The sequence below is a fragment of the Trichechus manatus genome, unplaced genomic scaffold (assembly GCF_000243295.1).
Source record: "Trichechus manatus latirostris isolate Lorelei unplaced genomic scaffold, TriManLat1.0 scaffold00043, whole genome shotgun sequence".
Taxonomy (NCBI): domain Eukaryota; kingdom Metazoa; phylum Chordata; class Mammalia; order Sirenia; family Trichechidae; genus Trichechus; species Trichechus manatus.
This window is the reverse complement of record NW_004443979.1, coordinates 1369972-1431189: the sequence shown is the minus strand read 5'-3', so window position 1 is coordinate 1431189 and position 61218 is coordinate 1369972. Positions and strand designations below refer to the sequence as shown.

At 38.2% G+C, this 61218-nt stretch overlaps 1 protein-coding gene across 1 annotated transcript; it reads right to left on the bottom strand.

The window, feature by feature from the left end:
* Positions 1–2110: 2110 nt before the first annotated feature.
* On the bottom strand, positions 2111–34353 carry FBXO33 (F-box protein 33). The gene is made up of 4 exons (XM_004376487.3): positions 33342–34353; positions 6949–7059; positions 5696–6381; positions 2111–4216 (listed from the first exon to the last, which is right to left on the bottom strand). Exons 1-4 carry the CDS (start codon positions 33917–33919, stop codon positions 3945–3947), a joined length of 1647 nt encoding a protein of 548 aa, XP_004376544.1. The 5' UTR covers positions 33920–34353; the 3' UTR covers positions 2111–3944.
* Between the last annotated feature and the right edge of the window lie 26865 nt (positions 34354–61218).

Here is a 61218-nt window from a genome sequence, read left to right as displayed (position 1 = left end):
CAAGGGGGAGAGGTGCTGGGAGCTGAAATGGGAAGAAGGCTTCCTGCAGGTGCAGCTCCAGGCATCAGCCTCTAATTTCTGCCTTCATGCATAACAGATTTCTGTCTGTAGGTGGCTGACATGTGCTCTCAGTAGTGTCCCAACTAGCAGCAGGGCGATGTATGGGAGAACTACAAATTAGAGCATCATTATTTTTAAATACTTGTAATGAAAAAGTTCACTTGAATTCAAAATTAATTTACATCCTAACAAGAAATCTCAATATTACATTTACCAAAGAAAGAAAAGGAAGAGCTATTATTTTTGAATGGTTGGAGGAAAAAAAAGTTTAGAAATTATTACCTATTTTTGAGGTATTTCTTATTGATGACAATACTCAAATTTTGAAGAGGGTATCAGTTAAAACATTTAACAAGATTTTATTTGTAAGTTCTATACAAATTCAGTATTTCCCCCAACTTATGTATTTTACTTTCTCCAATTCCCTCGAGTTTATACCAGTATGCTACACAACAGTTTCTGCGTGCCAGAATGTGAAAAAAGTTGGGAAGCACTATGGTGCAGTCGCTGGGTATTATTCACACCTGCTGTGTGTTACCACATTAAACCAAAAAACCAACCTGTTGCTGTCAAGTTGATCCCGACTCATAGTGACCCTGCAGGAAAGAGAACTGCCCCATAGAGTTTCCAAGGAGCCGGCTAGTGGATTTGAACTGCCGACCTTTTGGTTAGCAGACTATCTCTTAACCACTCCGCCACCAGGGCTCCAAAAACCATTATTACCTACCAAAAATTCAGACACACTCAATTCCGCATGCCCTCCATTACTGATTTCATAAAGTCTGATTCATGCTATAAGCTCCAAGCAAGCTAAGTTTCTCCATCTATGTATTCAACTGTAAGCCCACTGTCCCTCCCTAGCCCCACCCCATCAACCTCCCAACTTCTTTATTCCTAGGATAGTTGGAGAAATGGGAAAGTAATTTTAGTTATGTAAATTTCATAGTTTAGTAAGCTATGTTTTAAAAATATCTTATTCGATATGTTTGTTCAAAGATGATCTTACATGTCCATGAGCCGTTAGGCTAACAACAGTTAAAAATTTCAATGAAGAATCAGTTTTAGGTAGCCAAATCCAATCCCTTATTTCTCAGATGAAGAAACTGAAGCTCAAGGAGGTTAATTTTATTATGCTCAAGTAGCACTGGCGCCAGAGCTTAGACTAGAAAACATACGTTGAGCCTTCCAGTTCAGTGCTTTACTACACCAAGCTTCACTAGCTGTTAGTCATATATATTAATAATAGACTTTCTTTTTCCATAAATTTTAGGTACTATTATTTTGGTATTTTAGAAACACTGGTAGCTTAGGCATTAAGAGTTCGGCTGCAAACCAAAAGGTCAGCAGTTTGAATCCACCAGGCACTCCTTGGAAACCCTATAGGGCAGTTCTACTCTGTCCTATAGGGTTGCTATGAGTCGGAATTGACAACACCAACGGGTTTGGTTGGTTTTGGTTTATTTTGTTATTTTAAATACATACTTAAACATATTGATTCATCCAAAGGAGTCAGATGTGTCCTGGAAATACAGCAGCAGTAGGTACAATGATAGTTCTTTCTGAACACCAGAGTATTCCAAGACCAGGCCATGCCTGGAATGATTAAGGAAGGAAAGACGAAAGCAGGAAAACCATTTTCTTTCCCATAAATGAGAGGTGTTTGTCTCACCAACTAAGAATGGAGATTATAACGCCAAACTGAAGCAATACAGGTAGGGGTTTATATCTATTTAATACTGGCATAGCTGAAGAAGTATTTTTGCATCATCCAGTATAGGTATTTTTAAAAAGAAGAAGTTCCTATAGTCTACAAAACTAGTATTATCATAATAATGCATTCTAAGTGCACAATACACTGGGATTTTATGCTAACTAGTCTAGTATTTGCCTTTAAACATGTAGTTTTTCAAAGTGAGTTTAAAAAAACCCAAAAAAACTCTCAAAATTATTCAGTCTAAGACTTTTTTTTACAATGTATGCCCAAATTTAAGCTTTGTTGCACTAGAATACAATAGGAGCTCAAAAAGAGCTAACATATGATTATACACGATTTAAGAATTGTTGCATTTTATTCAACACTAGAAGTTTTCATGCTTCATATACAATAAAATATATTACAATGATCACTTTTTAATGCTTTATTCATTGATTAAAAGCATATACATTTAACATAAACCATACAACATCAGTCATCAGGTCAAACATTCAGCTGGTTTCCTTACAGTTTCTGTCAGGAGTTATTTTATCTGATCACATTTATATGATAAAATCTCACCACATCTGGCATTTACACACACTGTGCCAGTGGATTCACACTACTGATGTACATATAAAATCCGCATGGTATGTGCTCACTGGAGACAAAACAGTGCACACCTGTCAAAAGGTCATTTTAATATAAGATGGTAAAACCATTTGTAAAACATATATAAACTTTTTCCATAAATAGAATCATATCTGGACATCTGTTGCATAAATTGTGTTTCCAAAGCTTACAATAGAGCAGCCAGGTCTCAGCACTGCTGGGCACCCACGTTGGCTACTTACTTTATTATTGCAGACTGTCCTTTAACATTAAATGCACAACATTCGTACCATTTAAAACTGGGGTCAGGTGGAAGTCTCACAGAGACCACGTCTGTACCGCGGTTGCCCTGAAACAGTTAAATCGGCTTTTAAAGCCTCTCAGATATAACAAGGTTTTAAAACATATTTCATGGAATGTTCTTCATGTATCATAGCAGCTCATACCTGTGATAGAACAAGCTTTTCAGTTTTTCCTTTCTTTCCTTTACATTCACTATTCACAGTGAAACAGGTGCATGGTTTTTTTTTTCTTTTGTTTTTTTTCAGAGTTCTGAGGTTGCTGACTGAGCCACAGCACAGCTGTGTACCACAGGTCGAAAATCGACCTTAAATATTACAATCTAGCAGTATCTGGCTGGCCAGAGTGGGCCAGCCCCTGCCAGCATGTGGGCACTTCTTCATTTAAGTCTATTCTTTGGCAGCTGACACGCGCGCTGACAGAGAAAAATCCAGTGACTTGTTGCTAGGGATTTCACGACTAATGTTTGAAAGCATGTGTGTTTATGAGTCTGTTTTGATTTTCTCTTTGGAGGTTTACCCTGGAATACAGTTTCTGTCTTCCTCCACTATTTAAAATCTGGGCTAAAAAGCTAACTTGAATGTATAATGTAATTGATGAATAAAATTAAGCAGGATATAGTTTTAAAAAAATCCAACATATTGAGTTTTCATGTTTATGTAAATGCATTTTTTTAAAAAAGGATTAAGCAATATTCTAACCTAGTACTATACAAAATTCAGAATGGTATTTGGAGATATCAACTATTACATGTGTAATGAAAGTTAAAGTCTTGGCTTTCTGTTAAAGGTAACTCATTTGGGATCAAATTATCCTCCCTTCATCCATTTCAAATCAAAATTAATGAAATGCTATCAGAATGCATGAATGCAATGCACTGCATACAAATCCACCAGCCTATGGATATATATCTATATATGTATAAAAATAATTTGGCTCCTGAGCTCTGACACAGAAATAGTAAAAACATCAAAAAGGCAGAGTAACTCAGTGAAAAATAAAGTTAGCCAGCAACCTCAGACAACCTTTGGTTGTATATCCTTAAGGTTTGGTAACAAGTCCATTAACCGTGAAGGCCCTACGCATTGTCACTTTGAACTTCTAAACCAATACCCGACTACGTTCTTTGATCAAGAAGTAGAATATACATATATAATTCTATAAAGCTAATACTGATTAAACACAGCACAAAGGGATTATTAATTCACACTACTGGAAAAAACATAATAGGACCCTACTTGCATATGTAACCACACGAATTGTACATTTTTTAAAAAAGCTAAATGCCTTCGCTGAAGCTTTGCATCTCTCTGTAAAAATGACGATTTGGTTCAGTGAAGACACTGAGTGATTCGATGTCCATGACCGCATGCCAGGGTTGACCCAGGCCCAGGGAAACTTGCTCAATAAGGTTATGCACTGGATCCACATCCTGGTCGGCCAGTTCACCTTGGTCAAAATCAATGCTTTCTTCGGTGACTTCAAGCACTTTTAGATCAGGGCCACGAAGACGAGCAATGGCAATGAGGTTGTGTGCCCACACTGTGTAACCTGAAAAATAAGACAAGCACTGTCATTTCCTTGGATTTTATTTTTGTCTATTTGACAGCTTCTTGAGAAGCTTCAAATTTTGTATGTCACTTACCACTATGATCTTTTTCCTTTAAAAATATATTGAGTTTGGAAAAGGAAATATTATTGTTTAGCTCAAGGGGGAAAAAAAAAGCTAGAAGTTTGATATTGTCTCCTAAAACACCACTGTGGGTGGTAAACTGGTAGGTAATGTAATCCTATTCTGATAGCATTGCATTCAGTCAAATAAAAGACAACTAAAGTTTGAAGTATAATTTTATAACTTTGGACAGTGATGTTATCATAGGGAAAATTTTTGCTTCCTACATGTGTTATCTATTAACAATATAAACTGGTATTTTCCAATTGTTGAAAAACATCTCCTATGATACTTCACAGTCCAAAGTTATGAAGTGACACTTTAAACTTGAAAGACAAATTGTTAACTGTCAGTAATATAAACATGTAAAGTATAAAGCAGTCATGGGAAAGAAATGTACAAATTTCAGAATAATGGTTACCTCCGGGAAGGAATGGAAGGAAGCCATAGAGGGCTTTAGCTATATCTAACATTTTATTTCTTAAAAGAAGAAAAAAGCTTTTTAAAAGACTGGTTTGAAAATAACTTTTAAATTACCTCATATTTCTTTATTCTATATACAATCCCCATTTTACTTACTACTTGAATATTGGTGTATTCTTTGTTACTACCTCTGATGACTGGCCCAATTATAAAGCAAAACTTGGGAAGTAAGACACATTCCCACATACAAGTGCATGCTATAAAAATAATTACAAAAATAATCAAACAGAGCTAATAAAGAGTTTAAGACATTCATAAAGACTTTTTATTTTGTATCTTGTAATTGTCTTACAAGTAGCAGAAAAGGAAGTAAAATGGTCTTCTATTTGTCAGGATAGCAACTCTTTCTATAAATAACAATATTTCATGTTAAGATGAAAGGCCCCTGTAAGAAATAAGCATTGCTTACTTAATAGAACCATCACTGAAATAAATGTCATATAAATTATTAATACACTGACACCTAAAATCCAGAAGATGAGGTAGCGAACATTAAAAAAAATTATACTTTCTGTTCCTTCTGTGCTGTTTTTAAGGGATCTTATGATTAGAGGGAATGTATCTATTGCAAATAGATATGTATATTTTCTTAAGACAGCAAAACTAATTTCAAATGCCATTTTGTGAAATACCACCAATCTCATGGCGGAAGAAAAAAGTAATAGAGGAGGTGCAGCAGAACACCTGGGGTTGAAATATGACTGTTCCATTTGTTAGTGATATATCTTATAGACCTTTAAAAGGATAAGAACCTGCACATTGAGTTGTTGTAAGATTTCTTGACACTATTATGGTCAGTGCCATCTTTTCACTGGCATAAAATGTTTTTTGAATGTAAGACCGATATCAAATAATAGCGAACAAAAATCACCTACCATGAATTGCCAGAAGAGAGAGCTTTGTGCACCTCCATGCTAATAAAACCAACGGATCTTCATTTCGGTTGTCACTAAGATCTGGAAAACCAGACGTGTCAATCACATCATTCATTAATATAAAATGACTGAGGAACTTGTCATACTGCCTGGATATAAGATCAATAATAGCCCCTGAAACACAAGTGATGTAGCTGTCAAAATGAATCCTCTCTAGTGGTATACTGGGTTTCAGAATCTTTAACATATCTTCACTCTTGATATCAAAAGCCATTATGTAGACCCGAAGGCTGGTGCTCTTTCGTGACAGGGCTTTCCAATGCTCATCATTTGGCATGTTGTCCAGAGACTTGTGCATCACAGAAACATTGTGGACCAAGAGAGACAGTCGTTGCAAAGGCATGTGGTTGCTATCGGTTAAGACTCTTGCCATCTCAGCTGTAAAGTCACAGAAATCCAGGGCAAGTGAGCGCAGATTCACAAATCGCTCCAGTTCAACTGCAGTAATAAGAGTGCTGTTACCAGGAATATTGTTGTCCAGTAAACTCAGGTGCTCCATGGTGTTGGCAATAGAGTTTGAGAGAGATGACAGTGATGTTGGGGTTACTATTTCCAGCATAAATCCACAGGATAGCCATTTCATTTGCCTACTATTACTCAGTATTTCTTCAAACAGTTGCTGAATTCTGTAAAAAAACCACATGCCACAAGGACCCCACAGCATTTAGTTCTAATGATTTAACACTGACTTTTGAAAACAGGCGATAAATGGCATGCAATGTTGAGACCCATTTTCTCTCATTAGTTAACTACTTTCTATTCAGCCCACAAGTAATATAATCACAAATATCATTAAAATTCACCTGAAAATATACTGAATAAGATATACTAAACATATAGATGTATTAAACATATAGAAATATATTCCTCCTCCAAGGAAATCAGCATTTTACATCAGTATAGTAGAGAAGAGTGATGACATGCAATTTACGTTCTAGGAAAGGCAGGCAGAAAAATAACCATTTTAAATAGCAGCAATTAGCTAGCAAGTTCTCTGATTTGTCTTAAAGACTTATGACATAGAATGGCATATGCTGATCACTATATTTCATAGTTAAGACATTTTGAGGACAAATTTTCTTCTTACAAAAGAAAATTACTCTTCTGATTGTGTCTTACAATTTCTCAGAGGAATTAAAAAATATGAAAATTATTATTAGAATAAGCCCCTTTCCACCAACTATATAACTTACTGTTTAATTTTTTTGCCATCAGGGTCCGCCTTGCTGAGGTATGTATTTGACAAACTTCCTTGCTGTTGTAGAACGCTTATGTCTCCAAAAAGACTAAATTTCTGAAGATTCCTACAAGAAAAATTATTTAAAATGACTTTCTAAATAATTGAAGTATGTAGCAGAAGGGATATTTTAGAAAAGTTTCCACCTTATAACTTATTTAAAACAAACAAAAACCAAACCCGCTGCTGTCAAGTTGATTCTGACTCACAGTGACCCTACAGTACAGAGTAGAACTGCCCCATAGGGTTTCCAAGGAGTGGTAGGTGGATTCAAACTGCTGACCTTTTGGTTAGCAGCTGAGCTCTTAACCACTGTGCCACAGGGGCTTCTATAACTTCTGTAAAATCCAAGTAAGTACTTTCTGACTGCTTTATACATACAATGAAAAGCAACACAGTACAGGTAAAACAGCATAAGCTTTAAAGAATGAAAGTTGGGGTATGAAGATTGGATCAGAAACTCAGTATTTTAATGACCACAGAAAAGCCTCTTAATGTCCCTGAGACTCAGTTTCTTCACCTATCTTATCGGGTTTGGGGATGAGCAAATAAGAAATGACATATAAAACAACTGTATAAGCCCTAAACTTTTTATAGATGTTAGTTATAACAATTTCTCAAACCAGTTAACTTAGTCAACTTGGCAAATGCTCAATGGTAGGGAACTTCCCTGAAGCTATCTTCTCAGTAAGAAATACTCTTTGACTGAAACCCAAAAAGAACCTTCCCCAGTTTTATAATCAATCAACCCAAACCAAACCCACTGCCATCAAACTGTTCCGACTCATAGTGACCCTACAGAACAGAGCAGAACTGCCCCATAGGGTTTCCAAGGCTGTACTCTTTATGAAAGCAGACTGCCACATCTGTCTCCTGTGGAACAGCTGGTGGGTTCAAACCGCCAACCTTCCGGTTAGCAGCTGAGTGCTTTTAACCACTGCACCAATCAAGGGAGACAAAAAGCTATGCAAAAACTTTTCAGTTTTAGATAATTTTAGCTATAAAAAAACACTTTTCTAATAGTAGAATTCTAAATAAAGTAGGAGAAAACTAAAAAAAAACTGGATAAAGATTAAAGCAGAAATTAGCAGTACTCCTAAATACCAATCATAACCAACTAGAGATTCTATTTACAATACAAAATTTAAGGATAACTTTAATAAATGTATAATCCATAAGAAGGATAAAATATTTAAATAAATGAAAATAAAATTTCTTGATAGCATGTTACATTTTTCCAAATTAATAACCTTAATTTCACTGAAAAGTTGATGACTCTAAAATTTAGCTTAAAGAATAATCATTAATTCATTTATTCATTCAAGCAGACATTCACTGAAGTTCTACTAAATGCCAAGCACTGTGGTATATACTGAAGATACAACAGTGATCAAGTGCTATGAAGGATAGGTACACAGTGCTACATATCATGGTGGTATCTGACTAAATCAGAGAAGGCTTCCCTACATAGATGGATTAAAATGGGATCTTAAGGATGAGTGGGAGTTAACCAGGAGAAGGAGAGTGGGGAGAGAGTGTTACGGGAAAAAGGAAAAGCATGTGCAGAGCTCCTGAACTGAAGAAGCAAAATGAGCTTGGAGCACTGAAAGGAACCAGCGTGACTGGAGTATACAGGGAGAAGATGAACATGAAGTGAGGCTATAGAGGTTGATAGGGTCCTATGTCAAATAAAAAAGTTTGGTTTTTGCCTTAAAAATAATGAGAATGAGATGCCCAAAAAAATGGTTTTAAGTAGGGAATAAAGTGATTAAATTTGTGTCTAGAAACATTACTTTGGCATCAGAACAGCCTGGAAGGAGGGCAGAGTCAAAGAATGGAGACTACTCAACAGGCTATTTTAGTAATAGAGATGAGAGAGAATGGTAGCTTGAACTGGGTTTTGGTGGTAGAGGTGGAGAGAATGGACAGGCTGAAGGTATATTTAAGAGTTAAAATGGACAAGAATGGGTGTTGCATTAGCTATAAGGGCGAGGAATAGAGAGCAGTCAAGAATAACTTAAATTTTCTAGGTTGTGGAACTGCATAGATGGTAGAGCTTTCCTTTGGGATAAGGATTACTAAAAATGAATCGAAAATTTATCAGAGTTTTTTTTTTTTTTTTTGGCAGGGGGAGGAAGGTGAGGTGATGGAAGAGTTAGATTATAAGCTCTATTTTGGACATGTTGAAACTCATGCCATTAAGATGTCACCAGGTTTGGAGCTGAGCAGTTATCTGGGTGAAAACTGAAGCCATGAAGAGGGGCAATGGCGCTTACAGAAAGAGTGTAAATGAGAAGGAAAGTAGGCAAAGAGTTAAGTCAGGAAGAACTCCAGTAATTAAAACAGAGAAGGATGATGCTGCATGGGAGATTGAGAAGTCATGGCCAGGGAATGGCCAGGGAAGTTGGAGAAAAGCTAGGAGTATGAAAATCAAAGAAACCAAGGGGCAAGTATTTCACAAAGAACTCAGTGATCAACGGTGTCAAATACTGCTCCAACGTTTTATAAAATGGGGACTAAAATATGTACACTGGTTTTAGCAACAGTGATCAGAATGGAAGTTGTTTTGTGTTGTGATGAGAAGAGGTCAGGCTGCAGTAGAATGAGAAATAGGAAGTGAGGAATTAGAGACAGTAGATACAGACAACTCTTTCAGAAAATTGTGCTGTGAAGAGGAGAGATGAAAGGGATTTTAGAGTATATAAAAGCTTCCAGTGGAAAGGCAGGGGCTGTATACAAGACGGAATGGATATGGCTCCTGATAAGGATGGCAGAGAAGGATAAACAACCTTCCATACCAGATATAAAGCATACCACACAGTCACAGTATCAAAATCAGTAACGGTATTGGTAGAAAGACGAGGAGATAAATCAACAGAACAGATAGCTAGAAATAGACCCTGTTATTTAGAACAGTTTAATAAATGATATAGAAGGTATTACAAATCAGTAGAGAAGGGGGAAGCATATTTAATGAGTGGCATTGGGACAAATAATTAACAGTTTCAGAGGTGAATCAAATTCAATCCAATTCTGACTCAACAGACGAAAATAATCTACAGAGACAAATCAAAGTAAAACTAGAAAGAAAGTGAAATGCATCTTTATGTCATTTCTGAAGGAAAAGATTTTCTAAGCTTTGAAGAATAAATCAGAAAGGAAATGAGAAATTTTTCTACAGACAAATGAAAAACTTGATAGTCAACAATACATTTTACTAAAAAAAGCAAACTGACAAAAAGAAAAACACGTGAAACAAATGCTAACTGTTTTTTATATATACAAGAACCCCACATAAATCAAGAAGAAAAACATTAAGAGTCTAACTGGTAGATGGGAAAAAGTTATAAAAGAGCCAATGTAGAACATGTCAAGGAAAATATTAGAGGGATTACTAATAGAAATAATCTTATTTTTTCTTGACCTTTAAACAATTTAAAATTAGTCAATCCATTAAACTTAACTTTCCATGTGACTCCCAGAAAAACTGTATTCTTCAAAACATTTCAGAAGAAGACATTAAACTTTTGAAAAGAACATTTTCTCATTTAAAAAAAAGGACATAAAATTGTTCTTTAGAGGATGGCTACCATATCAGACTCCAAAGGGAACACTGCTTTAATATATAACTATGCTTGCTTTTAAAGTATATCCTCTTTAATTTTTTTTTTTAATTCTAAAGTTTCCATCATATCCAGGATGATACATCATATCCTCATAACCTCTTCTAGAAAGCAAAAATCAAAATTTTAAAGACATAATATTTGTTTTTGGAGACTATGAATTCTAATATGAAGTAGAAAAAATCACATTCAGAGTCCTGTACAAGTCATACAGTCTCATTATTTTTCCCCTTCAACCCAACTTCTGTTAGTTACTACTGTATATCCATAACACTGTCAATGTGGTATTTACTTCTTCCACGAAGGATTAAAAAGTCATGAGAACTGCCTTTCCACTGTAAATAACTAGAAAACTGGATAAAACATATGAAACAACTATTTTCAAACACTGGACAATAAGAATGTAGGACTGTGATCCCTAAAAGATAGGAAAAATGAGATGAGTGCTATGATTACCCCAGATTACAGCCTGGAGAGTTTCCAATGCAATGCAGGGTGGAAGAACCCAAATAGAGCCCTGCGGTTTCCCTGAGTTGAGGAGACAGAGATTTGGGGGAGCCCAAAGTGGCTAGAATTTGCAGGGCAGAGTACCAGAGAAAAGTAAGCTGCTCAGAGAGAGCTCCACAGATTTGCAGAGGTGTCCCCTCAGGTCTTTGGCTGAGAATGATCTGCATATGTGTGGGGTGAAACTCTACAAGGCTAGAGAAAGTACCACTGGAAAGCAGTAGAGCATGGTGGTGAGAAGAGTTCATGTTCCCATCAGTCACAGTTAAGAGAACTTGTAATATAGGAGGACTGAGTAGCATCCTCAGAAAAGTCATGCCTTAGTTAAAAAAAAACAAACAAACCCATTGCTGTCAAGTCGATTCCAATTCATACAGACCCTATAGGACGGAGGAGAACTGCCCCATAGGGTTACCAAGCAGGGTTCGAATTGCCTACCTTTTGTTAGCAGTGAAGCTCTTAACTACTGCACACCATGCCTTAGTAGTGGGGATAAATTAGCGCTAGAGTAAAGGTTGCTCTGGACCTGTCTAACAAATGGCTTGAAAGGATCAAACTGATTTCACATTAATTATGTTCTAGAACAAAGTCCAACACTAGGGAAAATCGTATATATAATGAAAAAACCTGTCTTCACAATATATAAAGAACTCTTGCAACTTAATAAGAAGATATATGAATGGCAAACTGCACATGAAAATATGCTTATCAGTATTCATTAGAGAAATGCAACTTAAAACCTCAACAAGATACAACTGCACACCCACTAGAATGTCTAAAACTAAAAAGACTGCCAGGGAAAACGCAGAAGAGAATTTTAAATTCTCACGGACTCCAGACTTTCTGGAGCCATGGAGGCTAAGTGAACCCCCGAAACTACTGTCCTGAGATAATCTTTAAAACTCAAACCAAAAATAACACCCCGAAGCCTTCTTAAAACCAAACAATAGTTCAGCTTAACTAGTAAAAAATGTCTGCCTTGAGCATTATGCTCTTTTAAGAACCACCTATATGGGATCAAACTGACAACAGCAACTGGAAAGATTAGATACGAACCTTTAAGGGCAGTCAGTTTATGCTAATGGAGGAGGAACAACTCAGAAACGGAGAGTGAGAATGGTCGCACAACTCAAAGAATGTAATCAATGTCACTGAATTGTACATGCATAAACTGTTGAACTGGTGTAGGTTTTGCTGTGTATATTCTCAACAACAACAAGACTGACAATACCAAGTGTTGTCAAGAATGTAGAGCAACTAGAACTCATATATTGTTTCTAGGAATGCAAAAATGGTACAGCCACTTTGAAAAGTTTGGGAATTTCTTAAAAAGTTAAAGACATACTTATCATATGATCCAGTGATCCGAACCCTAGGTATTTACCCAAGAGAAATAGAAGCATATGTCCACACAAAGATCAGTATGCATAAGTTCACAGCAGAGAAAAACTGACAATACAAATGTCCATCAACTGGCAAATCATGGTATACTCATGCAATGGAATACTACCCAACAATAAAAAGGAACGGACTACTTATACATGCTACGTATGGACTGATATCAAAAGCATTATGCCAATCACATATACTGTTTGATTCCATTTATAAAAATTTCTAGAAAAAGCAAAATCATACTGATAGAAAGCAGATCAGTGTTTCCCCAGGACCCAGGATGGGGGAGAGGACTGACTACAAAGGGGCTGTGGTAAAATGAGTTTCTTTATGTGGCCTTTTCTCTTGGTTCTTTGGAAAAAGTTTGAGGTCTTTCTCCCCTAAGCCCTGAGGAATTACCTTTGCCCTAGTTTTCTACCCCAGAGGGTTACTTTTGTCCAGGCTGGTTGGCATCTCCTGGGTAAATTGTAAACAACTTGGTTTGATACTTTTTGTCTGGGTGTAGGCTGCAGCTTGCCCTGTGATTGATATGCACCTTGCTGGAACTGGTCAATAAAGTATGCAAATGAAGTGAGGTGTAGCCTAGTCACACCTATTATGCAAATGCAGTGTCTGGAGCCCACTGAGAGGGGATTGGTCAGACATGGGAGCGCCATGTCTTGAAATTGACAAAGAGTTTGTAGATATAAGCAGCTAACCCCATAGAAGTTTCTACAGACAGAAAGATACAAGAGAAGAAGCAAGCAGCAGCAGAAGGAAGAAAGCAGAAAGAAGCAGAGAGAGAGAACAGGCAAAGAACTTCCTAAAAGACCTGTAACACTGATGACAGGCCCAGAAGGGGCTCACTGGCAGAGCCAGCAGTGTCAGCAGGGCTGAGAGAAGCCTGTCCTCAGGGGGCTGAGAGCTCTTGACAGAGCTGTCCTGCACTTAAGAAGTGAGACTCTGCTTACCTGCTTCCTGATCCTGAATCTTGAGTTGTAGCCTACTGATCCTGATCCCGAGTTGTACCCTGTTCCTTAATAAACCACTTAACTGTAAGTACGCTCTGTGATTTCTCTATAGCCATTGCAATAGATTATCGAACCCAGAAGAGTAGAGGGTACTGTGGGAGGGAGGGCTGGTGTCAGAATTGGTAAAAAAAGTTGGAGAGTGGAGGTATGTCATACCTCCACCTCATGGCAATCAGCTTTGTGCTGATGGTGATTCGCATTATCTCAGGTATTGATGCTCCTACTACCAGCATTTTACAGGGGCATAAGGGAACTTTTTGGAGTGGCGGAAAACGTTCTACATCTCAATTGTGGCGGTGATTATACAACTGAAATCATCTGTGAAAATTCCTCAAACTATACTTTTAAAAATAAGTGAATTCTATTGTATGAAAGTTATACCTCAATAATGCTTATCAACTATAAAAAAAGAAAATTACCCAGCCCTTTATTAGTGTAATACCTATGAAAAGATCCAGTTCAATAGTTATCCTAAAATTCTTAAAGATTCTCAACTGGTCTGTTTTTCAAACTATTTCCCATATTGCTGCCAAACACATTTTAAAATGCAAATAAAACAACATGTACAAAAATGCCAACTTTGTACTATGTCACTTGATTGTATCCTACTGGCTATATAGCTAGCATGGTACCAAAAGCTCCTTCAAAACTTGGTTCTAAAAAGCTAGGCTAGGCTACTTACTTTTCTTTAAATGGAATACTATTCCTCTCCCGATCGGCCTAGTAAACGTCTTCTCAACCTTCAAGTCCTGACTGTCACCTACTCTATTAAAATCTTCTCTGAGGCCACACGCTTAGCCTCTGTAGAGTTAGTCATTCCATGGTTCTTTGTAAAATGCCTTTATTAAATCATATTATGTTTTATTGTGATTAGTTACTTAACTCTCTCATGAGATGGGTAAACTTATGCATTTTATAAGCACCTAGCAATAATTTATGGTGCAAAATTGGAATAAATGAATACTTCTGAAAGATAAGTCCAAAAGTCACCCAAAGAGAAACAGTAATCATGATCATACTATAAATGAGAAGAACAGGAAATAAGTATAGGAGAAGGTGGGCCTGGGACAGACTTTGGAAAGATAATTCCATATGAATGGTTTAATATGGAGAATTGCTTTGAGGGTAATGTTATCAATCATTTTAAAAATAAATGACAACATAAACCTTTTCTTCTGGATAGACCTTCAGGTAAAGGGAGAAAAAGATTAGTTTACGAGCACTGACAGCTATTCCAAATAATTATGTCCTCCATTACTTTGATGCTTTTCCGATTAAAAGTTCTTTTATGCAGTAAGTAGAGAACTAAATACACCGGGAGGGACAGTACCTTGAAGGGCTCAGAAATGATTCTTCATCTATTACCATAGAATAACAAGGTAATAAGGCCGGCTAAGTAGACAACTTTTCACTAAATTTACCAGGATGCCCCCATAAAATTAAAGAAATTAAACTTCTTTAAATATTAAAATGAAAATCTTTTCAGAAATAAGTAAAAAGAAAAAAGACTTTTTGAGGGCCCCATGATAGATGGGGGACCATACTTGATTACCAAGATTATACTAATGATATTCTTTCTTACATCATAGTATTCTAAATCTGTGCTGTCCAATATGTGGCATGTAGCTACTGAACACCTGAAATATGACGAGTCCAAATTAACATGCGCTACAAGTGTAAAATACACACTTGAATTCAAACACTTAGTATAACAAAAAAGAATGTAAAATCTTATTAAAATTTAAAAATATTTATTACATGTTTAAAAATATTTTGAATATATTGGGTCTAATAACATATATTAACATTAATTTCAGCTGATTCTTTTTACTTTTTAAAATGTGACTACCAGAAAATTTTAGATTACACATTTAAAAAAAACAAAAACCGCTGCTGTCGAGTCGATTCTGACTCATAGTGACCCTATAGAACAGAGTAGAACTGCCCCACAGAGTTTCCAAGGAGCGGGTGGTGGATGTGAACGGCTGACCTTTTGGTTAGCTGCCAAATGCTTAACCACTGCACCACCAGGGCTCCAAAATTACATATGCGGCCCATATTATATTTCTACTGGACAGTGCTGCTCTAAAGAATATCATGATGTCCATATCCTAGTTTTTTGTTTGATTTCATTTAAAAAAAACATATTATTACTGGCAGAAGAGCAATTAAAGGCATATGGTTAATGCTATTACTCTTGTGGTCAAAGTATTTAGCAGAAAGCTCACACCATTTTTCAGGGTTCTTTCTGATTATAAATGTAACAATATAAAATCTAAGACCAATGACTAGTCTTTTTACTATAAAAAAGTAGGAGATGATGCGATAAAATGTTATCTATAATTAATAAAATCTTACAATACAACCACAAAGCACATCTTGACTACACTGCTAATGTATGTTGAAGACATTGGGAAGTACATATAGAAAAATATGTGATCTTTCCTCCATCATTCCCATTAACTCCATTACAACCCAAATGAAACCAATAAAAAAACCTCAAGAAGACAACCATCTTGCATGAATGGAGGAAATGAGCTACCTTTCTTCACTTCTGATGTAATTTCTGACTTTTCACTGACTGTAACTCATCTACTTTGAAGACATCATACTTAATCTCCACTGTGTCTACCTCAGACCTAAAAAAATGCAGCCTGCTGGCTATGAGTGAATCAAAAACAAGTCCTCCCAAAGGAGGTAGGACCCTCATTTCCTCATTCCCTAGAGAGAAGCAGGAATGGAAAGATATGATATAGGCAGGGAAAAATGAAATTAACCACTGACTATATATATCTCCTTCAAATTGCAAATTTTCTCCATTTATTTTCAGTAATTGTTGTTACCTGCTATCATGGACTAAACTGTGTCCCCCAATAACACATGTATCAATTTGGCTAGGCCGTGATTCCCAATATTCTGTGATTGTCCACCATTTTGTCATCTGATGTGATTTTCCTACGTGCTATAAATTCTATCTCTATGATGTTGATGATGGGATTAGTGGCAGTTATGTTAATGAGGCAGGACTCAATCTACAAGATTGAGTTGCGTCTTGGTCCAATGTGTTTTGAGATATAAAAGAGAGAAGCAAGCAGAGAGACATGGGGACCTCACACCACCATGAAAGCAGCGTCAGGAGCAGAGCACGTCCTTTGGACCCAAGGTCCCTGTGCCTGAGAGGCTCCTGGACCATGGGAAGATTGATGACAAGGACCCTTCCCCTGAGCGGACAGAGAGAGAAAGCCTTCCCCTGGAGCTGACACCTTGAATTCAGACTTCTACGCCCCTAGATTGTGAGACAATAAATTTCTCTTTGTTAAAGCCATCTACTTGTGGTATTTTTGTTATAGCAGCACTAGATAACTAAGATACCTGCCACTGAGCTTGACTACTGAGATCTTATGTACAAAAGGACAAAATGTTGCCTGATGCTGCATCATTCTCACAATCACAATCACCACCATGTTCCAATCCCTGCTGCAGCTACTGAGTCAATCTGTCTAACTGAGGGCTTCTCACGCCATCACTGGCCCTCTGTGTCACCAAACACGATGTCCTCCTCTAGTGACTGATCCCTCTTGATGACGTGTCCAAAGCAAACAAGTCAAATGATTTGTTGTGATCTATAAAGTTTTCATTGGCTAATTTTTGGAAGCAGATCACCAGGCCTTTCTTCCTAGTCTGTTTTAGTCTGGAGACTGCTGAAACCTGTCCATTATGGGTGACCTTGCTGGTATTTGAAATACCAGTAGCGTAGCTCCCAGCATCACAGCGACATGTAAGCCACAGCAGGATGACAAACTGACAGACAGGTAGTGGTTTCTATAATCAAGCTCACAGAATTTAAGATGACTCTACAGGTGTTTATTCCATTCTTCTAGTTTTCCCAATCACTTCCATCTACATCACTCACATCAAAGTCTGGGTTGGTATTCTTCCTCCCTCTCCATTAAGCTACTCACCCTATTGTGTAGGTGGATCATCCACATTCCCCGAGATACCATCTCTACTACCCTACTCTAACCTCCCCTTTTTCTACCACTTCACTTCATTTAGTCCAAAAATTTCCTGGTGCAATGGTTAAGTGCTCGGCAAAGGTCAGTGTTCAAATCCACCAGCTGTTCCACAGTAGAAAAGACCTGGTAATCTGCTCCCATAAAGATTTATAGCCTATGAAACCCTATGAGGCAGTTCTACTTTGTCACATTGGGTCGCTGTAAATTGGAATTGACTTGACAGAACCTAACATCATCATCATCTACAAGTAATGGAATACAAAAGACCTTATAAACTAAAGTAGAAAAATTATCTTTCACCATCACGGCTAATGGCCAAGACTATTAATGAAAAGTGTTGATACTTGTGGCAGTTATTAGCATAATGGTGACTGTATCTCCATTATGGTTACTAATAGTTAAATTCAAAAGTAGGATTTAAGAAAACACTTCCCGAATTTATTTCTCTCACAGCTGCTACCTGGATTTACTGAATCTGAAACAGAAAAGTTTTTTCTATCTCTACCTCTCCTTTCAATTGTGACTAAACTATCCTTGCAATGTCATTTTCCTAGGTATTTAAATTTTACTGACAAGCAGCACTGACCTTCTTCTTATACCAAAGCTACTCAGCAATCTAAAATTCTTTATCATTCAGACCATGACTCAGTGCTTCCATATGTACACAGTATTATCCAAAAATGAACTTTATAATCCCTGCACTACTAAATTGTATATACAAGATTTTGTCCATTCATTTTATTTCCCAAATCAATCTTATTTATCCCTTCCCAATCCAATAGCATTTGCTAGCTAGAATTTATGGACTTAGTTATGTGTGCTGTGAAACTCAAAGTACAATAGGTTGATTTTTCTTGACCTAATCGGTAATGATGTTGAAAAATATTAGACTTGCTTGGCATAAATCATTTAAGTATTTATAAATTATTTTCTTATTCATATACTAACCACACTGGACTGAATGAAGCACTAATTTTCTCTTACTGAGATAAGCAACATAAACTACATTATAATCAGCAAGAATAATGTTATTCACACTTTTAAAGGCTGCCCAGGAGAAATAAAGGTTAACACTGAAAGAAGACTGAATGGGAGGGAAATCAGGCTCTGGTCACTAAATGAGGTCTCCAAAATACAAATATTCTCTGTATTGTAGTTTTCTTATTTGTAAATAAGGTAATTTCTAAGTTATTTAAAAAGGAAAAAAACCTATCATATGATTAGCACCACCAAATTTCTTCTTACAAGCATCATGTTACTTAGTTGTATTATATGAAATATTATTTGAAATCCTGCTCTAAATTAAGTGCTCATGTCACTAAACCTCCTAAGTCATTTTCAACATTAAAATTCTATGTTTCTACAAACCCATGGTCATTGAATATTGATCTAAGAGCACTGGGCGGAAGTGTTCATTGGTTAGAAATAAAAACAGAGAAAGTAATTTAAAAAGCCATGGTTTTACACTACTGAGTAGTGACCATTCTCTCCTATAAGTTAAAAAACAAACAACTCTTGTTATGTTGACTCAAATTATCATCCATCTCTTTTGAACTATTTTTGAAATTCAATAGCTGCGGCACATACCTGCAGTGTTAACTCATCCTATTTTCTCAGAATTTATGACTCTTACTTAGCATTAGCATTATTAATGAGAATTAATTACCCAAATTAACATCTCTTGGGACAATGAGTATGGGTTCCTCAGTCATAGGTTTTAAAAGTTTTTTCATTTATATATAATTTAAACAGAATTCTTTTAGCCCTTAATTCTGATTTTCATTCAAGTTGGGGTTTTGATGAAAAGAGAATGAATGAAAAGTAGCATAGATTCTAAGGACAACATATCCTGATGGTATTCTCTAATAAGTATTATCTACTTACCAATTTTTAAGTTTTAGTTTGTCATTGCAAAACATTATATAACAATAATATCATGAATTGCCAAAGTGAAAAAAAAAAAAGACAAAATATTTAACAACAAAAAATAGTTTATGGTATTTAAAAAATTAAAACCAGTGTAAGTAGATAAAAACACTGAAATGGTAAAAAGTAGGGATTTATGAAGCCCTGGTGGCACAATGGTTAAGCACTTGGCTGCAAAGTGAAAGGCCAGCAGTTTAAACCCACCAGCTGCTCCGCAGAAGAAAGATGTGGCAATCTGCTTCTGCAAAGATTAAAGCCTTGGAAACCCTATCGGGCAGTTCTACTTTGTCTTACAGGGTTGCTATGAGTTGGAAGCCACTTGATGGCAACAGGTTTAGTTAGCTTGTTTTTTAAGCTGGGGTCAGGAGTCCCTGGGTGGCACAAACAGTTGAGAGTTCTACTACTGGCCAAAAGGTTGGCAGTTCAAACCCACCCAGAGGCACCTCGGAAGACCGGCCTAATGATTTGCTTTTGAAAGGTCACAGTCTTGAAAATCCTATGGAGCAGTTCTACTCTGCACACATGGGGGTCGCCATGAATCGCAATTAACGGCAACTAACAACAATCTGGGGTCCACCCTAGAAACTCTTGGCTAAACTTTGTGTTTATGTTCACTTTCTGGGAGAAGGATCACTAGCTTTCATCAGCTCTTCAAGATTAACCAAACAGATTAAGAACCATTGACCTAGGCCAAGAGTCCTGAAGGGATATTAAAAAACAAAATACAATAATAAAACAAAAAACTCTAGACCTACATATATGACCTGTCCACATTTAAAATGTAATTATTTACCACATTTACCAATGTATGCCCCTTCTCCCCAGAACCCACAAGTTTTTATTTTTTATTGTTGTGCTTTAAGTGAAAGTTTACAATTCAAGTTAGTTTCTTATATAAAAACTTATACATACATTGTTATGTGACCCTAGTTGCTCTCCCTATACTGTGACAGCACACTCTTCCTTTCTACCCCGGATTTCCCACGTCCATTCAACCAGCTCCTGACCTTCTCTGCCTTCTCATCTTGCCTCTGGACAGGAGCTGCCCATTCAGTCTCATGTATCTACTTGAGCTAAGAAGCACACTCTTCATGAGTACCATTTTACGTCCCATAGTCCAGTCTAATCTTTGTCTGAGGAGTTGGCCTCAGGAATGGTTTTAGTTTTGGGCTAACAGAGATTCCAGGGACCAGGTCTTCCGGGGCCCCTCCAGTCTCAATCAAACCATTAAGTCTGGTCTTTTTACTAGAATTTGAGTTCTACACCCCCCTTTTCTCCTGCTCTGTCAGGGACTCTCTGTTGTGTTCCCTGTCAGGGCGGTCAATGATGGTAGCTGGGCACCATCTAGTTCTTCTGGCCTCACGCTGGTGGAGTCTCTGGCTTATGTGGCCCTTTCTGTCTCCTGGGCTAATACTTTCCTTGTGTCTTTGGTGTTCTTCATTCTCCATTGCTCCAGGTGGGTTGGGACCAATTGATGAATCTTAGATGGCCAGTCGCTAGCTTTTAAGACCCCAGACGCCACTCACCAAAGTGGGAGGCAGAACATTTTCTTAATAAACTTTGTTATGCCAATTGACCTAGATGTCCCTGAAACCATAGTCTCCAGACCCCCACCCCTGCTACTCTGTCCCTCCAAGTGTTTGGTTGTATTCAGGAAACTTCTTAGCTTTGGTTTAGTCCAGTTGTGCTGACTTCCCCTGTAGTGTGTACAACCCACAAGTTTTAACAACTACTTTCCTCCATATGTAAGTTAAGAAAGCACAAGCAGCTTGCAGCAAATGACAGAGATTACTTACTAATAAAGGTTAACACAAAAGTAGGTAAAAAAAAGAAAAATTAAGTACATTTATGTTAAGACCAAAACCTAATTTCTTTTAGGCCTAGAACTCTGATTGTGTCAGTTTTGCTGGCAAGCCTTCAAAATCTGAGAAACAGACTTCATCAGAAATGCCACTTTTTAATCAATCAAAGTCACAGCTGTGAAAAACCAAACCAAACCAATAGAACTTATCAAGAGTTTTGCAGTCTCCAGTGAAAATAAAAATGTTTTATTACAAAATTCTTAAAGAACTTTGTCGCAAATATACAGTCTGATTATGCTCAAAAAATTCTAGCCTAATTTTTTTGGATATATAAATATATGTGTGTGTGTGTATATATGTGTATATATATGTATACACACACACACACACACACACACACACACACACACACACAAAAGTGCTGGGCTGTCTACTTTCTTCTCAGTTAACCCCTCAAAGAAAATAAAGCATCTTAAATTTTGACACTTTAAGAGTTTTGTTTTTTGCTACTGTTTCTAACAGCTCCCACATGATTTCAATTTAGAATTTTCAACAGTTTACTGATATATTTTTAGACTATGTTTTTCTCTAAAACCTACATTTAAAAAAAAAAAAACCTGTTGCCACCAAGTCGATTCTGACTCATAGCAGAGGTGGGTGGGGGCATGTGCCTCCCAAATGAAATGTGCTGCCTTATATGAAGGGCAGACATGAAACACTACACGCACCGGATTTAAGAAGCGGGATTGATTACTAATGTAAATTCTATATTAAGTTACCTTTGATGACCAGAATGTTTCTAAAAGATGAGCGAATTATGTATAATTTGTTTGGATTTGTAAAACCAAATCCATTGCAGTTGAGTCGATTCCAACTCAGAGTGACCCTATAGAACAGAGTAGAACTGCCCCATAGGGTTTCCAAAGAGTGGCTGGTGGATTTGAACTGTCCATCTTTTGGTTAGCAGCCGAGCTCTTAACCACTGCGCCACCAAGGCTCCTTTGCGTTTGTAGAGGGCTTAAAAATGTTCAATATAACAACGTCTAAAACAAGAGTGTAAGAAAATTAACGTTTACTTTAAATTTGGTACAGCCAGTATGTATTATTTTGATAAGATCTTTGATGACATAAGAAAATGCACATGAGGTAACATTAATGGAAAACCAAAAAACCAAACCCATCACTGTCAAGTCGATTCCGACTCATAGGGATCCTATAGGACAGAGCAGAACTGCCCCTGTAGGGTTTCCAAGGAGTGGCTGGAGGATTTGAACTGCTGACCTTTCGGTTAGCTGCCGAGCTCTTAACCACTGCGTCACCAGGGCTCCAATATTAATGGAAAGAAAGGTATAAAACCACATACAGAGTCTTACTACTTTGCAAAAGGATGCATCAAATTGTAGCAGCAATCATCTGTAAGTGGTGAATTTTTTTATTTATCTTTTTCTGTATTTAAAAAATTTTCTATTATTACAAACACATATTACTTGAAAATGCAAGGAAGAAATTAAATTACTAGTGATTAAGAGCTCGGCTGTTAACCAAAAGATCAGCAGTTTGAATCTGCCAGCTGCTCCTTGGAAACCCTATGGGTCAGTTCTACTTACTTTGTCCTATAGGGTCGCTATGAGTCGGAATCAACTCAACGGCAAGGGGTTTATTTTCTTTGGTGTTTACATAGTTTTCACCTTTATAAGAAATTAATTCACTTTAAAATCATTTTTAAAAAGTAACAACCTGTATCACAGTAAACCTAACTGAGGTTAATCCAAGGAGACTCTCTGGAAGACTCTAGTTTGGTTCCGGCTACATAATATTTTAAAAACGTACTAGCAATGTTACAAATATGCCAGTCAGGGCAATTAACAAAAACTCTATCTGCAGCAATGAAATGGTAATCTTTCAGTGGAACAAACAATGCACAAACTTTCCTCACAGATGATCATCCAATTCAATCTTCTCTCTTTACAGATAAGGACATTGAAGAGACTGCAATGTTAGGGTAGAATCAGGTAGAGAAACCTGGTTTCTAACTCCCACTTTGTCCACGCTGTTTCTTATAATTAAAGCGTGTCCTTGAATACAATGGTCTTACTGAAAGTGACAGGAAAAATAATGAGTGGCATATTTTAGAGCAGTATATGATGGACAAAAATGGTAAGAAAGTTCTTTGGTATTTATTTTTCTATTCAAAATAAATATTTATTGAGAGAGATGAAAAACAATAATTCACTTTAAAACTTTGAAAAACAGGAAAAAAACCTGGCAACTCAAGGGCAGCTTTCAAATATATCATGCTGAAATTAGATTATAGTCCATAGGGGGAAGCCAAGGAAACTGCATACAGCTTCCAGGTGGCTCATTACTATTTCAGATGGTAAAGGAGGGACTGAAAGGTACACCTAGCTGACAACACTGGAGTAGAACCTACTGAACCAAGGCAATAAATAGATGCCTCATTCTGAAGCCAGGAGACCACAGTGGTAACAAAGGATTTGTGCCACATAATTCTTTTAATTACAGGGGAAATCTGTGATCTGAGTTTTTTATTGATTGATTGATTGTTGAATCAGTTAGTGAACTAAAGAAGCGAAGAGGATTCTTTCCTGTACAATGTCCACAATATGTACTTGCTCAAAAGTCATGTAACACAAACATATTGGGAAAACATTACAGTTGGTCAGAAAGTTTATTCTTTCATTTTAGATCTTCAAATTAATTTAGCTTGGTTCCTATGGTAGTATTAATAGGATACAAGCTACTCTGCAAATCCTAAAATGTTTGTGAAGTAGCATAAAATCACAGAATGTTGATAGTCAACCTTCTAAAACCTGCAGAAGGTTATATTGCTGCCAAGAGAATGAATTTCTTCAACTTAATTGTTTTTCTTTAACTCTATTTAAAAAAAGTAATCAGTTCCAGACCCTAGCTAAATTGGATAAATTAAGCAACTACAACTTAGAAACTTGACCTCTCCTAGTCTTTTCTAGTCTCTCTCCTAGTCTTTTGCTCATTCAATTATTAAACTATGCATTGTATTCTAAAAGGAGCCATGGTGGCTCAGTGGTTAAGTGCTTAGCTGCTAACCAAAAGGTTGGTGGTTCAAACCCACCAGCAGCTCTGTGAGAAAGATGTGGCAATCTGCTTCCGTAAAGATTTAGAGCCTTGGAAACCCCCTGGGGCAGTTCTACTCTGTCCTAAAGGGTCATCATGAGTCAGAATCGACTGAATAGCAAACAGGTTTTTTTTTTTTAATTGTGTGCTAATATGAAAAAAAGTTACAGTGGTTAAGTATCGAGTGTTCATGACATTAGATTCTTGGAATGGAAATAGAAATTTTAAAAAGACTCTTCTTCTATCATATGATACCAAGGAATTATCGATAACATTGTTAATTGTATTAATGGCATTGTGATTATATATAAAAATGTCCATAATTTTCAGAGCTACATACCAAAGTATGTAGGGTAAAATGACACTGATATCTGGGATTTCCTTTACCAGTTTAGGATTTTAAGGAATGACATAAACACATTTATCTACTCAGTCCTCTGCAACACTGGCAATAGGACTGGGCCCTTTCCAGCTCCATGATCCTACTGGTGACTCCTGTGGCATGGTGCTTGGATTCAAATAGAACTTGGGTATGAAGAGGGTGTGTGGCTTGAGAAGGAAGGGCTAAGCTACAGAGGATCAAAGTTTCTTGCCTCAGGTGACTACCTTTCTTCTTTGCCTTCTGGCTGTGCAGAGCACCATCCCCTTCTTCCTTTCCACTTAGTTGTACCATCTTGAACCCATAATAGCTCATAAGAGGGCCAGACCTGGGATAGTTACAAGGAGTAATGAGTCTACATGAAGCATAAAAATAAGGAAGGAGAACAGAAGGAAAGAAAAATTCCAAGTGAATGCAGTAAGGAATACCAAGAAGTTTCTGGTGGGTAATCCAATGGATTGACCCAAATTTATGTTAAGGCCTATATGAACAGGGCACCGCTTGTACAAGTACTTGGTGATAAACGGGCTAACTACCAAAGATAAGGCATGTTTGCAGAAAATAAACTGTGTCCAAACCCTAAGTATTTTTGAAAAAAACAGTGCAAAATAACTTACACAAAAGGAAAACAAAATTAGTAAGGATGGCCCAAAAGCAAAGTATTTTGACCTCTTTAGGAAATAGCAATTAGAAAGGACATCGTAATGTTATCAGAACAATTATATCTAGTATTTTTCACGCTCATATTCCACTTCTAGAGGCCTCCAGGCAAAAATAAATACAGAATCAGACTATTCATCACTTCTGTTGCTCCTACCCTGGTCCAAGCAACCACTATCTCTTGCCTGGATTACTGCAACAGCATCTTAACCCAGCTCGCTGCTTCTACCTTTGCCCTGCTACAAACTATTCCTAACACAGCAATAAGAGTGATCCTTCTGAAATAGCAGATCATGTCACTCCTTGGCAGAAAACCCTCCTAGGGCTTGTCTCAGAGTGAAAGTCAGAGTCTGTATAAGAGCCTAAAAAGGGCCTACTGATTTCCAGATCACCTTCCCCTTTATCTGTCTGACCTCTTCTACGTTTCATTGTTTTCTGTGCTATTTCTTAAACATGCCAGCCATACTCCTACTGCAGAACCATTCCACTTACTGCTACTTCCATCTGGAATTACTTCCCTCAGAAAGACACATGGCTTCTCTCACTTCCTTCAAACACATGCGTTATTTGTGAAAAAATACGGTGTACGCTAGGAATCCATCTAAATATATTTGCCCAGAAAACTAAAAATTCTTTTCCTAAAACGTGTGATTTGTACTTATCTTTTCAACCAGTTATTGAAAGACATACAACTTAAATATATATATTAAAATTTCATTGAAAAGAAGTAACTTATTTTCTTTTCAGCTAAGAATTTCCCTATGAGTTAAGCAGCCATCACAATTTTTGATAGCCTTTTATAAAAATCTACAAATACAGATTCAGTAGTTAGTTTGGGCCATTCTCAGAAAACGATATTAAGCACCTATGAGCCCAACAAATATTCCTCAAGGTCTAACTGCAGAGGGCTGAAAACCCTTCATCTTTTTCTGGGAGTCCTGCTGGACTTTTACTACCACTGAGACCCAAAAGGCTTCTGAGATCGGGCATGATGACCTTGTTTCTTCAATGGTTCAGAACTGGGGAACTTCATCTGTAGCGGTAACTTTGGTATGTTTCTTTTCATTCCAGAGGATCCAAAATTATTCTGATGGAATAAGTACTATCAATCAAAAAATGTAAAACTCAGCCACCTTAAATGAGACTAATATAGTTAACTCTGCTTGCTCTGGAAAGAGGAATACAAAAGAATTTGGGACTTTAAAAAAAATACCCTCTTAAGAAGTTTTCAATACTATAAAATAGCTCCTAAGACACATTTATTTTTCCTTTTTTTAAATGGATAAAAGCTAAAAAAAAATCCACATCATTGAACGAAATTCTTCCAGGTCAATTCCATTCTTCTTAGTCCATGCTCAATATTAACCATGTTTACATATGTAACACCCTTTTGTAAAGTTATTTCTACTTCTCACAAATGCTAACGAACCACAGCTAAATCAAACAAACAAAAACAAATGCTTTTGCGAAATGTCCAACAGAACTTTCTGCATGATGGAAATGTTCTGTTCTATGCTGTCCAATATGGTGGTACTAGCCACATATGGCTATAAAGCACTTGAAATGTGGCTAATGCAACTGAGTAACTGAATCTTTAATTCTACTTAATTTTAATTAAATTTTAAATAGCTATATGTAGCTAGTGGCTACCACATTGGACAGGACAGCTTTACAGCCCAGAAATAAGTCATTGATCTAGAAGAGTATTCTTTACTAGCTTTATTAGGATCTGTTAACTATTAAAAGCTATTTCTCAGAATTTGTTTTATAACTTCACTTACTCAATTACCATCTAAGAATTACTATCAATCCCAAATCTCAGAGGTTTCATTCAAAAGTTATAATTATGTAAGATTAACATTTAAAAAGTGCTATTTAACATGCTATTAAGAGATAACTTTAACAGTAGTAAGGACAAGAAAATTAAGTGTGTTTTATAGAGGAATGATGAAAAATGTTTGATTCTCCCTTTTCTCTCACTACCCACATACAGTCAGCAAGTCCTGTTGGGTCTACTTCCAAAATATATTCCAAACCCATCCATTTTTCATCTCTACTGCCTCTACTCTAGTCCAAGCTACCATTATCTCATGTTTAGATTACTGTTAACAGCTTCCCAACTTGTCTCCGTTCCTTATTGTTCCCTCTTAGAATCAATTCACCACAGAGAAGCCACAGTGATTCTCTTAAAATGCAAATTAGATCACATGGCCCCCTTGCTAAAAAATTTTCAATGACTTCTATTCTTAGGATACAGTCCAAACTTCATTCCATGGTTTACAAGCCCACATAATCCATTCCTTCTTCCACCTCTCAGCTCATCACAACACCATTCTCACTCTCACTTTTCATGCTCCTGCCACACTTTCTTTCCTACTGTTCAAACTGGCCAAATTTGTCTGGGCTAAGGCTTTGGTGAGGTACAGGGGGCTGTGGTGGTTCAGTAGTAGAATTCTTGCCTTTCATACAGGAGACCTGGGTTCGATTCCTAGCCAGTGCATTTCATGTGCAGCCACTACCCATCTGTCAGTGGAGGCTTGAGTGTTGCTATGATGCTGAACGATATTCAGCAGAGCTTCTAGACTGACTGATGACCGAGATGGGCAAGGAAGAAAGATCTGGTGATCTACCTCTGAAAATCAGCTTATGAAAAAACACAACGGTACAGGACAGGGCAGAGTTTTTTCTGCTGTGCATGAGTTGGGGGCCAACTGGATAACAGCAGCTGACAACAAGGCCTTGGTGATTACTGTTTCTTGTTTGGAATGCTACTCACTCAGAGCTTTAGATGGTTGACTCTTGTTATTCAAGTTGCAACTCAAATGTCTTCTCAAAGAGGTTTTCCTTGACAGCTCTATCTAATGCTGTCACCTAGTCACTCTTTATTACAGTCTTCTTTTGTTTTCAGATTGTGACATATTCACAACCTGAAATAATATCTTTCATTTGTTTACTTGTTTCTTTCTGTGTTGCCCCTCTAGAATGCAGATTCCATGAGAATAAGGCACTTGTCTTCACTGCCTGGCACACAGTAGGCTCTCAATATTTGGAGATTTTCTATAACTATAGAGATTTTCTATAACTATTATTTTAGGTCCTAAACAAATTGGTCAAGCTAAGTGAACTCTCCCAAGGCTGCCTCAGACCTAACACATTAAAATGGAAATAATTATATCACTCGAAGGCTGCTCAACAGCTCATTTAACAGAGGAAAAATCATATTTTACATTGACAACTTTTTGAACATTTTAACAATGCATCTACGGACAGAGCCCCTTACACCATCCTCCCAGGAGATTAGTTTCTTTGAGAGGTAGACTCGCCTCCCTTCTCAATTAATGACCTTGAAGCTACCCAATGGAAGAACTTTAATTTGTCATTTTAAGTTAACGAGTCTGTTGGGAATGCACAGTCTCACCTTTCTTCTTGATAAGCAACTACCTTCTTGGGCAGTGCAGACTGGCTAGATCCCGTTGCCTCTGGGTCCATTCCGACTCACAGTGACCCTACAGGACAGAGTAGAACTGCCCCCTAGGGTTTCCAAGGTTGTAATCTTTGCTGAAGCAAACTGCCACATCTTTCTCCCGCAGAGCGGCTGTGGGTTTGAATCTAGCCAAGGCTCCTTAGACTGGCTAGAGTCCCAATATATTTCAAGATATTTATTCTGTAAATGGGTGTCTTTAAACAAGTAATAACAATAACAAACTAAGCTCTCAAAAGTAAAACGCTGTTTCACATATTTATTACACTATGATGAGGAAAAATATCTCAAGAAAAATAAGACTAAGGGATGCTGGAAATCATATCTTTAAGGTATTTCCTACCTACCATCTTAGACAGTAACCTAAAATGTCCAAAGAATTTTTAACCTATTTTAAGATGTATTCTTAAATAGCCTTATCAGTTATTGCATCTTGGTAGACTAATGATGAGAAAACAATACGAAGCTAAGACTGCTTCATTGTTCATGCCCAATCACCAAGATGAAATCTAAGAATTAACAGATTTCTACTACTAAGACCACCACCTGTCTGTGTGTATGTCGTACTGTGGTGGCTTGCATGTTGCTATCCAGCAGGGTCACCCATGCTGGACAGGTTTCAGTGGAGCTTCCAGACTAAGACAGGCTAGAAAGGCCTAGAAATCAACTTTCGAAAATTAGCCAATGAAAACTGTATGGATCCACTGTATATTGTCCGATATTGTGCTGGAAGATGAGCTCCCTAGGTTGGAAGTCACTCATAATACACAGTGGCCACTACAACAGACTCAAGCATACCAACAAATGTGAAGAAGACACAGGGCCAGGCAATATTTCGTTCTGTTGTACATGGGGTTCCCATGAGTCTGACCTGACTCAACCACAACTAACAACAACAACAACTACTACTACTACCACTACTACTCCTAGAGTATATAAGCAGAGATGGTCATGAAATGGTCAGTCTGCATACGTGTAGAGCTGTAACCCTGAATTTTAAAAAGGAAATCAACATAATACAAAATATTGCCTGTTGTAATATTCTTTCTTTACAAAAAGTACTGCCCAAAAGATAGCATTTCATCCAAGAGCTTATATAAACTATTTCTATAGTCCAGAAAAGCATTAACCAGATGATGACAGTATATCTACAGTCTATTACCTATTATAATAAACCTTACTGACCATGAACTTTTGTGTTTCCTAAATCTGGAATATAGGATTTCAATAGGTAGTACTCAACTTGACAACCAGATTAAATCCTAAAAATACATTTCTAAATTGGTTGTTTAGAACTTTTAAGTACAATTTCTTGTAGAATAGTTGCAGAGGAAATTCAGCCTATTTAACCTATATTCCAGCTGAATGAGTACTTACTGTATTTCTGTTCTTGTTATTCATCAAGAAGAAAAATATTCTAGACCCCTGTAGAGAAGGGAGCTCTGAAACCTGGAGGACTGTGTTTTACCCTCTAAGAGGCACTTGAGTATCTCCTTAATTCTCATCAGTTGCTCCTAACACCTAGAATATCAGTAAGGCAGCTAACATCACTGACAGTAAATGTGCATCTGAAACCCAGAATCAAGTGGAACAAAAAGCCAATTATCCTTTCAGAAGAACGGTACCCTTGAAAAGTTCCCACAATTCAAGGTTACAGTTCTAGTCCTTTTCTGTGGGACACGAAAATAACTGGTGCACAACAAAATAACAGTCTGAACTGTATAAAGGAATTCAGCACAAATCCTGGCAGGAGAAACTTTGTGATCTGGTATCTTTCATACCCTCCTTTTCTATTTATGGAGCCCTGGTGGCACAGTGGTTAAGAGCTATGGCTACTAACCAAAAGGCTGGCAGTTCAAATCCACCAGCTGCTCCTCAGAAACTCTATGAGGTAGGTCTACTCTGTCTTATAAGCTTGTTATGAACTGGAATTAACTCGACAGCAACTGGTTTGGTTTTTGTTGTTTCTATTTATAGAATGGCAGAAATCATAAAGCAAAATCCATGTAAATTTAATTTAGAAAGGTAGAGAACAATGTAAAAAGTTTATTCTCCTCATTAAAAAAACAACAACAATAAAAACACTAAATGATATTGTTATACACTGTTTGGGGTCTTCATTGAACCTGAAATCTGTAGTTTAAGCGATTAAGTAAGAAAATAAGGATAAGGCTTTACCAGAGTTACCAAATAAACAACTTGGTTTAAATCATTTTCACATTTGTTAAAACTTAAAGGAAACTAATCCCATTTATGCTGTTAATGTACATATTAATACTTTCAATATTACCAGAAGACATTTTTAAAAATAAACATGAGATTAATTTATTTCCATACATGTAAAGACAAAATCATTTGAAATATCATTAGTACAAATGAAATATCATTAGTACAAATGATACATACAGTTATACTACACTTTAATTTCAGATATGCACAATGAATATGCTACCAGAGCAGCACAACACACAGCACCATCCCGACAGTAAAAAAAAAAAAAAAACCTGTTGCCATCGAGTCGATTCCGACTCACAGCGACCCTACAGTAGACGACAAGAAAACCGCAAAATCAAGCATGACACTCTACTGTATTTGTACAGAAGTGATAGCTGACCCAGAAGGGCAGGCATAGGGTGGCCTTATAAGGCAGATAGACTGGGATGTTAATAAAAGTGGTAGAGGTGAGGAAGGGAGGAAGAGAAGAATTTAAAAAAGAAAAAAAGCAAAGATGTGTTATACCACTATGTGTATATAAAACATTATCCATCCATATACCCCAAGAGTTATTAAAACACTTAAAAGAAAGTAGGCACTACACAAGGCTTCTTACTTGAAACTATAGGCGCTCATTTTTTGGATAGCTGCACAGAGGTGCTATCTCATGTTGAAACAGAAAAATTTAATCAGTACTCACTGAATTAACCCCAACCTTTGCTTCATTAGTAGTTTAAGCGCTCACTGATACTGACTCTTTATAGTGTGCGGGTCAGTTGGTCCTCAAGCTATACATTCAATTCTGAGAAAAAGTCTCCAACCTGATCAAGACCAATTTATGGCCTCAACAGCCTCTTTTGCTAGATAAAATCAAAGTAAGGAAATGGAATGGCTTGCTAAGTGAAAAGCTGGGGAAATATATAGGCCACTGAAGTGATGCAGCTATGCTTCAGATACAACTTGGAGCTATAGTCTTATCTCCTGACCTTTTGATTCAGACACAGAATTAAAGATACATATTATATGGCCTAACATTAAATCAGGGCCTGCTTTCAATTCCTTTCAACATAATGCTGGCAGTGTATTTACTGCAAAAGGAAGGACACTGCTCTTGGAGAAAAACGATGTTGTATGTATGACAATCTGAATATCACTTGACTCTGTTAAGTTTCAGTTTCCTTTCTAGAATACAGGAATAATCACTGCCTTGCCTAACTCACAGGGTCATTGAGAGGATCAAATGAGATAGTGACTGTGAAAGAATTATAAACTGCTAAACTATTATTACTAGGTATGTGGCTCCTGTGCTTTATCCTGACACTCCATTTTTGAACTTTCATCCAAGTCATAGTTTAACCGTAAGATTAGAATATCCAGATACAGAAAAATCTAAATTAATAGGATTTTGGCAAGGGAGAAGAAGAAATAAAAGAAAATCCTGATTAGGATACTGGGTCAAAACACTGGGAGTTAGTCCCTGAATTACAGTAAAATTCTGATGCAAAACCAGGAGAGTTAACCTGCTTACCCTTTACAGACTCCCACCCCCCATAAACTGTAGTGTTGTTCTTTCAGGTGAATCACTAGAGGGAAGTTGAGTACAGAAGTGTATTAGGAGGGACTTTCAACTCTTACGATCAACCTTTTCCCCAACCCCTTTAACTAACACTCCTCCTACTCTTCGGGCCTGGCCCAGTTAATCTAAACTACTCTCGCAAGAAAATGGCTGTCAAAGGTTTCTTTTAGGGACGGTCTCACTACTATAAGACACCAGGAGCATAACCTACTCCTCTTCTCTACTATGAATTATCTATTTATAATGGACAGGCCCAGAGTCAGAAAAGCCGGGTTATGTTTTGTTTCTCCCAAGACTCACTCACAGACCTCACCCTTCAAGCCTCAGCAATCCCATCTCTAAAATGAAAAACGACGCCGCCTGTCAGTTCCATCCCACGGCCACGGAAAGGATGAATGAGAGTGCCTGGAAATTGTCAGGGGTGGTGTCTGATAAACACCGAGTCCTTCACTATTTATAAATTATCCTGATGGTCCTGCTATGCCCTCCCGCCTCAAGGAAATCGCCCAATTAGAAATGACACTCCCAGTCACCGAAGAAGGCGACTCGGAAGCGGGCGGGTCGCGTCTGCAGTGAATCTATTCTGGGGTGACGGAAAGAAGGCGACTCCGAGTTCCGAGACGTGGGAGAGGAAGACGGAGAACGAGCCTACCTGTTGTTCCGGATGCTGACCAGCACGCATAGCACCAACTCCAAGTAGGTGCGCAGCACTTCCAGCCAACGGGTTGAGAGCTGCAAGGCCTCGACTTCTTCCCCGCCAACCCCAGTGTCCGCGCCGTCGCCGGGGCCACCACCGCCGCTCAGGTAATTCTCAGCGGCGAACTCAACGCGAAGCTCCCGCACGAACCAGCCGCACTTGCGCATGAGGAATTCGAGTCGGGGCTGCTCGGCGGGAGAGACGCGGAGGCTGATGCGGAGTTGGGGCCAAAGCGCCGGGTAGAAGAGGCACTCGCGCCAGTGTGAGCAGGAGGCCGAGGCCCGCAGCCGGTCGGGCGCGGACAGGAAGGAGAAGATGTGCACGATCAGCTCGCTGGGCAGCGACGCGGCGCCTGCCGCTTGCCCGCACAGAGCCATTCGGCCTCGCCGCCGGCTGCCGGTCCCCGGTCGCCCCCGCAGCCCCCGGAGCAGCCCCCGCAGCCGCTGCCGCCGCCACCGCGCCACCCGGGCGGCCCTGGCTCGGCTTCGAGCTCCTGGCAGTCGGGGCTGCGGCACTGACAGGAACAACAACATCAATGACAAGGAAGAAAGGGGCGGAACCGTCGTGGGTCTCGGCGGAACCAAGTGAAGCACCAGGAGCAGAGAGGGGGAAAGATTTCTGCGGGGGCGGCCTCCAGATAGCTTGCCTCTGGCCTCTCAAATTCTACTCACGCGCGTCCGAGGGGCTTGCACATTCAGTGTCTTCAAAAGCCTCCCCCCTACTGTTTATGGGCCTGAAGCAACAGGGTTTATTTTAAGGAACGGCAAGCCCTCCCCGCGCCTGGAGGCGGCGGCAGAGCAGTGGTAGGAACTGAATTTGACGTCGACGATGGTGGGAGGTGCCCGGCGTTGATGGGCGAGACTTCCGGAAAAGAGGAGCGGCTGGTTGCCAGTAGGGAAGGGAGACGCAGCACGTGACCCCTGACGCACGCAGGTTGGCGCGGTTCCAGCTCTGGGTGACTCCGCCAGCCTTAAGATTCTCTGCTGCGCGGGATGGTATCTCAAAGTTGGTTAGGTTGGCTCTTTTTGCAATGGAAGTGATGGAACTTGAACTTAGTGCGAGGAGTCGTGACGCTTCTCTTTAAACGTTTCTCAGTTGCTGAGCTGAGGCATCTAAGCCAAAGTGCCAGCGTGCAGGATCTTTCTCAGCCGTCTCATCGTCTAGAATATTAAGAATTTCGGAAAGTGCCCGCTAAGGAGGGGGAGTGGGCCGGCTCGGGGAGTAACCAGGACTGGAGGTGTCGGGAGAGAACCGCGGGGGGCGGAGGCGGAGAGGCCGGTCAGTGGCCGAAAGTGGACCTTCCCTTTGGTCAGACTCTGCAAATGGACTTTTTCCGCGTACACCTGGTGTGTGCGGAAGGAGTGAATACACCGCCACTGTTTGGTTTTAGAGCGAGGAAAAAGAAAAGCAAACGAGTCTTAGCTTTGCTGGTTATTAGTCTCTTCGAGGCTTGAGGGAGGATCTTAGTACCTGGTACAGAGATTTGAAGGCCATTATTGAAAAGAAGCCCGTGGTGATGGTAAAGGTTTTCTTTAACATGGTACCCCTAACTTGAGGTTTTTGAAACAGCGTCCCTTAACTTCATGATAACCTGCAAAGTAGTTAACTCTGGTCGTAAGGGTCGATGAAGTCAGAAAGGATTAAGTGATTTATGTAAATAATTGAGGATTGCTTTAATGAGGCTGCTCCTTCAGAGCCTTAACTGTAATCTTGGAACAGCTTTGTTCTCTTGGAAACATCAAGAAACTGTTCTACTAGATGTTTTCATCTCTTTGAGAGCAAAACTCTCCCTTCATGGTCCTTGGATACGTTTTGGTGCCTTGTAAGTACCAGGTTGGCAAACCAAAGTGAGTTGCTACCTTTGGGTTTTCTTCAGCGCAGTACCTGTAAAACCTATCATATCATGCTAACAGTAGGGCACTTCTCTGAACCCCTGTCTGCAAGAATTCTTTCCATGTAATTATTATTATAGCTTGTTAATATTTAGTGAACATTTAGTGGAAATAGCAGTGAATTAGGAAGTTGAGATCTGGATTTTAATTTTTTGTCTATTTCCTAAACTCATTGGAATATTTTCTACTGAACCATAGACATCAAGTTCTTTGCGCTTCTAAATATCTCAGTGTGCACCTCTACAAAAGCATATACCCACATGACAAAAATAACATCATACCTAGTAAAATAAATAATACTTTTAAAATATCTGATATTCCAATTCAGAGGTATCCAGTTATCTTTAAAATGTCCTGTAGAGTTCCTTTGTGCAAACCAGGATCCAATTAAGGACCATGCTTGTATTTTGTTACGTTATCTCAAGTCTCTTTTAATCTAGGTTAGTACCCACCACACACCCTGTTTTTTTTTTTTTTTTTTTTTTTTTAACTTTGATTTGCCACACACCAGGCTAATTGTCCATGGAATAGCTCACCTTCTGTATTTGTTTGCTTCTTGGTGTTCAGCTTGTTAGTCCTTGTATTTCTTATAAACCTGGATGTCAGTGCTAAAGGATTGATTAGGTTAGAAATTTTTAACAAGATCTTACCATAGGTGATGTCAAATACTTTATATTGAATTACATCAGGAGTCACACAATATCTGCCTGAACTACCTTTAGTGGTTAAAAAAAAGATTCCTGGTTTGGGTTAAGACAGTTTAATCTCCACTATTTAAAGTTCTAGTTTTTTTCTTCTTAAAATAATCTGTAAGGTGTTATGTTGGTTTCCTACAAATGTCCACCACCACCAGTCTGTCAGTTTGTCATACTGTGGTGGTACTATGATGCTGGAAGCTACGTCAGCGGTATTTCAAATACCAGCAGGGTCATCCGTGGTGGACAGGTTTCAGCAGAGCTTCCAGACTAAGACAGACTAGCAAGAAAGGACTGGCAATCTACTTCTGAAAATTGTTATTGTTGTTAGGTGCTGCTGAGTTCCATTCAGACTCATAGCAACCCTATGTGCAACAGAATGAAACACTGCTCAGTCCTGTGCCATCCTCACAATTGTTGTTAGGCTTGAGCCCATTGTTGCAGCCACTGTGTCAGTCCATCTTGTTGAGGATCTTCTTTTTTCACTTGATTTCATTTTGAAACCAAGCATAATGTCCTTCTCCAGGGACTGGTCCCTCCTGATAACACGTCCAAAGTATGTGAGACGAAGTCTCGCCATCCTTGCTTCTAAGGAGCTGTCCTTCCAAGACAGATTTATTCATTCTTCTGGTAGTCCATAGTACATTCAATATTCTTCACCAACACCATAATTCAAATGCATCAATTCTTCTTTGGTCTTCCTTATTCATTGTCTAGCTTTCGCATGTACTGCTAGTCTGTCAGTTTGTCATACGGTGGTGGCTTTTGTGTTGGTGAGATGCTGGAAGCTATGCCACTGGTACTTCAGATACCAGCAGGGTCACCGATGGTGGACAGGTTTCAGCAGAGCTTCCAGAATAGTAAGACAGACTAGGAAGAAGGATCTGGTCACCTACTTAAAAAAAAAAAAAAGAAAATTGGCCAGTGAAAACCTTATGGATTTTATTAGGTGTGGCAAACTGATAATTTTCTAAATCTTTCATTCCGTCTGCATTTATTGGAATTCTGTAGGGTGGAAGTTTTCTTTCATAAACCGAGGGCGTTTAGTTAGCCTGAAATACAGCTTCTACTGAAAAGGCAGAAAAAAAAAATGTGTAGTTCTTTTTTTTTACCAACTTTAAGAGAGTTATATGCCTCAGAGGTGACAAATGAGTTTTTCTAGCTTTTACTTTTTCTGAATATCAGTAGGTACTCATAGTTTTTTTGTATGTTTCAATCTTTTTTTTTTTTGATACTCAAAACTTAATGCTCTAGAACAGCTCTCAAAAAGCCCTTTCTGTGTAATAATTATTATAGTTTGTTAAAGTTCATTGAGCATTTTTAGTAGAAATAACACTGGATTGGGTGGGGGAGTGAGGCTAGATTTTGATCTTTTTTGTTTATGCCATGATCTAGCTGGGTTACCTTTATACAAGTTGTTTAATCTCTTTGGATCTCATTTTCTTTACCTATGCAAGTAGAGAGTTCTGGCAAGGATCCCTGTAGTTCTGATGTTCTCTGACTTAAAATTTTTTTTTATTGAGATAGGTTTTGTATATTATGAAATTTACCCGTTTCAAGAACAATTCAATGATTTTTAGTAACTTTACTGAGTAGTGTAATCATTATCATAACCCAGTTTTATAATATTTTTGTCCCTCTAATAAGACTCTTCATGCCCATTTACAACTAATCCCTATTCTCACTCCCAGGCAGCTACTAATGTACTTTATATAAATTTGCCTTTTCTGGACATTTCATATTAATTGAATTACACAATATGTGACCTTTCGCGTATGGCTTGTCTTAGTTCCTTAGTGCTGCTGTAATGGAAATGCCACAAGTGCGTGGCTTTAACGAACAAATTTATTTTCTCACAGTTTAGGAGGCTAGAAGTCTGAATTCAGGGCACAGGCTCTGGGAGAAGCCTGTCTGTCTCTGTTGACTTTGGGAGGAACGTTCTGGTCTCTTTTCAGCTTCTGATCCTAGGTTCCTTGGTGATCTTCATGTGGCATGGCGTCTGTCTTCCCCCATCTGTGCTTCCTTGCTTCTGTACCTAATCTGCTTTTTTGTATCTGAAAAGTGATTAGTTTAAAACATACCCTACACTGATATGGCATCATTAACATAACAAAGAAAACTCTATTCCCAAATGGGATTATATCCACAGGGGCTGTTGTTAGGTGCCTTCTAGTCTCTTCATAGTGACCACATGTGACGGTAGAACTGCCCCATAGGGATTTCTAGGCTGTAATCGTTACTGAAGGGGCCCTGGTGGTACGGTGGTCAAGCACTTGGCTGCTAACCAAAAGATTGGTGGTTCGAATCCACCAGCTGTTCCATGAGAGAAAGATGTGGCAGTTTTCCAGTTCTACTCTGTCCTGTAGGGTTGCTGTGAGTTGGAATTGACTTGATGGTGTCTTAGTCATCTAGTGCTCCTCCAACAGAAATACTGCGAGTGGATGGTTTTAGCAAAGAGAAGTTTATTCTCCTCACAGTGCAGTAGATTACAAGTCCAAATTCAGGGCATCAGCTCCAGGGGAACGCTTTCTCTGTTGGCTCTGGAGGAAGGTCTGTGTCATCAATCTTCCTTTGGTCTGGGAGCTTCTCTGCGCAGAAACCTCAGGTCCAAAGGATGCGCTCTGCTCCCAGCACTGCTTTTTTGGTGGCATAAGGTTCCTGTGTGTCTCTGCTCACTTCTCTCTTTTGTATCTCAACAGAGATTGCATTAAGACACTATCTAATCTTGTTAACCTCATCAGTATAACCTCATCGCAGTGACAGAATTTACAACACATAAGGAGATCACATATAACCTTATCATAGTGATAGAGTTTACAACACATAAGGAAATCACATCAGATTGCACAGTCATACAGTACCGCGAATCATGACCCAGCCAAGCTGACAGATATTTTTGGGGGACACAATTCAATCCATGACAGATGGCAATGTGGTTAACTTTACTGGGGCAGAGATCTCCAAGTCTTTTCTCCCGAGGAGCACCTGGGCGGGTTCAAACTGCTGACCCTTTGGTTAGCAGCTGAGCACTTAACCATTTCACCACCAGGGCTCCTATCTGCAGGTATAGGAGTTAGTATTTCAACACATATTTTGGGGAGGACACAATACACAGCAGCTTCTTTTCACTTAACATAATGTTTTCAAGGTTTACCCATGTAGCATGTAACAGTACTTCATTTTTTAAAATGATTGAATAGTATTCCATTGTACGGATATACCACATTTTGGTTATTCATCACCAGTTGATGGACATTTAGGTTGTTTTCAGTTTTGGGCCATTATGAATAATACTGCAACGAACATTTGCGTGCAAGTCTTTGTGTGGACATACGTTTTCATTTCTCTTGGGTAGATACTTAGGAGTGGAATTGATAGTTATATGGTAGTTCTGTGTTTAACTTTTTGAGAAATTGTCAAACTGTTTTCCAAAGTAGCAGTACCATTTTTCATTCCCATCAACAATATCTGAGTGTTCCCAGTTTGACTTTTTAATGATCTGGAAATACTTTCAGACTGATAAGAGTTTGATATTTTTCCTTATTCTTAGCATTTTGCTGGCAGCAAGTTCCCTTCTTCTTGGGCACCGTTAGTAATTAGTCCTTAATTTTTAGGAACAGTTTCTGAAGAAAGTAAAAATACACCAATTTGCCATAAAATTATACTTCCTAGTGTTATTTTTTCTTGTTAAATGAAAGGTGGTAGGAATATTGTTATTAATGACTATTAAGAAATGAATGAATAAAATAGAGTCTTGCCCAGTTATAATAACAAAACAGTAAAATGCAAGGATGGCACAAAATTTCTTATTAAGCCAACATCTTTATCAGATAATAATTAAATATGGAGTACATATATATGCTTAGCATGTTAGATGAGATAGAGTATTTCTTTCAGCATTTATTTATACTATACTGACTACTAAAGTAACAAAGTTAACTTCTAAAGGACAGAATGAAATCACATATTGTGAAGTTATAAAGTCTGAGCTATGATTCAGAGTCTGGGAGGAAGTACTGATGTTATGCTTCTCATAAGTACCCTGTAGTACTAAACCTCAGATTCCAAAAGTGGCATATTGTCACTATAGCAACCACCCATGCTTATTTGGATTTGAAAGCCCAAACAATGAATGGTGGATAGGAACATAACCTTGAGGTGAATATGTGCTCTGGTGGGTTGATATGCATGCCTGTTGGTAGCCAAGGATTTGTTCTGTTTTTCTTGTTATGTTGATTATAATTGGTTGTCTTATAGAGATATCTTAATACTTGTTAATGTATTTTCTTCTAGGAGAGAAGTTAAACCTTAACTTTTCTTATATTTTTACTTTTTTGACGTGCTGAGCTTAGTGTTTTTTCCATTTAGGTAATTAGGATGTTAGCTATGAGTTTACTATGGCTTTCTCTCCATTGTTGCTTAATTTTGGCAACTTGCTTTGGGTTAAATATAGCTTTTATTAAGCTGAATCACTTCTGCAATTTGATTATAGAAAAAATAACCACAGTACAGATTTTATTTTAGCTACATAAAGGATGCTCAAGGGTACGAATAAACATGAAAATTACCTAAGTTCAAACATTTCTTGAAGAACTATTATTTTTTCTGACCAAGACCTGGGTTTCAGACATTGCTGGCAGTTAGAGATGATGTAACTCCCTTCCAATTATCTGTTAGCATGCCTCCATAAATTTAGAGGCACAGGAACCTCCTAGGAGAATAGAACTGGAAACCTGATTCCCCTTTCCACAATCTTGTCTAATGGATTGAAGTGGTTTTTAGTGAGATCTGGTTACAGAAAAAAGAAAATGAGGCCTTGAAGGGAACTTGTCCTTACGAAAGGGTAAGTCTGCACTGGTGAGCTTGGTGCAGGAAAAAGGACCAGATCACTGAAGACTGTTTCTAGGTGCAACATGTTGCCGATATCAGAACTGATCTTAACCAAGCTACTTCACAAGTTGTGCAAGTTTGTGAATTGTAAAAGCTATACCAATAAAGAAGGAGCTGTGGTGGCACAATGGTTAAGCACCGGGATGCTGATATGTCAGTGGTTTAAACTTAACAGCCACTGCACCTCCCTGGAGAAAAGACCTGGGATCTACTCCTGTAAAGACGTGTTTTTAGTAGAAAACCCATGCGGCAGTTTGACTCTGTCCTGTAGTCAGAATCTACTTGAAAGTACCTAGTAACAATAACATACCAATAAAGCAGGGGTTGACAGCTCATGTCTACAGCAGTCAGACAGGAGCAATGAGAGAAGAATTGGATCCTGTCTAATGGGATAGGGATGAGGAGGTCTGTGGCTTTCCAGAGGGTACTTCTCACAAGTAGGAAAGTGGGCTTTGTGTTTACAGATATCCTAGTTTATCAAGAGGAAACTAAAAATTCTGGTTTGTTTAAAGATGAAATCTCCTGATTGCCAGGTCATTCACGTTAAAAAAAAAAAAAAATTGTGGGCTAAACAAAACCAGATTTAGTCTGTAGGCCACCAGGTTACCACTTTTTTTTTTTTTTTTAACCAAAGAGCTGTCCGACCTGTGGCCCCAGGCCACTTTGTATTTCTATAGCTAGTTCTACTAGCTAATCCCTGTGTTTTAAGTTCACTTCTAAAACTATTGTTTTCATCTACCCCTTTCGTAGTTTAAAAAACGAACAAAAAAAGGTTTAACTTGAATGCCGGTTTTATAACATTATTGATTTCTTGCCTTTTATTAAGAGGATGGGTGTTTTTAAAAGTATCTTCTGTTAAAAATATTTAAAAACTGAGTATTGCTATCTTTAGTACAGTTGATTCAGCCAATAGGGACTCCTTGACTTCTAGTTAAAATCAGTAATTGACTGATTTTAATTATCTTGGTTGGATTTGTACAGCTCACATTATAGGCAGTATCCCACAGTGGGGCTCACAGAGGACTATTACTCAAGGGGCACAGCCTCCAAGTAATTGTTTTACTTGCATTCCTGTGGTTGCTTAACTTAACTAGCTTAAATAAGGGGATTTCTTTATTTATTTAGTTTTTACAAGTACTATAGGGAGTTTTGAAAACATCTGCATACATGTATCAAAGCATACCTGGACCTCCCAGGGTCTACAGTCTGAAACTGAAAATAAGAACTAAGGAAGATTACTGTCTTCATCTCTCAGGAGTACCATGGTCTCTCTTTCCTCCTTCTCAACAGGCTTATTTATTTTGAATATAATCCCAAACTGCTGGTCCTAACTCCCAGTCTACATAATCTAGCTTCAGTATCCATTTTCAGTTGCATATTTGTTCTCTGCCTCCAGTTCAGATTCCTGAGAGAATCTGACTTTATTATCTTTAGAAGGAAGGCCACAAGTCAGAAATTGATGACATTCCTACTGATTGGCTGCTTTGAGGCAAGTGTTCTTGTCCTAGTCTGTTTAGCTAAATTTAGGGAGGGTAGGGTAATATGCTCAGTGCTTAGGACAGATGGATGTGGGAGAGGGAGGAGCATTCTCCAGAACAAAGTGTGGGTCAGTAACCACTCTGAAATCTATCTAGTATAGTAGATTCCATAGTTCAATGACTTTTTATCCAGGGATGCCTAGAAATACATATTGCACAAGATTGGCCTAAGCTAACAACTGATCTTTCTAGATAGCTATTTGATGGTCTTTAGATAGTCTGTTTGGTTTCCTTTGCTTCTGCCATATCCATCAAACTTTTCCAGGTTATACTGCCTGAAAAGACTTTGTCATAAAGAAATATATTCTTCATAGTCAATTACTGCAATAGTCTCATTATAAAATTTAATATTTAATCCCTTGGAATAATCTCTTTAGTCCATTAAGGGCTGAAAAGGAAAAATGAAGTGAATATTTCAAATTAGGAATTTTCGTAAGCTATAATGATATTAGGTAAATTTAAAAATTTTTCACCTCTTAACTGTATTCTCTGGAAATGTGAACCATTTCTTCATTTATATTGAATATTAAAGGGGGAGGACTCATACTTTTATACCACAGGGAAAATAGAACAAGTTTTCCATTGAGTTGAAGGTTACAAGCTTCCTGTAACTATGGGAAGAGTTTCTGCAAAGTGCTCATTTTATATACAGGAGAAGAAGCCAGTGAAAACCATGTGGGTCACAAAAGAATATTGTCTGGTACAGTGCTGGAAGTTGAGCCCTGTAGGTTGGAAGAAACTACACAGTGACTGCAACAATGAGCACAAATACACCAATGATCATGAAGATGATGCAGGACCGGGTAACATTCTGTTATACATAAGGCTGCCATGAGTCAGAGCTGACTTGTTGGCAACTAACAACAACAATAAGAACTTGTCATTGAACTCTTGTCTACTTTTTATTTCTCAGAAATTTGTTGAAATCTCTTGATGACTGATGATCAACCCTTTCCTAGCTGAGTTTCTTCACTGTTAGACAGGCCTAAGTGTCTTTACGTTTTTTTTTTTTTGAGGACCAGAAATCAGGCAAAGTAAATATAGATTATCTTCAACTAGTTCCTCTAACTAGTAATGAGGGAAAGATGTGGTCCAAGATGAACCTAACAAAGGAAAATAGAGAACAAGAAGACCATGTTTTTCATTTAAAATAATTTTTTATCAATTATTCTTCCTTTCTTGTTGTGTGCCATCGAGTCAGGTAAGCAATTTTCCATGATATTAGGTGGTTTCCCTGGGTAACAGCCTTGTCACATCATAATTCTTTATCTTACATCCAACCTCCAATCCATTAAATGTGAAAAAGTACACAAGCTATATTTTTGTTTTAGAGGTTACCAGGAAAATACCTAATTACACCAAAGTCTGACAATTATAAGTGAAGATTGAACTAATATTTCATCTGAGATTTTGAGCACCTAAATGAACATATTTACAAAATTATTACATGACCCAAGCCATGGTATTTTCAGTCACCTCATATGTATGCAGAAGATGTGCAATGAATAAGGAAGACTGAAGAAGAACTGATGCATTTGAATTATGGTGTTGGCGAAGAATAGTGAATATACCATGGACTGCCAGAAGAATGAACAAATCTGTCTTGGAAGAAGTGCAACCAGAATGCTCCTCAGAAGTAAGGAGGCAAGACTTTGTCTCATGTACTTTGGACATATTATTAGGAGGGATCAGTCCCTGGAGAAGGACATCATGCTTGGTAAAGTAGGGGGTCAGCAAAAGAGAGGAAGACCTTAAATGAGATAAATAGACACAGTGGCTGCAACAATGGGCTCAAACATAGCATGATTTTAAGGATGGCGCAGGACCGGGCAGTGTTTCATTCTGTTGTACATGGGGTTGCTATGAGTCGGAACTGACTCAATGGCACCTAACAACAACAGCAGTACCTGTAACTAACAGGATTTTAACTCTATTTAAAATAAATTTTAAAATATTTGCTGCTTGAGTAAGATTCATTTACTGTCCATCATGGACCTAGCAATTTTCTAGGTTCTGGAGGAAAAATACATACTCCCTGCAACCGAAGCATTCCTACTCTTGTTCATCTTTGATACTACTACTCGCTTGTGTTTCTAAAACATGGATCTATCATAGTACCTCTTTAGAAACCTTTGATGATGTTTTCCTTGTGCATATTTTCCTTTGTAAACTCTGCCTGGCTTTCAGTACACTGCCTGTCAGTATTTTACATATACTTAACCCCGCTAGTGAGAACTACTCAGTTCATTGTGTCATCAACAAGCCATATTCATTCTCAACTCTGTGCCTTTTTTGCATACAGTCCTACCCTTCAGAGTTACCATCCCTATCATACCTGAGTCTTATTTAAACTTTAAGGTTGAATTTAAATTCTTTTTTTTTCAAGTGGCCTATCCTGACTACTCCAAACTTCAGTGATCCTTTTCCTCTGATCAGCAACAGAACATACTTATCCACATTGTTTATTGCTGTTTCATATTTGTTAGTGTTCTTTCCCAAAATATAGATTCTTTAAAGGAAAAGCCTGTTATACATCTCTTTGATTACCCTACAGTGTCTCGCATAGTGAAAAGTTCATGTTAAGTACGTAATAACTATTTGTTGACTGAAGCCCTGAGTTGTTTAGACCTGTCCTACCCAAAGTGTGGTCTGCAAATTGTTGCCAGTGCATGAACTGTTTGTTACCAGTCTGCTAGCAGATAAGTATAGAAATTGAGAATAAGATTTAGAAACTTTTATAGCAATTTGAGTAATTGTATGTCTGGTGAAATGTATAATAAAAATTGGGGCTTCTATTTTGACTGTTTAAAAAAATTGGCAATTTTAATTCTAATTCATAAAAGTACCATTCTTCTAGGGATTAGAATTTTTAAAAAGTGGTATTCCACCACAGATAGTTTAGGAATCACTAGTTTAGACTACAAAGGATGTGAGAATTTAGGAATGAAGATACCAGTTCATTTTGGACTAGGAGACGATTTCATGAAGATGAGATCTTTTCTTGAAGGGTGAATAGGACTTGGATGGTTGTAAAGCACTGGGTGGTTTTGGGCAGGGACAACCAGGTGTTGGACCACAAATGAAGGAGAGGTGTGCTAATATGTTTTATGGTGACCAAAGAGAAAAGGGTCTTGGCGGAGCTAAAAATCAAGTCAATGGTGACCAGATACCAGATAACATGATTTTCTATTTATTCAGTTATTGTTTGAGCTATGGCATGATGAAGATCTTTGATTCCCCATATGTATGTTGCTGATTTTCCACAGGATTAGTAGTAATAAGTGCATTTTAAATTTTACTTGTTTGAAACATTTCTTTTTAATTTAGCCTTTAAAAAAATTAGGTGGTTGGCTTATTTATTTGTTGTTTCTAATTTATTCTAGCTTTAGTGTGAAGTTAAAAGAGTAAAATATAATTAGCTAAGGAGCCCTGGTTGTGCAACGGTTAAGCGCTTAGCTGCTAACCCAAAGGTCCGTGATTTGAACCCACCAGCCGCTCAGTGGGAGAAAAGACCTGGTGATCTGCTCCTGTAAAGATTACAGCCTTGGAAACCCTATGGAGCAGTTCTACTCTGTCATATAGGGTTGCTATGAGTTGGAATTGACTCGATGGCACACAACAACAACAATGAAGAATGATTGATAAAAATTATTTTAAATGAACAGCACTCTCTTTTTGTTCTCTGTTTTCCTTTGTTAGGTTCATTTGAATCAAAGCTTTTCTTCCTTATTACTGAATTATAATAATATGAATTCAGACAGAGACCTGGGGTTAAAAAGACTGTTGATATAACTATTGCTTCTAGAGAATTAACGCTTAGCTGATAGCAGAAAATGTGAACTGAACTACTTATTTTAAATTTACCTGTTTCTGTATTTTCTCACTTGTCCTATTTGCTACCATTATACATGAATATATATTGAATACTGCTTATATATATGAAACTGGGCCAGATGCTGAGCAAAGTTGAATTCCACTTACAAAGCAGGCTGAGCAATTTGCAGTGATATTAGGTGGCTTCCCTGGGTGACAGCCTTGTTGCATCATATTCTTTATCTTACATCCAACCTCCAATCCATTAAATGTGAAAAAGTACACAAGCTGTATTTTTGTATCAGAGGTTACCAGGAATATACCTAATTACACCGAAGTCTCACAGTTCTAAATGAAGATTGAACTGATATATTGCTTTGATTTCATCTGATATTTTGAGTACCTAAATGAATATATTTGCAAAATTATTAAATATGAAGTGGAGGATAGCTTGATTATTTAAAAAACCTGGGTAATTTTTTTATAGTTGTATGTAATTTGTGGTGTCCTGGTTTCATTCCTTCCTCTCTACATTTTTTAGTCTGTCATGTTCACTTGCCCCTCTTCCTTCCCAAGCCTTATAAGTATACCTGTTTCCCATGCTTTCTCCTTTGCAGTCTTTTGCTCAGAAATCTCACCTTCTATCTCAGTTTCAGTTCTCTCTGTGTGGGAAAATAACTCCTAAGTCTATATTTCTTAGCCTGGAGTCATAGTTCTGAATCTAGAACTGCTTCCTCCTAATTTTCACTTATAAAGACTGCTGTTACCTCAAATAAAACATGCCTAATTTGGGATGTATCATGTTTCCATCCACTTTAGTCCCCTTACCCCTTTTTAGAAGGTACTAACATTCTTGCCATTACCTATGCTGACACTGTGCTATTTCTATCCATTCAAATAGTCACCAAGTCCTACCAACAATTTCTGTTGTTATGATCATCACACCTTTCCCTTCCTTTACATTTTCACTTTAGTTTCTCCAACATAGGACCTTAGCACCTGATACCTAGGCTACTGACCTATCTATAGAATTTTCTCTTGAGTCCGTATAGCACTTCCTTTGCATCTCTCACATGAAAATTGTGAACTTTTATTTTAGATTATAGTTAATTAATTGTGTCTTTCTCACCATATTTTTTTAATCTTTGTATCCCCCAGAAACATTGCTTCATAATTGGCATTAAATAACTACTTTTGAGAGTGTGGTAGCCTACCTACAGTGTCTTCCCTTTCTATTGAATTTTGTATAGCATCGCCAGGTTCTTTCATTCATTTAACAAATATTTATTGAGTGCTTATGTGCCAAGGTCTCTTTAGATACTAAGGATATTGTAATAAACAAAACAAGCAAAAACTTATGACCTCTTAGGCTTACATTCTAGGGGTTGGGTAGAGGGATGATAAACAAGATAAATTAAAATACATAGCATGTTAGTTGTTGTTAGGGCCCCTCAAGTCAGTTCCAGCTCTTAGTGACCCTATGTACACTAGAACGAAACACTGCCCGGTCCTGCACCATTGTCACAATCGTTATTATGTTTGAGCCCATTGTTACAGCTACTGTGTCGGTCCATCTCATTGAGGGTCTTCCTCTTTTTTGCTGACCCTCTACTTTACCAAGCATGATCTCCTGTAGGGACTGGTCCATCCTGATAACAGGTCGAAAGAATGTGAGACGAAGTCTTGCCATTCTTGCTTCTAAGGAGCACTCTGGCTGTATTTCTTCCAAGACAGACTTGTTCATTCTTCTGGCAGTCCATGGTATATTCAGTATTCTTCGCCAACACCATAATTCAAATGCATCAATTCTTCTTGGTCTTTCTTATTCATTGTCCAGCTTTTGCATGCATATGAAGTGACTGAAAATATCATGACTTGGGTCAGGAGCATCTTAGTCCTCAAAGTGACATCTTTGCTTTTTCACACCTTAAAGAGTTCTTTTGCAGCAGATTTGCCCAGTGCAATATGTAATTTGATTTCCTGACTACTGCTTCCATGGGTGTTGATTGTGGATCCAAGTAAAATGAAATCCTTCACAACTTCAATCTTTTCTCCATTTATCATGATGTTGCTTGTTGGTCCAGTAGTGAGGATTTTTGTTTTCTTTATGTTTAGGTGTAATCCATACTGAAGCCTATAGTCTTTGATCTTCATCAGTAAGTCCTTCAAGTCCTGTTTGCTTTCAGCAAGGATGTTTGTGTCATCTGCATATTGAAGGTTGTTAATGAGTCTTCCTCCAATCCTGATGCTATGTTCTTCTTCATATGGTCCATCTTCTCGGATTATTTGCTCAGCATACAGATTGAATAAGTATAGTGAAAGGATATAACCCTGACACACACCTTTCTTGACTTTAAACCATGCAGTATCCCCTTGTACTGTTCGAACGACTGCCTCTTGGTCTATGTACAGGTTCTGCATGAGCACAATTAAGTGTTCTGGAATTCCCATTCTTCCCAGTGTTATCCAAAATTTGTTATGATCCACACAGTCAGATGCCTTTGCATAGTCAATAAAACATAGGTAAATATCTTTCTGGTATTCTCTGCTTTCAGCCAAGATCAATCTGACATCAGAATGATATCCCTCATTCCACATCTTCTTCTGAGCCTGGCTTGAATTTCTGGCAGTTCCCTGCTGATGTGCTGCTGCAACCGCTTTTGAATGATCTTCATTAAAATTTTACTTGCATGTGATATTAATAATATTGTTCAATAATTTCTGCACTCTGTTGGATCACCTTTCTTTGGAATGAGCACAAATATGGATCTTCCCAGTCAGTTGGCCAAACAGCTGTCTTCCAAATTTCTTGGCATAGACAAGTCACCACTTCAAGTACTGCATCCCTTTGTTGAAACATTTTAGTTGGTATTCAGTCAATTCCTGGAGCCTTGTTTTTAGCCAGTGCCTCCAGTGCAGCTTGGACTTCTTCCTTCAGTACCATCGGTTCTTGATCATATGCTACCTCCTGAAATGGTTGAAGGTTGACCAATTCTTTTTGATGCAGTGACTCTGCGTATTCCTTCCATTTGCTCTTGATGCTTCCTGCGTCATTCAAAATTTTGCCCATAGAATCCTTCAGAATTGCAACTTGAGGCTTAAATTTTTTCTTCAGTTCCTTCAGCTTGAGAAATGCCGAGTGTGTTCTTCCCTTTTGGTTTTCTAACTCCAGGTCTTTGCACATTTCATTATAATGTTTTACTTTGTCTTCTCGAGCTGCCCGTTGAAATCATCTGTTTAGTTCTTTTACTTCATCATTTCTTCCATTTGCTTTAGCTGCTCTACGTTCAAGAGCAAGTTTCAGAGTCTCTTCTAACATCCATTTTGGTCTTTGTTTTCTTTCCTGTCTTTTAATGACCTTTTGCTTTCTTCATTTATGATGTCCTTGATGACTTCCCACAACTCGTCTGGTCTTCGGTCGTTAGTGTTTAATGCATTGAATCTGTTCTTGAGATGGTCTCCAAATTTAGGTGGAGTATACTCAAGGTTTTATTTTGGCTCTCGTGTACTTGTTTTAATTTTCTTCAGCTTCAACTTGAACTTGCATATGAGCGATTGATGGTCTGTTCTGTGGTAGGCCCTTGACCTTATTCTGATAGATGATATTGAGGTTTTCCGTTGTCTCTTTCCACAGATGCTGTCGATTTGATTTCTGTGTTTTCCATCCGGTAAGGTCCACGTGTATAGTCACCACTTATGTTGAAAAAAGTTGTTTGTAATGAATACGTCATTGGCCTTGAAAATTCTATCATGTGATCTCCAGCATTGTTTCTGTCACCAAGGTCATATTTTCCAACTGTGGATCCTTCTTTGTTTCCAGTTTTCACATTCCAATCACCAGTAATTACCAATGCATCTTGATTGCATGTTTGATCAATTTCAGACTGGAGAAGTTGGTAAAAATCTTCAATTTCCTCATCTTTGCCATTAGTGGTTGGTGCATAAATTTGAATAAAAGTCATATTAACTGGTCTTTGTTGTAGGCATATTCATATAATCCTATCATAACAGTGTTGTACTTCAAGATAAATCTTGAAATGTTCTTTTTGACAATGAACGGGACACCATTCCTCTTCAATTTGTCATTCCCGGCATAGTACGCCAAATGATTGTCTGATTCAGAATGGCCAATACCAGTCTATTTCAGCTTACTAATACCTAGGATATCGATGTTTATGCGTTCCATTTCATTTTTGATGACTTCCAACTTCCCGAGATTCATACTACATACATCCACATTCCTATTATTAATAGATGATTCCAGCTGTTTCTTCTCATTTTGAGTCATGCCACATCAGCAAATGAAGGTCCCCAAAGCTTGACTTCATCCATGTCATTAAGGTCAACTCTACTTTGAGGAGGCAGCTCTTCTTCTGAGTACCTTCTAACCTGAGAGGCTCATCTTTTGGCGCTAAATCAGAAAATGTTCCGCTGCTATTCATAAGGTTTTTACTGGTCAGTTTTTTCAGAAGTAGGCCACAAGTCCTCTTCTAGTCGTCTTAGTCTGGAAGCTCTGCTGAAACCTATCCACTAAGGGTGACCCTGCTGGTATTTGAAATACTGGTGGCAAAGCTTCCAGTATCACAGCAACATGCCAGCCACCACAGTATGACAAACTGACAGATGGGTGTTGGACGTAGTGTGTTAGGTGGTGATAACTGCAAAGGAAAAACAAAGGAAAGTGGGGATAGGGTGTGTCAGTGTCAAGGGTGAGAGGTTGACATTTTGGAGAGGGTGACCAGGGAAGACTTTTTTGTAAAGTGGCATTTGAGTAAAGACTTGAAGGAAGTGAATGAGCAAGTAGCATATATCTGGAAAAAGAGGGTTCCAGGAAGAGGGAACAGTAGGTGCAGAGGAGCTCAGATGCAAGAGTGCCTGGCATGTTTGAATATGATGGAGCAGAGTGAGCTGGGATAAGTAGTAAGAGGCAAGGTTGTGTATTACAGGGAGAGGTTGTGGAGTGGGAAGCCCAGATTGAGTAGGACCTTGTAGGTCACAGTTAGGAGTGCGTGTGTGTGTGTGTTTTATTCGGAATGAGATGGCTGGCTTTTGTAGGATTTTGAGCGTACAAGTGACATGATCTGATTTTGAATGTGCAAGCAACATGTAAAGTTAATTCTGTAATTTTACATGTTAACAGAATTCCTCTGGCAGCTATATTGAGAAGACACTGAAGAAGGTCAAGAGAGGAAGCAAGGAGATCAGTTAGGAGCTTTGACACAAATCCAGTGGGTTTGTGGCTGGCAGAACCATGATAGTGGCTGAGATCTCAGTGATAGCAGTGGAAGTAGTGAGAAAGCAGTTTGGCTTGGGATATATTTGGAGTAGAGCCAACAGAATTTTCTCATGGATTGGATGTGAGGTGTGAGTGTAAAAGAATAGTCAAGAATGACTCAAAGGTCTTTGGCCTGAGCATCTGGAAGGATACAGTTGCCATTTACTAAGATGGGTGGCTTTGAGAGTAGCAGGTTTTGCAGGGGGTTTTCATGAGTTCAGCTTTGTACTCACTAAGTTTATGATGCCTGCTTGACATCCAAATGGCACCCAACTGGATCGGTTCACATGGGTGTACTAGACAGAAGTTTGGCAGGTGATCTGGGTGGGAGTCATCAGCATACAGATAATATTTAAAGCTTTGAGATCACCTGGAGAATAAGTGTAGATAGAAAAGAAGTTAAACTTTTAAACTACTCTACTCCATCATATCCCTGCTTAGAACATAGTCCCAAAGGTTCGAGATCCTTCATGGCCTTTCATAATTTGGTTTCCTGTAAGCCTTCAGATGTACTTACGTTGCCTAAGCTCTCCTATTTTTGCTCATCCCATTCCTTTCACTTAGAATGCCTTCTCACTTGCTTTCTATTCAACCTAAATTCAGTTTTTTCCAGCAGCTTTCTCTTTTTACCACAGAGTGATCTCTTTTTCTTTTAAACATCAATTGTTCTATTTTATTTTACAAAATTCTGCGTGTTTGTTCTACTCACATCTTGTCTATCTTACAAAGTTCATCATATTTTCATATGTGCCCTGATTTCCTAATGAGCTAAAGAGATCATAAGATACCATGATTTTTAATACTTTGTCTTCCGCGATTATCAGAACCCGAGTTCCACTATTCAGAAACAATCTGTGGGGCAACAGTTTTTCTAAACACTAAAAGGCTAGAGGAAAAGAGAGGCTGTTCAGGAACATCTGACCATTGACTCTGCTTTCTCCCTAGATCAAGTTGTGGTCTTATTGGCACTGGGTTTAGCTTAAGAACCAGCAGGGAACAAGATGTTTGTAATTTCTTCCCATTAAAGGGCATAGCTTGTTAGTGTTTATTCTTTCCTAAATTATGATGTAGGCCCTGGGCATAAAACAGAAGTGGCGCCATAGTAATTGAGCTTGTCAAATATGGCAAGACCCTACCTTACCCTGTCACTGGCAGTGCATGATTCTAGAGGTCAATGGAAGCTATGCTGAGATATGCTCCATTTCCTCCTCTCTGTGTAGCAACACTGCTGATAAGGTTTTGGATCCCTGGATAAGTAAGTCAGGAGCTAAATGTAAACGTGTGTTTGTGTTTGTTTTCTTCCCCCTAAATACACATGAGGTTGCTGTGAGTTGAAATCAACTTGATGGCAACTATTCTTTTTTAATTCATACCTGATAGCTAACATTTACTTATAGCTTCTTACTATGTGCCTGTCACAGTTCTAATGCTCTACATATATTAACTCTTTTAATCCTCATACTATCCATATGAATTAGGCATTATTATTATACCTGTTTTCAGATAAGGAAATTGAGGCAAAGAATTTGAGCAACTTTAGAGATTAGTCCCTTATCAGATATGCTCTTGCCAGAGATTTTTTTCCCAGTGTGTAGGTTCTGTTTTTACTTTCTTGGTAAAATCTTTTTTTTTTTTTTTTTTTTAAAGTAAAAGTGAAGAAATTTTTTGAAGGTAATACAATTCACGAATTGGGGAAACACAGGGCATAGAGGAATCTACCAAGTTCTCCCTTAGTGAAGTCTTTTGATTAGAATAAGTATTCAATTTTTAGGAGGTCTCAGTTATCTAATTTATCTTCTACTGTTTGTACATTTTTGTTTTGTTTGATAGGCTGTTTATGCAGAAAATTAGGTCCCCTAGTTTAAACCCTATGTTATCTTCCAGGAACTGTATAGTTTTAGATTTAACATTTAGATCTTTGATCCATTTTGAGTTAGTTTTTGTGCGTGGTATGAGGTATGGATCCTGATTCATTTTTCTGCATATGATATCCAGTTTTAACAGCACCATTTGTTAAAGAGACTATTTCTTCCCCATTGAATGGACTTTGACCCTTTGTTGAAGATCAGCTGCCCGTAGATGAATGGATTTACTTCTGGGTTCTCAATTCTGTTCCATTGGTCTATGTTTTGATTTTGATTACTGTGGCTGTATAGTAAGTTTTGAGATGGGGAAGTGTGAAGACTCCTACTTTGTTCTTCTTCAGTATTGCTTTAGCTATTCCGGGCCTCCTTTTCCATATAAAGTTGGAGATTAGTTTTTCCATTTCATTAAAGAAAGTTGTTGGGATTTGCATCGGGATTGCATTATATTTATAGATTGCTTTTGGTAGTATTGACATTTTCACAATGTTAAGTCTTCCAAGCCATGAACATGGAATGGTTTTCCATTTATGTCGATCTCTTTTAGTTTCTTGCAGTAGTGTTTTATAGTTTTCCTTGTATAATTCCTCTATATCCCTGTTGTTGTTGTTAGGTGCCGTCGAGTTGGTTTTGACTCATAGCGACCCAGTGTACAATAGAATGAAAAACTGGCTCATCCTGCACCGTCCTCACAATTGTTGTTACGCTTGAGTCCATTGTTGTGGCCACTGTGACAATCCATCTCATTGAGGGTCTTCTTCGCTGACCTTCTACCTTACCAAGCATGATGTCCTTCTCCAGGAACTGGTCCCTCCTGATAACATGTCCAAAGGATGTGAGATGAAGTCTTACCATCCTTGCTTCTAAGGCGCATTCTGTTTGTACTGCTTTCAAGACAGACTTGTTCATTCTTCTGGCAGTCCATGGTATATTCAGCATTCTTCTCCAACACCACAATTCAAAGGTGTCAGTTCTTCTTCAGTCTTCCTTATTCATCATCCAGCTTTTGCATGCATATAAGGTGATTGAGAACGCCATGGCTTTGGTCAGGTGCACCTTATGTCCCTGGTTAGGTTTATTCCTAGATATTTTATTCTTTTGGGGGCTATTTTAAATGATACTGTTTTCTTGATTTCCTTTTCAGAGTTCCTTTTTGTTAGTGTAGAGGAACCCAGCTAATTTTTGTGTGTTGATCTTGTACCCTGCCACTTTGCTGAATCCTTCTATTAGTTCCAGTAACTTTCTTGTGAAGTCTCTGGGTTTTTCTGTGTATAGGATCATGTCATCTGTGGATAAGGATAGTTTTACTTCTTCCTTTCCAGTTTGGATCGCTTTATTTCCCTTTCCTGCCTTATTGCTCTAGTTAGGACTTTCAGTATAATATTGAATAAGAGTGATGATAAAGGGCATCCTTGTCTCAAAGGGAATGCTCTCAGTCTTCCTCTGTTGAGAATAATGTTGGCTATCAGTTTTACATATATACCTTTAATTATGTTGAGGAATTTTCCTTCTATTTCTATTTTGCTGAGAGTTTTTATCAGGAAAGGGTGTTGGATTTTATCAAGTGATTTTTCTGCATCAATTGAGATGACCATGTGATTCTTTTTTATTTATGTGGTGAATTACATTGATTGATTTTCTAATGTTGAACCATCCTTGCATCCTTGGTATGAATCCCCTTGATCATGATGTATTATTTTTTTGATATGCTGTTGAATTTTGATGGTTAGAATTTTGTTGAGAATTTTTGCACCCATATTCATGAGGAATACTGGTCTGTAATTTCCTTTTTAGTGGTGTCTTTGCCTCGCTTTGGTATCAGGGTTATGCTGGCTTCATAGGATGATTTAGGCAGTATTTTTTACCTTTCTATGTCCTGGAATAGTTTGAGTAGAAATGGTATCAGCTCTTCTCTGAACATTTGGTAGTATTCTCCAGTGAAGCTGTGTGGGCTGCGGCTTTCTTGTTGTTGGTGGAGTTTTTTTATAACCTCTTCAATTTCTTCTTTGTTATGGCTCTGTTCAAATTTCTACTTCTGTTTGTGGTAGTTTAGGTAGATAGTGTGCTTCTAGAAATTTGTCCGTTTCTTTTAGGTTTTCAAATTTGTTGGAGTACAGTTTTTCATAGTCAGTTTTGCCAGTGGTTTGTCAATTTTATTGATCCTTCAAAGAACCAGCTTCTAGTCTTGTTGATTCATTCTATTGTTTTTCTGTTTTCTACTTCATTTATTTCTGCTCTGATCTTTATTATTTCCTTTCTTCTGGTGACTGTGGACTTCTTTTGCTGCTCCTTTTCCATTTGTTCAAGTTGTAGGGTTAAGTTATTGATTTTGGCCCTTTCTTCTTTTTTGATGTGTACATTTATTGTTATATATTCTTCTCTGAGCACTGCTTTTGCTGCATCCCAAAGGTTTTGGTATGTTGTGTTTGATTTTGATTTGAGCAGCTTTAATAGACCTATTAATACTAAGTGGAGGGATGGGATTTGATACCAGGAAGTTTTGATATAGAGCTTATTTTTCAAATTGCCATATTATAGTAGTCCATCTGAAGTCCTGCAAGCCAATTTTAACTATTTCTTTTTGTCACTTTATGAGTGCTTCTGTTATTTTAAATAATGTACTTATACTACTATTTCTTGATTCATCAACTTAGGCGGTGACTATTGATGACATGCCATTAAAGATGAGGATTTAGTTCATTTATACTGCTCTTGTGTTCCTCTACCCTCCTCCTTCAAATTTTATATAAAAAAACCAAACCAAACCCAGTGCCACTGAGTCGATGCTGACTTACAGTGACCCTATAGAACAGAGTAGAACTGCACCATAGGGTTTCCATGGAGTGGCTAATGGATTTGAACTGCCAACCTTTGGTTAGCAAGCAAGTTCTTAAATACTGTACCACCAGGGCTTCAAATTTTGTATAGTTAGATATTACTATTGTTATTTCTTCTGTTGGTTGTCTTTGTAGCTCTAATATACCTAAACCTCTATGTCTTGTTCCACTAACTTTCAGCAGTATCTCTTCTCCTTTCTATAAAGTAAGGATATTATCACTCACTCATATCCTTCACTTTAACTCATACTCCTGTATGCCTTTTAATTTTTGTCTAATATCCCTTTACTTTACAATTACAAAGCTGATACTATTTATATGCTCTTCAAGCAAAGAAGTGTAACGTTGTGGATAAGAATGCAGACTTTGGAGTCAGACTGCCTTGGTTCAAATCTAAGCTCCACCACATCCAAGCTGTGTGACAAGTTGTTTAATCTTTCTGTGCCTCACTTTCGTCACGTGTAAAATGGGGATAATAATGGCATTAATTTCACAGGGTATTAAGCCATAAGTGACTTGAGAATATGCAGCCTAACTATGTGTTAAGATATATCTTTCGTTCTCCCATATTTTCTCTCTTTTTTTAAATCTGTAATCTAGGAAATATCCCTGTCTTCATTTTTCAGTCTTTCTTTTGAAAAATTTCTCGGTAGTCATATTTACTTTCAAAGAACTCTCTTACTGTTCTCTAAGTACTCTTCATTCGCATGGCATCTTGTTCTTGTTTATGGATAATAATTAGAAGTTTTTTTTAAAACGTTGTCTTCTTTTCCCTGAATAATCTTTGTTTTTCTGAGAGTACTTCTGTTTATTTTTCTTGTTTGCTTTTTTCCTTACCTGCTCTTGATTTTCCTCATATATCTGGAAATTCTTCAAAACTGTTTTTACTTAAGTATAAAGGATACGTTGGTCATCATAGGGAGCCGACATGAGTTTCCTCTGCTATTGAATAAATAGGTGTACCTCTGATATCTCTTCTGAATGGGAGTCTGACTGAGAGCCCTGTCTATGTGGGTGGGTTGTATCAACTGGGTATGCTGATACTATTTATATTTATTTTAGGATGTGTAGGCAGAAGCATAAAGAGCCCTGGTGTCTCAATGGTTATGTGCTTGGCTGCTAACAGAAAGGTGGGCGATTCGAACCCACCAACTGCTCCATGGGAGAAAAGACCTGGTGATCTGCTCCTGTAAGGATTACAGCCTAGGAAATTGTGGGTCAGCAGTTTAGGCTAGGATCAGCTGAGTAGTTCTTCTGGTCTGAACTGGACTACAGAAAATAGTTTTGTTTCTGCATTTGTGGTCAGCTGCATGTTGACTAGGTGGGTATGTTTCTGAGTGATCAGCAACTAGGCCTTGTGTCTCTCTCATCCTGCAGCAAGCTAACCTAGACTTAGTCACATGGCAGTTTCAGAATCCAAGAGAGGTAGTGGAAGAATTGCAAGGCCTTTTGAGGTGCAAACTTGGAAGTGGTATAACATCACATCCATCAGGCTCTTTTGGCCGAAGCACTTCATTCAGCCAGCCCAGATTCAAGGGATGGTGAATAGACTACACTTTTTGATGGGAAGAGTTACAAATTCACATTGCAAAGAGTATTGATACAAAGAGGGGTAGAGAGTTGTGGCCAGTTTTGCGGTCTGCCACAGGAGAATTGACTGCAATGTTTCGCCATCCTCTCTAGGAAACTGATATATTATACCATTTATTTAAGCATTGTTTCACTTTTTATGTACATGTATATAAAATTCTATGTTTATTCTTTAGTATTTAAAGTTCTGTTTGTAAAGGTTTCAGCTTGGATGAGGAAATGAAAATTTGTGTTTGGCTTGTGTGTTAGAAAATTTCCTACAGAATATTATGATTTTCTTCCTTTGGAAGAAGAGAAGAAACATATCGTACTAAATTTAGAATTTAGATATTGAATATGTTTTTGTTTCAAATGTGTGATAAATGATCAGTGAGATCTAGCTAGAAGAATGTTTTGATTTTTTTTTTTTAATATAGCTCAACAATTGAGCTAATAATAACTAGATTCTCTACTTGTCTGGCTGGTTTTTCGAAGGGAGCTGGCAAATAAGAGATTATCCTTTACTTTTGATGCAGCGACCTTGAGAAAGACAGTGTTACTGATTGAATTGTGTCCCTCTAAAATGTGTGTCAACTTGGCTAGGCCTTAATTCCCAGTATAATGTGATTGTCCTCCATTTTGTGATGATGTAAGTATCCTATGTGTTGTATATCCTAGCCTGTAGGTTGTGGTTGTGATCCTATTTGGGAGTGAGCTATTATATTAATGAGGCAGGATTAGAGGCAGTTATGTTAATGAGGCAGGACACAATCTACAAGATTAAGTTGTATCTTGAGTCAATCACTTTTGAGATATAGAAGAGAAAGGTCAGCAGAGAGGAGAAGGATCTCATACCACCAAGAAACAAGAGCCAGGAGTGGAGCATGTCCTTTGGACTTGAGGTCCCTGTGCTGTGAGGCTCCTAGACCAGGGGAAGATTGATGATAAGGACCTTCTCCCAGAGCTGAAAGAGAGAGAAAGCCTTCCCCTGGAGCTGGTGCCCTAAATTTGGACTTCTAGCCTCCTAGACTGTGAGAGAATAAATTTCTGTTTGTTAAAGCCTTCCACTTGTGATATTTCTGTTACAGCAGCACTAGATAACTAAGACAGACAGTCTGGTGAGAAGCAGGCCACAGGAGTGCGAGATGGGGAGCGCTATAAAAAGTCCAAGCTCTCATCTAGGGGTATTGGATTCTTTTATATCCAGCATTGGTAGATGATGCCCTGAGGTCCAGCCCTACTCCTTCAGCTCACCCCAGTGTAAGAGGTTCAGGGATCCCGACAACTGAGTCATAATTGATGAGGAGGCATTGATATTGTATCCCCATCAGCTACATCTATCCCAGGTAGAAAAGGACCCTGATACAAGAGGATCCTACATGGGCCAAAGAGTGGGAGAATTGGAAAATGTTGTAATAATAATATCAGCTCCATGTACTAAGTTCTAACATCCCTTCTTTGAGCTCCACCTCAAAGTCAGTATGCCTCAAATCAGACTCATGTCTGTTCTACTAAAACCTAGTTATGTTCCAGTGTTCTTTTCTTAGTAAATGGAATTACCATCCATTCTATTCCTCTAGTCAGAAACCAAAGAGATATTCTTGCGAGCTCCTTCACCCTCACTGCCCATATGCTATGTACAGTCAACTCCTGTCAATTTACTTTCTAGATATCTCTCCAATCATACTTTTTTTCTTTCTGCTGCTACCACTGTAGCCCACAATCTGGGCGTAGATTATTATCCAAGATTCTATTTACATGTGCCACTGCAAAAACCTCTTATTGTCTTTTTCAATAGCATCACTCCTCCATCCCATTAACATCTCCATTTCCCACACATTAGAAATTCATTCTCCATACTACAACTGGATCTTCCTTTTATAATGCAAATCTTGGTTACATCCCTCTACTTTAAACCTATCGTGACTTCCTTTGGCCCTAAGGATAAAGAATGCCATTCTTACCCATAGCCTGTTCTCCCTTTGCTGTCAAGTCGATTCTGACTCAAAGTGACTCCGTAGGACAGAGTATTTGCCCTGTAGTGTTTCCAAGACTGTAATCTTTTTTTTTTTCTTTAGTTTCTCATACAAAAATTTATACATACATTGTTATGTGACCCTAATTGCTCTCCCTATACTGTGACAGCACACTCTTCCTTTCCACCCCTGATTCCCCATGTCCGTTCAACCACCTCCTAACCCTCTCTGCCTTCTCATCTCACCTCTGGACAGAAGCTGCCCATTTAGTCTCATGTATCAACTTGAGCTAAGAAGCACACTCTTCACAACTGTCATTTTATGTCCCATAGTCCAGTCCAATCTTTGTGTGAAGAGTTGGCTTTGGGAATTGTTTTAGTTCTGGGTTGACAGAGAGTCTGGGGGCCATGCTTTCCGGGGTTCCTCCAGTCTCAGACCATTAAGTCTTTTTATTACAATTTGAATTCTGCACCCCACTTTTTTACTGCTCCATCAGGGGCTCTCTGTTGTGTTCCCTGTCAGGGCGGTCATTGGTGGTAGCCAGGCAACATCTAGTTCTTCTAGTCTCAAGATGATGCAGTCTCTGGTTTATGTGGCCCTTTCTGTCTCTTGGGCTAATACTTTCCTTGTGTCTTTGTGTTCTTCAATCTCCTTTACTCCAGGTGGTTGAGTCAAGTTGATGCATCTTAGATGGCCGCTCACTAGCTTTTAAGACCTCAGATGCCACTGACCAAAGTAGGATACAGGACATTTTCTTAATAAACTTTATCATGCCAGTTAACCTAGATGTCCCCTGAAAGCATGGTCCCCAGACCCCTGCCCCTGCTACTCTGTCCCTCGAAGTGTTTGACTGCATTCAGGAAACTTCTTAGCTTTGGTTTAGTCCAGTTGTGCTGAATTCCCTTGTAGTAAGTGCTGTTCTTCCCTTCACCTAAGATAATTCTTGTCTACCATCTAGTTAGTGAATAACCCTCACTCTCCTCCCTACCCTCGTAACCATCAAAGAATGTTTTCTTCTGTGTTTAACCTTTTCTTGAGTTCTTTTAATAGTGGTCTTATACAATATTTGTCCTTCTGTGACTGACTAAATTCACTCAGCATAATGCCCTTCAAATTCCTCCATGTTACAAGATGTTTCACAGATTCATCTTTGTTCTTTATCGTTGCTTAGTATTCCACTGTGTGAATATACCATAATTTGTTTATCCATTCGTCTGTCAGTGGGCATCTAGGTTGTTTCCATCTTTTTACTATCGTGAACAGGGCTGCAGTGAACATGGGTGTGCATATATCTATTCGTGTGATGGCTCTTGTTTCTCTAGGATATATTCCAAGGAGCTGGATTGCTGAATCATATGGTACTTCTATTTCTAGCGTTTAAAGGAAGCACCAAATCAGTTTCCAATGTGGTTGTATGATTTTACATTCCCACCAACAGTGTTAAGTGTTCCAGTCTCTCCACAACCTCTCCAACCTTTATTATTT

What these genes read in the sequence shown, in the direction of transcription:
- FBXO33 (XM_004376487.3), bottom strand. Translation starts at nt 33,919, where the DNA reads ATGTTGTTGTTCCTGTCAGTGCCGCAGCCCCGACTGCCAGGAGCTCGA. An exon ending in GTCAGCATCCGGAACAACAG is followed by an intron (nt 7,060 to 33,341) that starts GTAGGCTCGTTC and finishes TTTTTCTTGTAG; the next exon opens with GAATCTTCAGAAATTTAGTC. An exon ending in GATGGCAAAAAAATTAAACA is followed by an intron (nt 6,382 to 6,948) that starts GTAAGTTATATA and finishes GTTTTTTTACAG; the next exon opens with AATTCAGCAACTGTTTGAAG.